We start from the raw sequence: 71625 nt of genomic DNA, 5'->3' as shown, positions 1-71625 counted from the left end.
TGCTTGTATCAACAGGAGTTATTTATGATATTTGCTTAATTTGAGAGTTGTTTGAGATCAATTCACAACAAAATTAGGAAAGTAAAAATGCTAAATAAGCCAAACAAGCTCGTAAAAACATATCTATAAATCTACACCAATTTAACTCTTTCAAGAAATCATTGATAATATTAAGCAAATTAACTTTCTAACATTAACAGAAATTTATAGAAAAATAAAATATTTTTGGTAAATATATACTTTTCATTCCTATTGAGAAGAGGTGTTAACCTATATTCATTTATTTGTTTTGTTGAAGTTTTTAAATAATATTCTTGTTACTCAACTCATTCTTACAAATGTATAAAATAATTGCAAGAAGAGAGTAAACTATTGTATGCTTGAAAAGTTCATGAGTTTATATTTAAGATTTTGTGTTCGATAAAATAGTATGACTAATATCCACAAATTTAAAATCATAAAGGGATTTTTAATGTCATAATAAAAGCTAGGGTTAATTACCAAAAAATAAAAAATAGAGTTTCGCGTGTTTTTCAATTTAAATCCTAGAAGTTCAATTTCAACAAATTAAACTCTAGAGTTTCATCCGTGTTTTAATCTGACCTCTTCATCCATCTCCGTCATATTAAACTAACGGAAATCTGGATAGAATTTCAGATTTAAACCCGCATGTTTAAACACTTGTATCTCTTTTGTCGTAACTCTGTTTCGCGTCATTTTTGTGTCATTGGAATCACCTTATGGCCTAGTTTTCATTCCACTCTTCATACGCCTTATTCCACATTTTTTTACTTGCCATTGGAACTCTGGAATTTGGGCAAAAATAAGATTTTTTCTCTCTTTCGATAAAATTTTCAGATTCAAATTCACATATTCAAGCACTTGTATCTCCTTTGTCTTAATTCCATTTCACTTCATTTTTGCATCGTTAGATTCAACTCATGGCCTAATTTTTATTCCACCCCTCATATGCCTTGTTTTACTTCTTTTTGCATGCCGTCGGATCTTCGAAAGTTGGCCAAAAGTAAGCTTTTTCTCTTTTTTTCCCCATTCTCTCTTCTTCCTCATCTTCCTTGCTTGCTGCTATTATTGCTTCATCATCATCATTATTTGCAAGATGATGTGGTGTCAGTAATGGTGGCGGTGTCGTCGAGTAGTGATAGGTATATAACTACACATAAAAATCAAAAACTAAATAGGTTGGTGAGCATGTTAGGGTGCCTTGGTTTCCAATCAAGCATCATTCATCGCATTTCCACTGCCAAGAATAATGTTGCGGTAGCAGCAAGAAAAAAAATAAGAAAGAGAGAGAGAGAGAGAATCTTATTTTTGGCAAACTTTCGAAGCTCCGACTAGAATAAAAACTAGGCCATGAGTTGAATCTAACGACACGAAAATGAGGTGAAACGGAGTTATGACGAGAGAGATAGAAGTGCTTGAATATATAGATTTGAATCTAAAAATTTTGCCCAAAGAGAGTAAAATATTATTTTTGGCTGACTTTCGAAACTCTGACGGCAAGTAAAAAAATGCGGAACAAGGCATATAAAGAGTTGAATGAAAACTAGGCCATGAGGTAAATCCAGCAACGCAAAAATGAGATGAAATAAAATTACGACGAGGGAGTTACAAGTGCCTGAATATGTGGATTTGAATCTGAAAATTTTGCCCAAATAAAGAAAAATCTTATTTTTGGCCAACCTTTGGAGTTCCGACAGCAAGTAAAAAGATGTGGAAAAGGCGTATGAAAAGTGGAATGAAAACTAGGCTATAAGCTGAATCCAATGATGCAAAAATGAGCCGAAACGGAATTACGACGAGGGAGAGACAAGTGTTTAAATATGTGGGTTTGAATTTGAAATTCTGTCCAGATTTCCGTTAGTTTAATATGACGGAGATGGACAAAAGTGTCAGATTAAAACACGGATGAAACTCTAGGGTTTAATTTGTCAAAATTAAAATTCTAGAATTTAAATTGAAAAACATACGAAATCCTAAAATTTTTGTTTTTGTAATTAACCCTTAAAGCTAAAAGGGTCTTTGGTTATGTTTTTTGTTTTTGATTTCATATTTTTCATTTAAAAACAAAAAATAATTTTGAGAAGACAAAGGGTTTTTGTTTGGGGATTTTTTTTTAAGGTCCTTGGTATTAAGATTTTTTAACATAAGTGATACTCAATATTTTCATAATATCTAAGGTCCCTCAACATCGATCTAGAGAAAATTCGATTTAGAGAATTTCTTTGGACACGTCACAGAGAAAATTCAAAACAGGGCAGAGAAAATTGAAAATTCACTGAATTCAAACTCTTTTAACATATATTGCAAACAAGTCAGAATCCTTCAAACCCCAAACATCTGTAATCTCATGATGAGCTTAAAATTTATTCAAAACCAAACCATGATAACCATTGCACATCATGGTTGGTGAGCATTGAAACCAAGAAATATACACAACAAAACTATAGATTTCCAAACCAGAAAATTTCTCTGGTGTAAACCAGAGAAATTTAATCCATACTAGATGAGAGGGTAATTTTGAGTGAAAATTGAGCCGAGCTATGAGACGGACTTTATGGCCTAAAGTATGACGGACTGAGTAAAAAGGGCCGAAAAGTTACTCAGGCCCAAGGGAGATAAAGTTACTCCGGCCAAAAGAAATGAAGTTACTTCGGCTCGTGAATTGTTAAGCTACTTCGGTCCGGGGGCAACTTGAAGTTAGATCGGTCTTGAAGGTACATCGTTCTTGAATTTATACCGGCTTTAGAGGTATACCGGTTTTGGAATTATACCGGTCGAAGAGTCGTTGGTTCGGTCCAAGCACACCATGAGTTGAACAAGTGAGAACCGAGATAAGGAAATATAAGCGGAAGGGCCGAACTAAGGATAGTTCGGCTTACTTTGTGGCTCAGCATAGCCATGTTTATCTCGGTCGGATGGTAGTTCGGCCATGGTGAAAACCATCCCACTTGGTTTAAGCAGTGGGGGGGTGTCCACTTGGTTTAAGCAGTGGGGGGGTGTAAAAGGATAAGCATTATCTTTTAGGATTATGAATCCTAGGAGGACTCTGCATGGAGAAATAAAAGTTGGAGGAGGTAACGTAACACAGCATACAATTTTGCTTCCTGAATACATTGAGCTTTGTCTATTTGTCAAGTTTTCTGACTTAGGCATCGGAGAGGTTTCCGGCACACACCCGCCGGCTAGCTCACGTTTGTGTTTTCAGGTGACAAAGCGACGTCGTACGGAGGAGCGTGGACTTAGTCAACAGGATTTTACGAGGAGAATTATTTCTTCCCCGTACATTAGAGATTTTCTCTGGTTTAAACCAGAAAAATTTAGTGGAGATGAAGAGAGAGGGATTGAAGAGAAATAATCAAACACTTGGCGCGCATAAACATGGGTTGAACATTTCAATCCAGAGAAAATTGAACAATTAGAGAAAAGTTCAATCCAGAGAAAATTGAACAACCAGAGAAAATTTCAATCCAGAGAAAATTGAATTACTCAAACACCAAAAATAGAGACAAATAGATACCAATTCCATAAGTTTCAGAACCAGAAAACTTGGTCCTCGATGACCTTTGAAATTTCAATATTCGGATTCGAAGAAGACACATTCTTGACTTCAATCTTCGGATCTCTGGAAATGTTTGCAAATTCTCCACTGCCATCAACAAAGGTCTTGGGGAAAATCACTTACCATGAACATCAATCCAAGCAATTGAACTTTGATTCCCACTCTCCAAATCAATCTGCAACATTAAATAAAATCGAACGAGCAACAAACTCCCCCAGACAAGTACAACAAAAATTTATTGAATTCATTCAGAGAAAATGATAGAAATTTCCCAAACAATTGATAGAAATTCGACTTCATGGAGAAAATTGATCCAGCAAAATTTTGGGAATAATTTTTCTGGACTTTCCAAATTTCTCAGACCTTCCATAGAGAATTTATTTGATGTTTTGGTACTGGGTTCAATGTTGTTTGTTAATGTGGTTGAGAAAATTTTCTCTGGATCAGAATTTCCTCTGTATTTTTGACCGAACCAAAAAAAATCCCTTTAAAACCCACATTAAATCCATTTCAGTACAACCACTGCAATTCAATTCAAGCTCCTTCAATAGCAACAATGGCACACAACAAAACTATAATACAAAACGAGAAATCTAGAAAAAAAATTCACACAATTTCCACGTCTAGAGAAAATTCACATAATTTTCATGTCCAGAGAAAATTCACACAATTTCCACAAATCCACAAACCAATAGCTGGCCTTGAAAACTTCATAATTTCTACCATTTGATTTCAAATACTGTCATTCACCACGGACTCTTCTCTTTTTGACTTAAACACCTCTATTTCTTCATCTTCAATTGAAGCCATTTTGGAATCTTTACCACCGACAACTTCTTGGCTTGGACTAATGCAAGCAGTAATCAACTGATTTTTTGCCGCTACATGAAAGATTCGGAGGCTTGAAGGCATGCGAGATTTGCGATGGCAGTGCAAAGAGAAATGAACTTGTCATTGCAATTGCAATTGGTCGAAGAAAGTCGGACGATTATACAATTGTATGAATTTAGGGTTTTGCATTAGAAAGTAAGTGTTTCGATTTAGGCAAACGGGAGGTAATTGATATACCTAATGGCATTACGTTGGCCACAAAGCTCCGGAGGGAGTTTACAGTCATTAACGACGTCGATAACACTGGAGAGGATCGATGATCTTCTTGATGGGCTTTAGAGAGGCCTTCAACGAAGACGACGCCCACCAAATCTTGGATACGCAGTCACGGCCCACAATTCCGATCAGAGACGATGCTAAGCCAGTAACTTTGGCGATCCTAGTTGCCATGGCTGGGCGGCGTTGGAGATGAAGATCGGGAGAGGAGAAAAGAGCAAAGAGAGAGGAATGTGCATAAAGAACGAGGGTTTGGCTTGGATAGAATGAAGATCAGAAAGAGAGAGAAAGAGTCAAATTTCTCTAATATGATATATATGTGTGGGTTTAGGAATCTTAGATATCAAAAAATAATATTGTGAATATCATCTATTACTAAAAATGAGAGAGGAACTTAAGACTAATTTTCCTACTTTGTTTTAAGTTTCATATTTGGTGAAACAATTTTGAAAATTATTAGAAAACTTGATGAATACTTTTTATGTAATATAAAAAAGATATTTTAATTTTTTTTAAAAATATTGTTGAAAAAATTATGTTTATTTAAAATTAAAAAAAAAAGGCAAAATGAGGGGGGAAGCGCTAACATAATCATAGGGATGCGCAGAACCTTATCCTGCGCACATACTTGCAGCGCAACCTGTGTAGAAGAGGAGGGAAATAAAATGAAGATGAGGCGATGAGAGAGAAAATCTAGAGAGAGAAAGTGAAGAGAGAGAAGGAAGGAGGGAGAGAGAGAGAGAGAGAGACAGAGGTGGGTTACTCTGGGACTGAGCCGGGTGACCGAGACGAGTCTAACCCAACAAAATTCACAGCAGGGGTGTGTATTTGTGTGTGAGTGGGAATAACAAAAAAATGGAGAAGATTACTACGAGTCTCCTTTACCACTATACTAATAGTGAGACCCTCACAACAACAACAACGCTCTCTCTAACCCTAACCCTAACCCAACTACGACCTTTCTCTTTCTCTCTCTCTCTCTCTCTCTCTCTCTCACCGACCCCCCATTCTCTGTCTTATTTATATCTTCTTCTCTCTCCCCATCTTTCTCTCTCTACCCTTCTTCTTTTGGGTTCTTCTCTCCCAGGGCTCTTCAATTCTTTTCACGGCGACCCAAATTTTCATTCATCAACGAGGTATGTCTTTCTGCTGATTCGATGGGGTTTTCCTTCTGGGTATAGTATGTATTTTAGCTCTTTTGAATTTCTGTGTTTTTATTAATCTGTCATGTATTTTGTTGATGGGTGTGATATTAGGTATGTGGGTTTGGGTGATTTCTTTCTTCTTCTTTTTTTTTTTAATTTTTAATTTTTTTTTAAATTTAATTTGGAAGGGTTTGATTCATGTCTGTCCATTAATGAATGTGGTCACTTTGGTTTTCATATAATTTGATGATTTTGTTATAGCGTTTTCAAGTGATGGGTTGATTTGAATATGTTATTTTTGTTTCCAGGTTTTTGATTTGTATGCTTTTTTGTTGAATGTGCCAGTTTGGTGCACAATTCTCTTAGTTTCTTCATATAAAAGTCAACTTCATTTTTTTGGGTTTTAATTTAGCTTCTTTTTTATTGGTAAATACGAGTATTAGGTTTTTGTCATCTGGATCTGTTTCAATGTACCGGTGATCAGTTAATGGGTTCCCGGTTATGCACATTGGCCTATCTATATTTTTCAGGCATTTGGCACATTATACTCTTTGATCAATTCATCTTATGTTTCTGCTAGTTCCATTTTACTGGCTACATTGTTGTTGGGGGTTGCTTTGTAGATTTATACTCCTCTTATTAATTATGATTATCTTTCTATATTAACAATTTTTTGGTTCAATTACTCTTATTTACGCTTTTTGTTGGGACTTTCCTCTACAGAAATGGGGGTACAGTTGCTTACATTTCCCCCCTAAAATCTTGCTTTAGCAGGAGTCTTGAATACTGGGTCACCCTTTTTAAACTCTTTTTGTTGGGACTATTTTTTAGGGTGTATTTTCTTGTGACTGTTTTCTTGATTTAATGTTATTCTTAAAAAACAGAAGGTATGGTTAATATTTGCTTGATCTCTGCTTATTGATTCCATATATTTTGGTGCAGTATTTTTAGATTTGCTCCAGCTTGTTGCTTTTATGACCATTCCTTTCAACATCTGATTAATATTGGCACTCGAGGAATTGTGTTTTAAGATCCTTTCTTCATGGAAGAGCTTGGGAGCCCCCAGTTTGGAGGTATAGGAAACATTATAAGAAAGAAGAGGAGCCAAACTTCCCGGCGACCTAGACCTGAGTCACTGCAGTTTTCTGAAAGTCATGATCATTCACCCTTAACATTGACTCCGGCTTTGGATGATGTGAGCAAGGTTTCCAGTGATGAGAATACAGGGGGCGACACTAATTCTAGGAGGAAAGAGTTCAATCTTAATCGGTGTGTTTTGAAGGGTTCTGCTAGCAAAGCAGGTGGATACCCTCATAAGAGGATTAAGAAGGATGGGTCATCTGGTTTGTCATATGGTAATGGAGGTTTGGAAGATAGCATTGATCAGGGAGGGAGTGGGTTGAATCAGAGACAGTGTAGTGAAGAAATCTCCACCCCTGCTAAGTGGAAAAGCACAAGCAAGACAAAGGGAAGCTTGGAATTGCGGTCTACAACTTCAGATATACATGATGGAAGGAATGGTGAAATCCCAGGTTCAGAACATCCAAGAATGAATGGGAATGAACTTGGAAATAATAAGCTTAAAAAGGTTAAGCTTAAGGTTGGTGGTGTCACATCTACGATTCAAACAAAGTCTAATTCACAAGGTGCATCAGGTGGTGGGTATTCTACAAAAAATTCTAGAACTTCAGATGCTCCTCGATCACGTCCTAAGCTTATTCTCCAGGTTTCTAACAAATGCTCCTTGGCTGAATTTATGATTCTGTAAATTCTGTGCATGATTGTGTATGTGAGTTATCAATTTAAGCTTGAGTGTCCCACATGAGTGATGCCTTATAATGTTGTGTTGAATACATGCTTGTCATGAGGAGGGTTAATGCAAATAGCCTTGATTTGCATACCTATTTATTTCATCTTACCTTTTCTTCAGTCCTTTTTGATAAAGGAAAACTGAATTTTAGAAACATTGGTGAAAGGAAAAATGAATATGTTTGGTTTCCAAAGACTGAAAAAATCATTTCAACATGCTAAGTTTGTATTGGCCTCAACATTATTCCCACAACAAAACAGCATAAGGATTTATTTCTATGGAGAGAGAGAGAGAGAGAGATATTCAGTACACCTTTAGTTCTATGCGTTTTGTCCCTTTTTGGGCTCCAACTTTTCAATTGTGTCAATTTACTCCCCAAATGCAAAATGTGTATTTAGGTGGTCCCCCAACTGATGCTGTCCAAAACTAATGATGGAATCGGGGATGGAGATGTGCCCTCAGTCTCGATTAAAAAAAGAAAAGAGATATTCCCTCAGTCATTAAGATAAAATGTCTAAAATACTCATGATTCCGACAGTGTCAGGTTTGGGCACCAAATTAAGACACATTTTGTGTTTTGGGGACTGAATTGACGCAATTGAAAAATTGTCAAAATCACACGTAATGCATATTACAAGAACCAAAAGTGTAATTAACCCCCCAAAAGAAGGTACAGAATATGCAAATCAAGTAATATATTTAATTGACATATTCTTAATTTGTTCACTTGATCCTTGGGATTAAACTGTGACATATGTCCTTTGACTGTACTATATGTGATTCAATAAGAATGGCAAATAAATCTTTTGTATTTATGCGTGTTAAATAGTCAGTTGGATCTTTTTGTTTTACGTTAACATTTGGAGTCCCTGCAATATTTCATTTTTAACATTTTTTTTCCCTCAATTCCAGGACAATTCTGATGATGATAATTCTCCTCCGTATAAAAACAGTGGCATGCTAGGTATTCCGTGGAAGGATTTCTCAAGAGACAGTTCTACTTGGGCAAAGGAGGATTCTTCCATGGGGAAGATGCCCAGCAAGAATGCATCTGGAAACCAAGTTGAGAAATCAGAGCCAGTTCGTAAGAGCAAGAGGGTGCCAAAGAGACGTGTATTGGATGGGGCATTTGACGAAGATGATGAAGATGATGAGATTAGATACCTTGAGAAACTGAGAACTTTTAAGATTGCTGCTGGAAGGGAAGATTTTGAGGAAGAATCAATCAAGAAACAACAACGAATTTCTAGGGTTTCTAAGAATGGTAAGTGTGATGAGATTTTGGAAGATTTTGCCTCAATGTCAAGTAAAGACGGTAAAAAGAAGTCCCGATCAGAAAGAGGATCCGAGGACACAGATTATGATGAGGAAGAAGAACTGGTGTCCGATGGTGAGCCTGGAGGCAACAAAAAGAAGAAACTGAGGAACGATTCCATTGATTCGTCAATTGAAAGTAAGAGGGAACCGGCTCTCACAACTCGCCAGCGGGCCCTTTTGAACAAAGATGCTTCTTCTGCATCTGGTGCAAGTGTAATTGAATTCCCCAGTGGATTACCACCCGTCCCTCCTCGAAGTTAGTACCTATTGCATTTTTTTTGTTGTTTTTGCCTTTCTAAAACCTCTGTGAATGTTTGTAAGAGTATCTTTGCTCAATTAACTTTTTTAATTTGTGCCTGGTTGGTCACCACAGAGCAAAAGGAGAAGCTTTCAGAAACGGAGCAGCAGCTGAAGAAAGCTGAGGCTGCTCAAAGACGTAGAGTGCAAGTTGAGAAGGCGGCTCGGGAATCAGAGGTTTGCCTTTTGTTTTTGTTCTATTTCCTATTGTTTAACTTTTATGCTATTGAGATCTTCTGAAGTGGAAATGAGCATGATTGATGAATTTTCTATAGGCTGAGGCAATTAGGAAAATACTTGGGCAAGATTCCAGTCGGAAGAAGCGAGAAGATAAAATAAAGAAGCGCCAGGAAGAATTGGCACAGGTATATTATGAGCCTCAGATAATTTCTCTTCTTCTCTATGTTATGATGAAGTTAGATGTATTTTAATTTTGTTATTAATATTGTATTATGCAGGAGAGGGCTGCCAATGCACTGATGCTTCCTTCAAGCACCATTAGATATGTCACAGGCCCTACTGGGACTATTGTTACATTCTCAAAGGATATGGGGTTGCCTAGCATTTTTTACTCCAAACCTTGCAGGCAGGACTTTCTTTCTTTCTTTTTGTTTTGGCTTCAGTTATCTTTGAAACTGTGGATGGTGTCTTCTTGAAACTGTCCACATACTGTCATACACCTTCACGTGAAAAATGTGGATTTGTATGTGGATTTTCAGTTATTTTTATGTGAAAGAGGTTTGATGATTTTTATGTGGATTTTCAGTTATCCTCCCCCGCGTGAAAAATGTGCTGGCCCATCTTGTACCAACCCATACAAGTACCGAGATTCGAAGTCCAAACTTCCTCTTTGCAGTCTCCATTGTTACAAGGTGGTTCATGAACAGCTGCAGCCTGAAACTACCGGCTAATGTTGCTATTATCTTGACCATTCCCTGGTGTAGGTGACCTGCATATTCATGTCAATATATCTTGTATTGAGAGTAGTCCTGAAACATATTTTATATAATTGCATAATGTTGAGATGTATAGGAATTGCAATTCGGTTACATGCTGTAATACACAGCTGGAAAATTCAATATACATGTGGAATTCTCCTCATGCCCTCTGATCCTTATTTGGTTGATACTTGGACCTTGTTATGAGCATCTTTTTGTTGTGGTTCTCTATGCTTTTCTTGAGCCAATGGCAGCTTACAAGCATTTGGTTTGACAAATGCTTTTGGTAAAGAAGACATTCAGGTCATGCTTGCTCAATTGTTCGTAGAGAATGAGTTTTCTCATTTGTGATTGTTGGGGAAGTCGGTGTTAGAGATCCTTCGAACATGCTTATGTTTTCTATTCCTTGTTTTTGTAAAGTGAGAAGTTTGATTTCATGAATAATAGTTGTGTGCAACAAGTGTAACATGTGGAATAGCTTCTATTAAACTTGCTTACTTCAAGAGATAACAACCTGCTCAAAATTTGAGAGTGCTCATATTTCATGGTACTACGTCCTAGATTTTGAAGTCATGTCAATTGACCAGAGATTTTGAAGTCATGTCAATTGACCAGTTTTGTTGCGTACATGGTGTTCAATATGTACCATCCCAGCATTGGTTGATCCCTTTTTTGGGGGGTCTTGATGTTTGATCCTTGCACCTGCAGCACTTGGCAGGATGACAAAATTGGGCCATTTTGAACCCACAATGCCCCAAAAATAAAGCCTAATTTGACAAAGAAATGGTGTGTTTGGATGCAATTTTCCAAAGATAGTATGGGTTTGAAACACACCAATTGCCTGGGGAAGTGAGGTGAATCATCTTTTTAGAGATTACCAGCCAATCATGTATAGTTGGTTGGTTTTATTTTCTCTAATGTAACTCTCCCGACAGTGTATTTGGTGGTGTCATCAGTCTCAAATGGCTTCATTGGCATTATGTGACTAGGAATGACAATTTCTTTTTGTCTCACCTTGTACGAGTTTGGCCACCCCAACGAGGAAACAAGGCGGGAATGAGTGTTTTTCCTCCCCATCCCGTTTTACCCCTCTAATATTTATTAAATATATAATATAATATATAATTATAATAAATTTAAGTACTAAATTATTATACTAAACATTTATTTTTATTTTTTATTTGACGTTTGGTAAGTGTCATTACTTGTAGATTATTATTCGTCATGTAATATCATTTTTCATTTTTATTAATAAAATTATAAAATTAACTCATTACCGTCTCATTTCTATTATCTTTTGATTTATCTTGTCCTTGATATGATTTGCGATAGGAACGAGACATTACAAACTTGTCATTTCCCGATTTTAGATGTGATTGCAAAAAGAAATCAAAGTCATTAAAATTTGAGACTAGATGGGACACTACAAACTTGTCCTCTCCCCATTCTAAATGTGATTGCAAAAAGAAATCAAAGCCATTAGAAATACAAAATCTGTGGTCATTTCTCTGCTCACCTCATCTATAGTTTGGATTTGTAGATAAGATCATAATAACATGTTTTAGGGGAGTAGTTGCATATAAAAACAATAAATTAGGGGAGGAGCTACTTTGACAGGTAGAGAAAAGAAACAAGAGTGTAATGTTATAGATATCGAGTAACCTCAATTGTTAAGAACTTGTGAAGCTGTTTATCTCATCATGAGTTCAATCAAGTAAGCTCCTCCCTCCACCAATACCTCCTCTCCTCACGTAGTTAGATTAGATAAATAAATGAATTTCACTGAATTTCTTTTTTAAATTTAAAAAAAATACTGCAAAATTTATAATTATGTTGGATGTTTTTAAAATTTCAACTTAATCATTTTTATCAATAATTCTTTAGTCATAAAAATTAAAAAAATAATGTTACATATTTTTATTTATTTTAAGTCTTCACTCCATCTTTATTAGTTATAATTCATTTAATCTTATTAAGGCGTCTTTGAGAAGGTAAAAAAAAAAATCAACTTATTGATTTATTTAGGTTATATCATCTCTCTATATTTTTTTATATATTTTTTCATAATAAACCAATAAACTAAAAAAAAGTCACTTTTCAAAATAGGCTTAAAAAGGACGTATTCATTTAGGTTGCATTTTGCAGAGTTTTCTAAATATGATTTGAGAATAGGAGTTGTATTTTGAGTTTGTAAGTTTTGGAATTATGATTTGAGTGTAGAAAATTTGTTTGGTGAAATAGTTTTGAATTGAATGGAGAATTTTTGATGTGACATATGATATTTGATACAAAAACTTACAACTCATAATCAAATATACAACTCAAATTTCTATTAAAGCTTATAATTTTTTTTAAAAAATTCAAAAAATATTTTTTTCGAATAAATAAAAATTAACATATGTCAATTGCACAAATATATATATATATATATATATATATATTTGCATTGTTTCGGTGAACCGGCCAAACGACCGGTTAATCCAAATTTTTCCGCCTTCGACCGAGTTTTCAAAAGTGAGTATGGAATTATAATTTGAAACTCCTAAACAAATATCATGTTCAAAATAAGCTGTGGAGAGCTGTACCAAATTAATCTTTGCTAAAAAAGACATTTTTATAATTATATCAAAACTTTGAAACTTGCATTATCTATTTATTTATTTTATTTTTTATAAATCTCAAAAAGTTCACCAAAAATTAAAGAGTTACAAATTTGTAAGAAGGAAAATTAAATTAAAGCATGATTTATCATTCTACAATAATTTGAAATAAATAACCCGAAACTTTGTCAAAAAAAAAAAAAATAATTAATTAATGGTAGTGAATTAATTAATTTTAGATTTAGCTCGAAAGATCTATATATAGATAAGTATTTCCTTGGTTTAATTACCATTTTTGGAAAAAATATTTAGGACTTTTTAGTGTTCTTGACTCTCTATATATATATATATAGGATTCATATCATGAGTAGTTTAGATTTGTAGAGTCTTGTGAGGGTAAGATCTCAATCATTGCTCTTTTTTTAAGGTGTTAGGATACCTAAAGTGATCCAATTTAATGTCCGAAAATGCAAACTAACCTATTACCTAAAAAAAAAGAAAATGCAAACTAACCAAAACCAAGTCGTTTTGGTTAATAATTTGGGGAAAAAAAAAAGAAAAAAAAAAAAAATTCAGGATTTCAAAATTCCCTCCCCCCGGCTGCCTATACAAGCATATGGTAGCAGATATAGAAAGAGAGAGGAGAAGAAGAGAGAGACGAGACGCTGCCTCCTGACGCTCTCCGCCGCCGCCATCCTGCCGCCGGCAGACTCCCTCGCAGCTGCTATATACGCAGCGGATATAGAAAACAGAGTGAGAGAGAGAGAAGAAGAAGAGAGAGAGGAGACTCTGCCTCCCGACGCCCCTCCACCGCAGCCGTCCTGCCGCCGCCGACGCCATGCTGCAGCTGATTCAAGAAAAATACAGGTGTTTAGTCCTCCAAAATTTCTCCAATATTTGGGTTTTGATTTGAAAAATTCGGATTTTTTTTTTGAATGTTAATGATAATACAAGTTTGTTGGTTGTTGAATGTGTTGATTGGGAGATTGTTACATGATTTTTTTGAAATCTATTTTTAGGATTTTGATTTTTTTTAGTTTTTGAACCTTAGCTTAGCTTATATACACAGTTATCAGTCAATTGCATATATACACAGATATACACAGTTATATATAGCTTAATATATCAGTCAATTCAAATTGTTTTCGAACCTTAGCTTAGCTTAACTGTGTATGTTTTGGGAGATTGTTTTCTATTTTGTCAATTTGTAAATTGCATATAACTGTTATATTATTTTGGTCTTGCAATATAATTGTGTATGAACTGTGAAAGATTAATTTGAAAGAGAAGCTAGAGAGCAAAGAGTGTTTCTGTATTGTGTGTTCTATATTACAAGAGAAATGAACTCTCTCTTTATAGAGAGAAGAAATGTACATTGGATACCAATCCATTACCACCGAAAGCAGAAAGAAAAAGAGACAGCTATACAATTAACAATATTATATTAACAGCCCCCTGCAAACTCAAGGAGGGAAAGCATCTACCAAGTTGAGTTTGGAAACAAGATCAGTAAAGCGGCCAGGAGGATGAGCCTTAGTGAAGATATCAGCGGGTTGATCGACTGAAGCAATAGGAAGAAGATGAACAGTTCCACAAGTAACATGCTGGCGAATGAAATGACAATCAATCTCAATATGTTTGGTGCGATCATGAAAAACATCATTGTGAGCAATCTGAATAGCACTCCGATTGTCACAGTAGAGAGAAGTAGGAGTAGATGAAGAAACTCCCATATCAGCAAGGAGCCAGCGAAGCCAGAGAAGTTCCTGAGTAGTATCAGCAAGAGCTCGGTATTCAGCTTCGGTGCTAGAGCGGACAGTGAGAGATTGTTTTTTGCTACGCCAAGCAAGAAGAGAATCCCCTAAGAAGAAGCAGAATCCCGTGGTGGAGCGTCGATCCGTAGGATCCCCAGCCCAATCAGCATCGGAAAAGGCACGGAGGTCAAGAGAGGAAGAAGCCGAGAAGTGAAGACCATGGAACAGAGTGCCTTTGAGGTAGCGAAGGATGCGGAGTAGAGCAGTATAGTGGGGAGTGCGAGGAGCCGACATGTACTGACTGACAATGTGAACAGCATAGGCAATGTCAGGACGAGTGACTGTGAGATAGACAAGACTGCCGACGAGCTGGCGATAAAGAGTAGCATCAGAGAGAAGAGTGCCATCGAGAGGAGTGAGACGAATCTGAGGATCAATCGGAGTAGAGGCAGTTTTGCAATCAGTAAGACCAGCACGAGCCAGAAGATCGGATGCATATTTGGCCTGGGACAAATAGGAACCAGTAGAATCATGAGAGACTTCAAGGCCTAAGAAGTAGTTAAGAGTACCATGGTCCTTCATCTCAAATTGTTGGTGGAGAAATTGTTTGAGGTGGAGAATACCAGCTGTATCATTACCAGTGATAATCATATCATCCACATACAGAAGAAGAAGAGTAGTACCATGAGCAGTAGTCCGTATAAAGAGAGCAGAATCATAGGAACTAGAGGTGAATCCGAAGTCAAGAATGGTAGAACTGAACGTAGCAAACCAAGCACGAGGTGCTTGCTTGAGACCATAGAGAGCACGCTGTAGTTTGCAAACCTGATGAGGTTGAAAAGTGGACCCAGGTGGAGGTTGCATGTAGACCTCCTCAAGGAGATGACCATTGAGGAAAGCATTTTTGACATCCATCTGAAAGAGCCCCCAGTGGCGAGCAGTAGCAACAGCAAGTAAACTGCGAACAGATGTAAGCCGAGCAACAGGAGAGAATGTCTCCTCATAATCAATGCCATATTCTTGGTTGAAGCCCTTGGCAACAAGACGAGCTTTGTAGCGTTCAATAGAGCCATCAGAATGTGTTTTGATTTTGTAAACCCATTTGCAGCCAATTGCAGTCTTGCCAGGAGGAAGATCAACAAGATCCCAAGTATGAGCTTTATCCAAGGCATGGAGTTCATCAGTCATAGCTTGCTGCCAAAGAGGATTAGTACAAGCCTCACGATAGGAGGTAGGTTCATAAGTAGAGAAGGCAGCAGATCCAACAATATAATCACGAAGATGGATAGGAGGTTGAGTTACCCGGCGTGGTCGACCCGGAGGAGGATCGGTGGGAGGAAGAGCCGGTGGAGAAGGAGGTGTGGTTGCAAGAGGTAGACCTTCAGGGAGAGCAGGCTGGACAGGATCAGGGGTGAGCAAGGGCGTCTCGATGGAGGAGGAACCTGTATCAAAATCAGCAGAAAAAAGATCGATGGAAGGATTAGTAAATAGTGCAGTAGTGGAAAGTCCGGGTAAGTGAAAAGAGGATAGCGAGGAAAACATTTGGTGTTCCCAGAAAACGACATGGCGGGAGATACGAAGACGTTTAGAGAGAGGATCCCAACAGCGGAAGCCTTTATGTTCAATGCCATACCCAAGAAAGCAACAAAGACGAGAGCGAGGTTCAAGCTTGGTGTGTTCATGGGATTGAAGCAGAACAAAGCAGGCAGAACCAAAAACCCGGAGATTGGCGTATGGAGGGGGAGTGCCATGCAGACGTTCAAAGGGAGTTTGATTATGGATGACAGGTGTAGGAGCACAGTTGATAGTGTAAACAGCAGTGAGGGCAGCTTCGCCCCAAAAGTTTTCAGGACAGGAAGAAGAGAGAAGGAGAGCGCGAGTAGTGTCAAGAATATGCCTATGTTTCCGTTCAGCGCGGCCATTTTGCTGGGATGTGCCAGCACAGGAACGATGAGGCAATGTACCATGATGCTGAAGAAAGGAAAGGAAATCTGAATCCCGATATTCCATAGCATTGTCAGAGCGAAAAATTTTGATGGTTTTGGAGAATTGGGTGTGGACCTTTTGTGCAAAGCGATAATAAATGTGTTTCAATTCAGACCTATGTTTCATGAGAAAAAGCCAAGTAAACCGGGAAAAATCATCAATAAAAACAACAAAATAGCGGGATCCCCCCATAGTAGTAGTAGGTGAGGGTCCCCAAATGTCCGAATGTATAAGATCAAAAGGTGCAAGAGAAACAGAAGTACTTTTATTAAATGATAAAGCAGGTTGTTTGGCAAGTTGACAGGGTATACAATCGAAATTATCGGGAATTACATGACCCAACTGTCCACTAGAAACCAAAGACCTTAAGCGATTAACAGAAATATGCCCTAAGCGACAATGCCAAAGATGAAAGGGAGATAATGAGGAAGTAGATGTAGGAGCAGCAATTTGAGGAGAGGCAGGAACATGAAGGTGAATGAGTTCATAGAGACGTCCATGCTTACGGCCGATCCCAATAGTCTGCCCTGTCTGAGGGTCCTGTACCAAACAATCAGTAGCAGAAAATGTGACAGTTAGACCAAGTTCACATAATTGACCAATGGAAATAAGGTTTAAGGTAAGAGCAGGGATATGATAAACGTGAGGTATGGATAAAGAAGAGGTGGAAACAGTACCAACATGACGAACAGACATGAGAGAACCATCAGCAGTATGTATTGAGGGAATATGAGGAGAGGAAGATAAGGAAGAAAAAATAGTAGAACTGGAGGTCATATGATTACAACAGGCAGAGTCAAAATACCAAGAAGAGTTACCTGGAATGACAGACAAAGCAGTAGGAGGAGGTGTACCAGATGGGGAGAGAAGCTGTTTGAGCATGGCCTCTACATCTGTTGGAGAAAAGCGAGGGGTAGATGGAGTAGGTGACTCAGAGAACCCGGCAGAGGTGGCAGTGTCAGTGTGATGAGACTGATTCCCGGAAGCAGCAGCAGCAGTGTGATGAGACTGATTGCCGGAACGGTGAAAGTTTCCCCGGGAAGAGCCACCGCGAGAGGAGTGGCTATTGGAGGATGAGCGAGAGGGATTGCGAAAACAATCCTGTTGCAGATGGCCAGGACCAAGTTTGTTGCAGTAGCGGCAGGATCTGACGGGGCAATGGACCAGGAGATGGGTTGAAGGAAGGCCCCGATTCTGACAGTAGAGGCAAGCAGTAGTCCGCTGGGGAAAGGATGGCCGGGACGGAGGAGTGGCAAGAACAGAGTCCACATGATGAGTTTGAAGAGTACCGAGACGAGTCTCCTCGGAGAGCAACTCAGAAATTGCTTGTTCAAGAGTGGGCAATGGATGGCGATGAAGCAGAGAGGCACGTACGGGCTCAAAAGATGAGGTAAGAGCCATGAGAAATTGCACCAACCTTTGCTGGTTGCGATGGATAGTAAATAAAACGGCATCTTCGGGGTCATGCCATGCTGGTTCGGAAAGAGCAAGCTGATCCCAAACAGAGTATATTTGAGAAAGGAAGTCATTAATGGACTGAGTGGATTCTTGGCGCATGCGGTGAAGTTGGTTCTGAAGTTGATATTGATGGGCAAGACCAGTAGTCTGGTATCGTTCTTTCAAAAAATCCCAGATGTCTTTCGCAGGAGTAGTTACAGAGTCAAGCTGAAAGCGGCCAAATTGAAGACTGATAGAGGTAATAGAGGTATTACGAAACCAGGTAATGATTTGGTAATTCTTACTGTCCCATTCCTCAAGTCGGTCTTCATATGTAGCAGTATGAACAGGAGTTTCAGTAGTGGCACTGTCTTTTACTGGTTTAGCCACATCCCCGGTGACAATTCGCCAGAGCTTCTTGCCTTTGAGGAAAGAGGACATAGCTTGGGCCCACAGAACATAGTTTGAACCATTTAAAATGACGGAAATGGGATGGGAGGCATCATGACGATGCATAATACTAGCTGAGTAGGGTTAAAGGAATAGAAATAGATCCGTAGGAGCAAAATTTGGTAAAACAGAGTGTACCAATGAGTCCGGAAGGTCGAAAATAGCAAGGAAAGGTATGCTGGACAGAGATGATGTCAGCAATGATGTCAGCGGCGCACGTTAGCAGAGTGCAGGGAGGAGCACGTTAGCAGGAAGGCAACGGCGCACGTTAGCAGACAGGCGCAGGCGCGGCGCACGGGAGCTGGTTTGGCGCACGCGGGTGCACACTAGCAAAGCGGCGCACGGTACGCGTACGGTAGCAGGCGCGGCGTATGGGAGCCGCGGACGTGTGGGCGCGTGTGGGCGCGTGGCGGAAGTGAGCGACAGGAGTTGGCGCGTGTGAGCGCGTGTGAGAGTGGTGGCGGTCGTGTTGACGCGCAGAGGCTAAGGGCGGCGCGTGTGGGCTTTTCTGAGAACGGGCTTGGTGCCGTTGGACTCAGGAGAAAATTTCGAACAGGTTTATGCGCTCTGATACCATGAAAGATTAATTTGAAAGAGAAGCTAGAGAGCAAAGAGTGTTTCTGTATTGTGTATTCTATATTACAAGAGAAATGAACTCTCTCTTTATAGAGAGAAGAAATGTACATTGGATACCAATCCATTACCACCGAAAGCAGAAAGAAAAAGAGACAGCTATACAATTAGCAAGAAAGCTTCTAGACAGCTATACAATTAACAATATTATATTAACAAACTGAAAAAATTACTGTAAGGAGTGTAACCTTCACACAGTTTTAAAGATTGTAAACAAATTCAAAAAACAAATTTCAAAGAGCAAGACATGTTACTGACATAACACCTGAAAATAAGAACAGAAAAAAAATCTCTTATAATGTTTTTTAAGTGATTAAATTTGTTCACACACTCAAAACATGTTACTCTCCTTCTTATTGACGGTTACTCCACTTGGTAACTCAAGTGGAGTTGTGAAAGAGAAACATAATTAAATAAATGGTCTTCACTCTAGTTAGTTTCCTAAATCAAACAAAAAATAAGATAATCAGAATTAAAAGAAAGACCAATTATTTAACTATGTTCCTTTTGTACAGCTCTAGTTAAGTTACAAGTCATCAAAATACCTGGAGTAATCTAATGAAAATGTAATGAAAATCCAATTATAACCAATGTTTCTGAAATTTTGCTGATTTGTTTGTTGAAATATTGCTAAAATGTTGTAAGCTAAAATGAGTCAACTCTTGTAGTGTTTTTATTTAGTATGTATTACTTTGCAAACATAATTTGCTGTTTTTATGCTAATGTTGACCACCTATTTATTTTTTAAGTGACTTGGCACATTGAAATGGAACCTAACAATGTTGAGAATGATGGGGGTGATTGTGATTGAAAGCCTAGAGTTCGCATGGCATTTGATACAGAATTTGAATTTGAATAACTTTGAATTTGGTTTTTGTTTAGGGATGATTTGCAGATCCCTTCTTCGCCATACTGCCCAGCCTATGACTATGCCTATGCGCAAGGACAAGGACAAGGACTGCCCCCAATGATGCAAGAGAGTTTTCAGAGTGTTATCAGTCAGCTTTTTCAGCATGCAAGGGAAGGGACTATTTTTTTGGTTTTCTGTTCAACTCTGTTGTTGGTTTGTTTGTTTTCTCTTCTAGTATTTAACACTGCCTTGCCTTGGTGTTTTAATTGGACTCCCAAGAGGATAATACGTTGTGGTGCAGCTGTTGATGATGGACTCCCAAGAGGATAGTACGTTGCGGTGCAGCTGTTGATGATATGGCAAACATTATAGTTGCTCAGCTTCTCTATCTTGACGCCGTCGATCCCAACAAGGTCTCTTCTAATGATAGTAGCCATTGGAACTATTATAACTTATTATGCAATGCAAATATATTTTCAAATTCTTTGTCATTCAGATTACTTGCTTTGTCTATAAGCAGGAAGGAATCCAGCCCATTTTTTGTTTGTAAACAAAATATACACATTATTTTAATTGCACTAGTACTACTCCTGCATAGCTTAAGTAAGAAGAAGAAGAAGAAGAAGAACAAGATATGAGTCTGGGCAGTGTCTCATGGCTTGACAAGTTGCATTGCCAAAATGTTCAAAATTGGGACTATCTAATAATTATTGTATCACTTAAAGTTGCAAGCAACCAGGTAAGAGGAATTTAATTTAATTTTGATTTGAATATGTCTTATCAAACTCGGTTTGCAAATCAAGATGGATAATCTCTATGGCCTCATCTGGAGATCTTAGGGTAGTTTAATTACATCGTATTATGAGTTAATATCAGTTCTTAATCTTTTTAGTGGTATCATTAGAGAAAGGGAAGCCGTCTAATGGATGATTGTGAACTATTTAATCCTTGTCATTTCATCAAATGCTTTTGACAATTTTACAATGATCAACTTTGGTGGTGGCTCAGTGTCCCATGTTTTGGAAAAAATTGTACCTTCTAATGTTTTTTTTAGGATAAGTACCTTCAAATGTTTTTAAAGCATAACAGAGCTAGATAACTTCCATGGGATTTCCTGCATAATATTCTCATGTTTCTCAATTTTAATTTAATGAACTTTCTCTCTTTCTCCCTCTCCCTCTCTGTCAACACACACTTTCACTCACACACAACTACGTAATTATGGTATGAATTTTAACATCTATGTACATTGTGGAAGGATATACTCATTACGATACCATGATTGTTTGAACAGGATATTGTCATGTATGTGAACTCTCCAGGAGGATCAGTTACCGCTGGTAATGTCTTCCTTCTTTTTTTTTTTTTTTAATATTAATTTGTCCTCATGTTGATTCTTAATTCTGTAGTGGACTGTCTATATATTTTCTTGATTTGATTATTTTTGATCTCCCTGTAGGCATGGCCATATTTGACACGATGAGGCATATACGACCTGATGTTTCCACTGTATGTGTTGGACTAGCTGCTAGGTAATTTGTTGATGGTGGTTTTCTGATTTCCTCTGCCTTTTATGCCTTTATTGTTCAATGAAACAGTGATTTTTTCACTCTCTCTCTCTCTCTCTTTCCCTCCCATTGATGATTATAAATTTATTTTATTTACTTCGTTTAAAATATGTATAATCTTTCTTTTTGTATCAAATAAATCTGAAATCTAAAATAATTAAGTAGAGTAAATACTAATATATTGAAACTATTTCACTGAAGAGCATAGGAAGTTCTTGGAAACTATTTCCAAAGTTGGGAAACATTCTTAAAAACATTTCTAGAAAGAGTAACCTATGGATGTTTCGTAAACTATGATTTAAAGTCATCCAATCATAAAGAGCACGTCGTCCAATGATGCTCCACCAAAAACTTCTCTAGATCTCCCTCCCCTACTCTCTTCAATCGATTGAACATTGTACATTGAACATTGAACTGCCCACAGAACTCTGGGTTTTGAAGGATAAGGCCCATTGAACTGTCCACAGAACTCTCCTCTCCACCTATGTACCTAATCCACCTTAATATTGCAACCAATCTTCTAGTGTCACCATTTTACAACGCTCAGTATTATTATATCTATGTCTAGCATGTTGAATCAAAGGAATTTGGTGAGTGAACGCCAAAAGGAGGGAGTTGTGAGAGAAAGAGGTGGCTGGAGGGGTTTGAATCTATTCACAGAGAGAGAGAGAGATTGGGATGAGAGGACGGTGGTGGAAATGAAGTTGATGGAGGGAAGGAGGCAGGAGGGAAGGAGGGAGGTGTTGATGACTAGGGAAGAGCGAATGGGGAGTTGGCGGCGTTCAGTGGTGAGGTCAGTGGCGGTGATCAGTGCTGGGAGCTGAGTAGGGAAGAGAGAAAGGGGTGATTAGATGAGAGAGTCTATGTAGGTGGAAAAAAAAAATTGGAGTCTACAGATTGGATGAGGTGTCAGTTTCTCGTTTGTTGTCTGTTAAATTGGTGTTTACGGATCTTCCATAAATAAGTTAATCTCATCTAGAAATGAGAGTTAAAAAAATGTAATCAACTAAATAACTCAAAATTTTGGAATTATACACGCTTTTAAGAATGCCCAAAGAGTGACGGTGTCGTACACGACACGCTTCCTCCGCAGGAGTGTCTGTGCTTCTTAGCAAGTGACCATGGCTATATCTGTGCTTCTTAGCTGCTTCTACACTTCCAAAGTCTACTTGTTGAACCTTCTGCAGTTTTGCAGTGTGTTTGGCTGGCTATTTTTCTATATGTTATTGTTATTTCTAGTTTGTTCATGGATGCATGATTGATGATATTCTTGGTAGAGTTTTCTTGACAGCATATATTTGCTGCTTGCATTAGTTGTAACAGAAAATATTCGTTTTTAGTGATGGATATTATTTTTCTTGTGGTGAACAGCATGGGGGCTTTCCTACTTAGCTCTGGCACTAAAGGTGAACCGAGACTTTCAATTTTGGTGATTGAAGATAAGATTTCATTTTAAGCTTTGTGCTTGCTGAATTTACCAAACATGTTTCTTCTGTCACTGAAGGGAAAAGATACAGCCTGCCAAACTCTAGGATAATGATCCATCAGCCTCTTGATGGAGCTCAAGGTGGGCAAACTGATATAGATATCCAGGTACCTCTCATACTTATTTTCATTTTCTACCAGGCCTCATGTTATTGTTAGTTACACTTTGGCACTTCTGAATTAACCAAGCTGACACTAAATTGCCCATGTCTACTGTGAAATTAAAACTGCATTTTGGGAAACCTAAGCCAGCAGATTAGATAGAGACTTATTTTTATTGCAGTGTAGGACTTTCAAGATGTCTGTGTAATGGCATTATTTTAATGTTCTTACTATTGCTTTTAGTTTGCAATTCCATTTTTGCCCATGCTTATGTATTTATTTATTCTGCAACTTGCCCTTATGTTGTCAAATGTTGTGGGAAGCAGAATAGAAGTAGCACAATATTTATCTGTGGATGGATGTCTTATCCTTTCTGCCATATAGTGCCTTTGTTTCACTATAATAAGATTCTCATGTCTTTATTAGGAAAAGAAAAACCACCAGAAAGAAAGAAAGAAAGAATTTGTACTTCTTTAGAATCCCTTGAAGTGATTCCCTGAAGTTGGAACTATTGACAGAATTTTAATGGTTTCCTTCAATAAGGTTGGTATTCTGTTATTGCTCTATGTTGCTACCCTTACTATTCCATAAAAAGGCTTTATATTTAAGCCCGTACTTGGTCCTATGTAGGCATTTTCATGGTCTTACATTCATATTGATGTAAATAGAAGAAAGGGAAATATAAGATTAGGCAAAATACCAAAAATATCAAAAATCGAACAGATCAAATAATTATATTAAGGGAGAATTACAGCTCAACGGATTTTTGAAAAAATATTTATAAATATATGAAAAAGTTTAAAATTTTAATTATAAATATTTATAAAGTTTAGCATTGACGTGTAATTTTTTTTCCTTCCAAGTTTATACTGAATTGCTAATTCCCCTTATATTAAGTACTACACTGTCATTCCACTCCTGGGATTAATTTTGTTATGTTATTTGTGGCCCTGATCAGTAGCAATTTTTCGTGTAGGCAAATGAAATGTTACATCACTAGGCAAACCTGAATGGGTATCTAGCCTACCATACTGGTCAAAGCCTTGAGAAGATCAACCAGGACACCGATCGTGATTTCTTCATGAATGCTAAAGAAACCGAATAGTATGGGCTTATAGATGGTGTAATCATGAATCCTCTGAAAGCCTTCCAACCTCTAGCAGCCTAGTACAGCAGATCAATAATCACAATTCTTGGTATGTGAACCTCTCATAGTTATTGCGGCCTTAAATGACATGCTGGCTTATATTGCAGAGTTCAATGGTCTGATGATCATGATATTGTACTCAGTTTCTCTTGATTCCGGATGATTTGATTTCTATGCACTTTGATCAGTGAATGAAAAGGAGTTTTTCTGTGTTCATCCAAATGGAGCTTGAGAAGTAATTTTACTTTATCTGGCTGAATTTCTTCAACCACCAGTGCCCTTGCTTTTGCTGCCACTGCTACTGCAGATACACATACTAAAGACGATATTTATTACCGTATTGTCATAGTCTTAGTTTTCCTCCAACAATACTTCTGAATTAGCAGAGTTGCTTCTATCATTAAAAGATTCACCATATCCAGAAAAATAAATAAAATCCACATTTGCTTATTCTTTAAAATTGTTTCCTTCAGATCCTGTGTTTCAAAATGACTGGTACTCTGTTTCTCTCTCTAAGTTAATTACAGCCACAGAAACCCCAGATTGAGAGGGTCCAGAGAAGTGTGAAAAGATCAGATAAACTGAAGTGTACTGATTCTTGTCATATTTAGGTAGAAGTTGACATACACAATAATATGTTCAATCCACAGGTATTGTAAAAAATAATTGAAACACTTGTATAATAACATTATATGACTTGCAATTTTATTTTTATTTTTTTAAAATGTGGTATTATAATTATGGAACCTTCACTCAAGACTTCTGTAACACTGTCACTCTCCCCCGTGGCCTTTGCTTAGCAATGATATTTGAGCATTGGCATGCAAAGTAGAAATGGCCTTCAAATCCTGTACAAGACAAGTACACAGCTTTTCCCTACCCTACTCTCTCTGTCTGTGTGTGTTTCTCTCTCTCTCTCTCTCTCTCTCTCTCTCCAAACACTGTCCCACTGTGGTAGATAAATTCTGAAGAGAGCTAAAACAACATTGTCCCACTTGTGTTAGATAAATCCGAATTCCAAAGAGAGCTAAAACAACTTTAAAATGATGATTGATAAGTAAAGTACGAAGATGATGTGTGGAAGCCAAGTGTGTAACAGACTAGACAGTAGACACAGATTGCCAAAAAGTGTAGGTGTTTTTTGGCAATGGCATCTTCTTAGCTTGGAGTGACTGACATGCGTTGCCACGTATAAAGTGGGTAGGAAGTGTTTGGAATGTTTTGTTTGTAAATTGTGATCATACTTTCATTCCCTCCCTCCTCAAACGAGATATATACTTTTCCAGATTTTGACATTTTGTAGAGGAGTTGGGGGGAATCTGTAACTGTTTAAAAGAAAACAAAATGATTCTTGGGCATTTTGTTTAATAGTCAGATTCCAGTACCAAAACCGAATCCCAACTCATAGCTAAAAGAAAAACTGTCCCAAATAATATTAAGAAATAAAAAATAAAAAATGCTATACTTCAACTGTTTACTTGTATTTTATAATAATAATAAAAAATAGTATCATTGCAATGGTGCCTGACAATATAGAAAGTTACAAAAAGAAAAGAAAAGAAAAGAAAAGAGGATAATGTATAGCAATTGTTGAGGGGAAAAAAATTGACACATATGTATATATTCACCCCCACCAAATCAACCACTCAAAAAGAAAGTTCATGTCACGAGTCACAAACATCTGTTTTTTTGGCACTAACGTTCTCGTGACTCTCGTGTCTCTTTTTTAATTGAATTCTTCTACATGATTTGACAAACAAAACAGTTCCACTGTTTGTGGGTTTGATGGTGGTGGTGGTCTCATCTGTCCCAAGAGCATTTATATCCATGTTCACAGTAATCCCACTATACTTTTGGACATATCTAAGCATTGCCAGACCAAAGCAAAAGAAAAAGAAAATTAAGGAATACTGATGGTGATTTGGAGAAATTGTTACTGCTCTCGAGAGCTTTTAGAAAGCGGCAAAATAAGCTGTAATAAACAAACAACCAACCAACCAACCACACACCAAAAGCAAAACCATAAAAGATGCCAAGTGAAGAAGGAAAGGACTACCAGTAGTGGGTATATCTATCATATTATATATGCACATATATAAGTACAATATTTCTCTAAAAGACAGAAAAAGCAATTAAAAAAAAAAAAAGAAAAAAAAAAGGGAAGAAGATGGTGATTTGGATCAGGAAGGATGAACAAGAATCTTTAGATCAGGAAGGGTGAACAAGAATCCTTTCATCAAAGAAATTGTTCCTTAAGAAGCTTGTGAAGAAGGATGAAGATGATGATGATGAGGAGGAGGAGGGTAGTTCTCCAAGCTCATCATAGAAGTCATATTCTTCTTCTGATTTGTCGATTGCTGAGAAGGCCATGAGAGGAGGAGGGAGAGGAGGATTATAACAAGAGAGTGGCTCTTCCTCAAATAGAACAACACTTGGTGCTTCATAAGTAGTGGTGTTCTCTAGGTTTTCCGCGAAAGGGTTTTCTTGGGAGTTGTTGAATGGAGATTGGGAGTAGTGGAAATGATCTTCATTTGCATCTTCTTCACTGTTGATGAGGGGTTGTTGATCTTGGTCTTGGGCTTCTTGTTCTAGATCTTCTTTTTGGGGGGTGGTTGTGGTGGGTTGGTCTTCAGTAGGTGGTTCTAATTTAGAGTGTTCAGTAGTAGTGACAGTGAGGTTGTTGGTGGTGGGAAGAACAGGACCTGGATGATTATGGCTGGAGGTGTAAGTGATGATGAGCATGGAAGCATCTGTTCTGCTTCTTTCTACTTGTTTTTTTGCTGAACATCCCTTTGATGTGCTGCATCTGTAGTAACCCCTGCACCAAGTCCCCAAAATAAACCAGAGAGAGAGAGAGAGAGAGAGAGAGAGAGAGAGAGATTTTCTATTTATTCTAGCATTCCACTAGCGGATACATGAACCAAGATGAAAAAATTAAGGATTTTCTTTTGTCGTGTTTTCATTTTCTGTTTTCAATTTTTATTTTCTGAAAACACATTTGGTGAATTGTTTTAGAGAACAATCACTTTTTAGAAAACTTTTTTTTTTCTTCTCAAAAACAGTTTATGATATGAAAACGCTGGGTGTTTTTGTTTCTGAAAGCATGAGAAGAAAAAAAAAGAAAAAGAAAAAAAAACGCTGTACTTAATTTCCTTGAGAAACAAGATATGGAAAGCTTGTAGAATTAGAAGGAAAAGGGATCCAAAAATAATAACTCATAAAGTAGGATTTTTTTGAGGGGGGAATATGTGAAGGAAAATTGTACTTATAGCGACCAGACTTGAATTTAGGCATCACGCTTGGTTAAGGAACACCTCATCTATTAGGCCAACCCCTTGTTCTTCAACAAGAAACAAGTTTAAAGGACTATAAGTTTGTTGTTAAAATTTAACTAGAGAGAGAGAGAGAGAGAGAGAGAGAGAGAGAGAGAGATGAACCTTGGATAAGGAGACCCTTTGATGGGTTTTTGCCCATATTTCCTCCAAGACCAACAATCAGAAGGTGGTCCTTCACTCCTCTGTTTCCCCTCATTTGCTTCAATCTTCACTGTGACCACAGTCTTTTGAACCACTTTCCTATTACAATTCATGGAAAGAAAATAACTTTCACGTATATATATTTCCATCTATAGCGCACGCACCCCAAAGGGCTTAGTCCAAAAGTGAAACAAAAATAAAAAAAATTAAGTCTGAAAAACAACTCCCACAAAATTACCTTCTTTTGGATGCCTGAGTTTCTGGTTTAAGTTCTTCTGTAATCTTTGAGTCCAATCCTTCAGAGTGAGAGCCATCCATGACAGTTGATCTTGCCTCTGTGATCTTCTTCTTCTTCTTCTTCAGTTCTATCTATCTATATAAGCTAAAAGCCTACAGTAGTTGAAGTTGCAGAAGCCAGCAATAATAATAAAGAAAGAAATGGACAAAATCAGAGCTCCTAATTGATTAAGAGAGAGAAAGAGAAAGAGAAAGAGAAAGAAAGGAGAGAGAGGATAACAATGAGATGACAAACACCCACAAGTTGCTCTCTCTCTCTCTCTCTCTCTTCATTCATTAAATATAAAAGCTATACTCAACTATATGCATTTCACCAGCCCCAACTTTATAATTAATTATAAACCACCCCCCTTGCACATTTACATGTACACACACATACATACCCAGAGTGAGAGACATTGAAGCGTGCTAGGAATACATAATTATTACATATGTGAGATAAAAGGGTGGAATTTACATGTACTGCGGATATTACATAATTATGTTTGTGATTATTTTTGTGTTTTAATTATGTGTTACAGTTTTTTTTTTTTTTTTTTTTTTTTTTTTTTTTTTTTTTTTTGGAGAGATACATCCTTGAAAAAATATGCTACCGCCCACCCACACGAGTAAATATTGAGGATTATTGTGTATATCATTAATTAATGAGAAATTATACATTGTAATTGTAAGCATACATAATTGTAATTTTTTATTGATCGATGATATTATATAAAATTATGTTTACTATTACGCTTAATATTTTTTTTTTTAAGAGATATCTTGGTTGGTTGGCCGGACTGTGGGCCGACTGTATGTCCAATAAGCAATTTCATAATTGCCACGTGGAGATTGCGATGCTTATTACAACTCTCTATGGACTAAATCCAATCTTTGAATCTAGACACATATGTAAAGTTATAAACTTCCAAATACAAATGATTTATAAAATATATATATGATAGAATTTTCATCCATATATAGCATTTTACAATTACTGGATTTGGTGGGGGATGGCAGGTGTGTGATGTGTGATGAGTGCATCTTAATGAACTTTTTCTTTAACTTTAGATGTCCACATTGGATATAGTGCTTTGCTTTTTGAGGTGCAAAAAAGAACTTCCACCTGAAAAAAGCCTCACATGTTTTTGGGGTCTAGTTTCGAAATAAATATGAAGTTTATTGAAGATATTATAATAAAATATATTTTAAAATTAAAAATAAAATTTATTTTAATAATATAATAAATGTCGCATTAGTAATATATAAAAAAAAAATTATATGATTTGTATTATTTTATCATAATTTTAAATTTTTAATTAATTAATAATATCATCTCATGGTATTGCCATATACTCAATATTTACTTGTAGTAGACCAAATGTAATTTAATATTCAATATTTTGGAATTACAATACGAACATAATTATTATTCAGATTATACAACAATAATATTCTTGAAAAATAGAAACACGGGTTCATGAGGAAATTAACCCAACTTGGGGATTAAATTATTTGCCCGTGCTTTCCCGAGTAATATAACTATATTTACATAGTGCTCACATCAATCAAGACTGTGAAATTGATCATTAATTACTGGTGCACAGTTATTTATTTTTATTTTTATTTTTATTTGATGGATTAGAACTTTGAAGTTAGAAGAGAGGTTTATTTATTCCAACCGAGGCTTGCCCGTGATATAAGCTCAGTGGCACCGCCTTGTGTTGTGTTACACGTTCATTATTATTATATGATACTTACCCTTAAAATAATGTGTTCATCGTAAGTTTTTAGCGAATCTCCCTATTACACGTTCATTATTATCACTTCTTAATTTTTTAATTTTTTTATCAAGTTGATTTTCAATTTCATTCTTATATTGAAAGAAAATTTTTAAAATTTTATCGTTAGTTTGAATTAAATAAAAATAACTATATCTAGTATAGTTATCTATAAAAGTGAAAAAATAATTTTTCTCCCTTTTAGTTTGAATTGATTTAAAATCACAAATGTCACTATAAATTAATTTAAGTGGTTCTGTATTTCTTTCAATTGAGTGAAAAGAAGTTTTGGATAATTTTGTCTCAATGCAAATTTCACATTTATGGTTTGAATCAATGTCAAATTTAGGTAAACATTCCATATTAATTAATTTACGTAAAGATCCATAATTAATATGTTCTCGTCTACCATGCTACAAATTTGAAGACTCAACCAAGTAAGAAGAAGATGTATTTTTATTAATAACTACGGGTACAACGGTAATTACATTCATCTTGAAAAGGCCATCGGACATGCAACCTTTTCCTACATATATCCCATTCTTAGTAAGTACAAATTTATCACTTTCAAACACTAGCCTAAACTCATTCTTACTCAACAAAGATCCGAAAACAAGATTCTTGCGAATGTCCAGTACATATAGTATATTGTTGAGAGTGAGTTTCTTTCCAAATGTCATCTTCATAACAATCTTCCTTTGTCCTTCAACTTTGAAAGTTAAGGAGTTGTCTATAAAAAGTTATTCACCGTTGTCCACTGTAAAATAAGATATGGATATCTTTTTGTCAGTACAAATGTGGCGAGTAGTACCAGCGTCCACCCACCATTCTTTAGGATTTTCGACAAGATTTACCTCGGAAACAACTGCAGAAAGATTGATGTCATCTACACCATTGACAATATTGTCCACTTTGGTCATATGGGCTTGAGCAGGCTTCTTGTTTGTTCTTCTTTTGCTTTTGCCTTTGCTTCGGCAATCTTTGGCCTGATGTCCCTCTTTGTCATAAATATAAAACTTGCCATTAAACTTGTACTTTTTAATTTCCCCTCCTTTAGAGCCTTGTGATGAATTTTCTCCAGAAAACTTCAATTTCTTTGCTTTTGGAGCATGTTTCACCACATTTGCCTTAGACTCCATAGGATGCTTACCACCCGTTTTTCAGAATTGTGGTTGTCCTCCTCAATCCTCAAACGCACAATTAATTATTCTAAAGACATTTCTTTGAGCTTGTGTTTGAGGTAGTTCTTGAATTCCTTCCAGCCTTGTGGTAATTTCTCAATTAAGGCTGCAACATGGAATGATTCACTGAGAGACATGCTTTCTGTGTGAATGTCATGCAGAATGAGTTGGACATCTTGAACTTAGTTGATCACAGCTTTAGAATCAACCATCACAAAGTTTAGGAATTTGCCAACCACAAATTTCTTTGAGCCGGCATCTTCCGCTTTGTATTTTTTCTCCAAAGACTCCCAAAGTTTCTTTGTTGTCTTGATAGGACTGTAGACGTTGTATAATATGTTATCAAGTCCGTTCAAGATGTAGTTCCGGCAAAGGAAATCAGCATATTTTCAGGCATCGACTGTAGCAACCACTTGCCGGTCAGTTTCATCCTTATTCAGAGTAGGAGCATTTTCACGGAGAAAACGAGCTAGGTTTAGAGTTGTAAGATAGGGCAACATTTTCTGTTGCCATCTTTTAAAATCAGTTCCTGAGAACTTGTCCGGCTTCTCACTGTGATTTACCAATACTGTTACAACAGGAGAGGGGGTTGTCGCAATTGCAGCCACCATTCCAATACTCGTTTGAGCATTTGTTTCAGTAGCCATGAATTCTAAATTATAAAACAAAATTATAATTAGAATTTATACTATACAGAAAATTAATCCAAATTCACAGAATTAAATTCTGTAAAAATAAAAGAAATAAGAATGTAACTTTTATTTTCAATTAATTTGAAAATAAAATAAAATTTATTTAAACAAATTAATTCCACACAGAAAATTAAATTTATGTAATACTTCAAGAATTAAAATACTAAAACAGAATTTTAATTAATGAACACTCAGAAATAATTTCTGAAAACCAAAATTAATTTCTAAAAAAATTCCATGAATAAATATTTTAAATTGTTAATGGCATCCGTATATTATTACTAGTTGTCAAAGAAAATACACAGTATATTACTACTATCTATCAAATAGTATATAACCACTATTTATTTTTCCAACCACAATATTATTTTGTAAAACAACAGAAAATAATTTCTGTAAGAAGAAGAAAGAGAAAGGGAAACAAACGAAAAATTCTATAAGTAGAATAATTCGAATTTGTCTTAAAATTGTTGGAACAATTTTCTGTGTACAATAAATAAATTGAAACAAAATAAAATAAAATAAAGAACTTACAGAATTTATTTTATCGAACCGAATGAAAAATAAAAAGATCAAGTCGAGTGTGTGACATTCTGTCCTTAAGACAGATTCGCCCTGTTACGGTGCTTACGGACTAATGGCGTCTATCTTCCAAGATATAATGATCTTCACAAATTTATAGTAGCACTCCAAACAAATTTGTCCGGCGAACTAGAACCTGTATTCTATAACTCTCTGAATTTTTCCTAAAATAATATGAAGAACAATGGATGCTAGAGAGTAAAATGAAGGCAAGGAAAATGAATTTTCAGAATGAGTGACTGCTAGAAAATGGCCTACTATTTATAGACCTGAACAGGTTCAATTATTCAAACTGAACAGATGGAATTTGAATCCAACAGGTACATAACAATTTAAACAAATATAGCACTGTTTCAACAGATAACTACTTGGCAGTTTAAATCTGTTGAAATTGCAACAGTTTAAAAAACCTATTTGGCAGATTTGAATTTGTCCAGGTTCAAACAGATTTGAAACCTTTATGGACAGTTTAATCTGTTAGGAATAAATGGATTGGAGGAGGTAAAAATGGACAGAAAATTTAAATTTAAATTTTGAATTAATTTCCAACAATAATCTTTGGAAAAAGTCCAAAAAATTAATATCTGAGCTGACCTGATCCATAACCCTCACCCCTGTGCCCGGCACGGCTCGGTCGAACGGCGGCGGCGCGTATGGTGGTTTGGGCTAAGGTTCTATTTGTCCATAACTTCTCTCTTCTACAAACTTAGGGTGCCCCTTGGGGCCCAACCCAAGTTAGTACACCAAGAGCTTATATACCCACAAAAGCTCTCTTAAAGTTTCAATATAGGACAACCCATTTAAAGAAAACCTACATTTACTTCTTTAATTGTTTATTCTACGAATCCGAAAATGACGTCAACTTTTCATTCACTCATAAATAGTTTTGACGAACCGTTTTCACCGTGTGACTTGCCATGCGACAAGAAACATGTTTCTTCTTCGGACCCACCCCAAAAGATGTTTGGGGCACACTCAATTTTGAGCTCAAAATTGACCCAAAATAAACCTTATAAAACCAATTTTTCTAACAAAGACTTCCAACCCCCCTTCCCCCAAGGGATATTCTCACACACACACGCAAACAAACAATATATATATATATATATATATATAGATATAGCCGGCTTGAAAATTTCAGCTTGTCTTAAGATCATTGTTGAATTATGAACATGTTTAATGCAGTTTATTATAAGTTGATAATCGATAAAGATAATTTAAAAGCATCTCTCTTCTAATTTTTAAATAATCAACTTATTTAAATTATTTTTATCTAATAAATTGTAAGTAAAAGATATACCAAATAGTTTGACATAGATTTTTAAATTAAAATAAATTATAATAAGTTCATTTAAGTTACAACAAACAGAACCTATCTAAGGGATGGTTGTGGTTGCGGTATAGTTAATTTGAAAACAGCAATGGTAGAGGGCCCAAATTTTGTGGCTCAAATGTGGCTCAAATGGCCAAAACGACGTCGCTTTGAGTACAAAACAACATCAAAATGGCCAAAACGACGTCGTTTTGGCCATTTGAGCCATATTTGAGCCACAGAATTAGGGCCCCCAAACATTTTTCATTTGAAAAACACTCTTCACCTTTTAAAGAGAAAAAATATTTTCCGTCAATTTTAATATTTTAATTTTTAAAAAAATAAAAATTATTTTGTCAAAATAAACGGAATGTTAATTATTGTGTTTAAATTATGAATTTTTGTAGACATTTATAAAAGTAAAGAAATGACAAAGGAAAAGTGGAAAGAAAAAAATAAAAAATAAAAAAATAGCATCTACATTGTATATTTGTTTCTTTATATATTGAAAATCCGACGGGAGGCGTAGAAAACAATGGAGGAGGTCCATTGTCATGTAATAATGAAGAGCAGCCACGTGCTTGACGAACCAAAATTTGAGTGGTTTGCGCATGCATTCCCATTCATTGAATTGAATGCGATTGCTTTGTTCTTTTTCTTACTCTATAATGGTCCTTCATTTCATTTAACCATGTTTATTATTATTATTATTATTATTTTGTTTTATCTACTATGAAAACTTTTTATCTTCATCAATCTCTCTCTCTCTCTCTCTCTTGGGTCCAACATTCGAATTATTGAGACTGAAGTTTCTCCCTATTTAGGGGTGAGTATGCACATACTCAAATCACACTAGTACATTAATTAATATATATATTAATATATTAATTAATATTATATTATTATTATTGACTCAACCTACTATATAAATTATAAATATTTAAAATTTTTAAAATTATATCACATCATCTGTTAATATATTAATACATTAATTAATACATATAACATTATTATTATTATTATTATTATTATTTTTGAGTCAATCGATAAAAAATAAATGATAAATCTAATATAAACTACATCAAATTGAACCAACTAAACTAATTGATAAGGTAGGCAGGAACCGCGTATGTATTGCTGGAGCTACCGAATGTGAAAAATGAAGTAGTGAGAGAGACAACTTAGAAAGAGTGGCAAGTTGGATTATTTTTTGTGATTCTCTTTTCTTACATGTTTGCACAAACAACTGTTATAGAAAATAGTAGAAACAATTATAAAAAATATGTTTATTGGGAAAATTTAGTACAAAAAATAGCATTACAGAACTTTATTTTTTGTGTCGACAATATGTTCACTTATAATATAAAATATAGGATAAATTGCAAATATATTCTTTAAAGTTTTTTTAAAATACAGATTGTCGCTTATAATTTAAAAAATTACAAATATTCTTTTGTCAGAATTTTTTATTTAATAAAGTTAACTAAAAAACATAGAATTCATAATTACTCTTCTGTACAATAATAAAATTTCTTAAATTATTAATTGAAATATATTTATAATATTATTAATAACTGTTAATTGACTTGATGATTTATTAATAAAATGAGTGATTTACTATGAAATTAGAAATCTTAAGGGTAGAATGTAATTTGCATAATCACAGGAGATAATTCGTAATTTAATCAAATTTTAGAGGTGCATTTACCCTAAAATATAATATGAAAAATGCTAATTAATAACAACTCTTAAAGTTGTTATTAATGTTCAAAATTGTGTACAAAGTATATAAAAAAATGTAAAAATATTTTGAAATATATGACAAATATATTAAGATTATAAATATTTTATCATTTTGTAATTTTTAAAAACAACCCTTAAGAATGTGATTAACAAGACCCATGTACCATAACTGGAGTATGCAACCCCAATTGTTCAACTTTTATCTTGGTAGATCAAACTAATGACCCAGTTCCTAGCAATTACATTCCATTACAAAAACAAAATAATGATTGTGATGTTATGATAATGACTATAAATAATAAAAAAAAATTTACCCTTAATTTCCAAAACTTGACATGAAGACTATTTACTAGTCATGCTAACTGGGTCAACAAAAAAAATAAAAATGACAGTTATTTTGTTGTCACATCGGACTCCCCATTAGAGTCTGGACAGGCAGAGTATTAAATTGGAAGATGTACAATCAACTTTTTATTACTTGTTGGATTGTCAATGCATGCATGTCTAGAGAGAGAGAGAGAGAGAGAGAGAGTCTCTACAACTTACAATAATTTGATTTTTTTTTTTTTTGATTCAAAGGATAAATAATTGATGGATGACTCATGAGGGTGTGAGTGTGACCAGGACATCGTTTATTGGCAGAGTGGTTGGTTCATTTCACTTACATGCGGCGGTGCCATTTAATGATGCCTACTTGCCCTGGACTCTATAGTAAATTGTTTTAATTTGATTTAAATTTTTGATAATTTTTAAAATATATTTAAAATTGAATTTAAATCCAACTCAGTTAAAACGGATTAATTTGGCGTTTTTTATTTTATTTTTTGTAATAAATATAATCGAGTCCAATTGAATAAAAGATAGTTCAAACTTAATTTAAAATTTTAATAAAATTTAAAATATATTTTAATTTTTTTACGAAACAAATTGATCTCAAATAAATTTTTAATAAATCAAACATGGGTTGGACTTGAATAATTTAAACCTTACCGAGACCAACCTCAGGCCCCAAATAAATATGGTTTTTAGTCTGCCTCTTATACGATGAAAGATTTGAGAAGCCCAATTAGCCCACTGAATTACCCACCAACAGCAACCCTACCCATATAAAATTAGTTTCCTATGATAAGAAGCAAAATTCAAACCTTCATTTGTTTTTCAATTCAATTTTTTATGTCTTACATTCCATTTTTTGAAATAAGAATTTTTTATTTTATTTTTTATTTTACTCACAAGGGTATCTAGGGCTTTTTCCTAACTAATCTTTCAAATAAAATCCTCTATTAATCTCAAGGAAAAGTGAAGAATGAAATATTTAACCATTGATTCACCTCTTAAGATTTGAACTCATGAAACTCTGCTGACTGAGACAATTCAATTGGTTGAAAAGTTAAAATAAAAAAAAATGAAAATTTTATAAAATATGCCTATTAAACCAATGCATTTATGACTATGGGTTCGTTTGAGAAGTAGATTGATTTTTTGGCTATTTTAGTCTGGAGCTAAAAAGTCTCGTTTGAGAATGACTTTTTGACTTTTTTGATTTTTTGTAAGAGAAAGAATATAATGATTATATGTTGAATGTGATGCTTTATCTTATTGGGTTAAAAAACCTATTTTATCTTTTTGTGACTAACTCTAAACCCAACCCATCTTCCCAAACAGAGGGTCTATTGTATCATCACTAGGAATGCTTGAATGATCAGTTAAGATTGTTAATAAGAAAAAAGTAATGTTATGATGTTGATATATTTTTTTTTATCACATTATTATTTTTTTTATTTGACATATATATTAATTGAATATCAATGACAACAATTCCCATGAATCTCATTAAAATTCAACTAAGTATGATCATTCTAATATTATAGGGGAAAAAAAAGAAGAAGATATGTAACTATCAAATAACCAAACACCTTGTATTGTATTGTATTGTGATTGTAGATATAATATCGGATCGAAAGGGCACGTCGGATGAGACCATTTCAACTATCAATCGATCATCATCTACCTAAGAAAGATACCATGCGTGTTTATGATAACCATGACTACACAGCCCTAACTAATCATATTTATTTAAATACTCAAAAATAAATAAAAAATAATAAGAAGAATTAGCCAATCATCGTGTGTTCTTGGCTGCATGGTAAGCTTGAGCTCACCTAACAGGCTTACCCCAATTATTTACTTATTTATTTAATTTCTGGAAATAAAAAATTATAGAACAAAGTCTCAAGGATCTTTTGTAGATAACACGGAATGTATGTGTACAACATAATTTATTCAAAAAATGGCTGTGCCATAGTTTTATCGAAAAAATCTCAAGTCGGTTGCGAGAAAAGGATGGATGAACAATCAACCATATAAAAAAAAATCTGTAGCACATTACTACAAAGATTCAATAAATTCAACAATCACACAAACAATCCCCAAATAAATACAAACGGACTAGAAAGGCTAAGTGAAGAAAATCGCACCTCAATTCTCGTGAGATGAATGAGCTATTGGCGAATGGGCTCGGTTCACAGAATGTCATCTAAGAGGAGTAAAAATTTGATGTTATCACTTTGGAGTGGGAGGAAAAAACAAAAATGATATGTATCCAAAAATATTATCTAGAAAAGTGCACAAAATTTGAATTTATGGCGTAGATTTAAACTGTGTCATAAATTACAAATAAAATGAACCTGATTAATGCATTTTAAATTCAGAAATAATATGTATTTATTAAAAGTGTCTAGAATTTGAATGTATAATTTAGATTTAAATTTGTGGTGGCATGAGCCCTACCTAACATGAATCTAATCTATATATTTCAAATTCTTGATAATTTTCTAACTACATACCATGGTTGCTTCAAATTTTGAGTATTGTTGTTAGACAAATGAAACTTCAACTATTTTGTTTTGTTTAATCTAGAACGGAATGTACAATCCTCTTTTTGAGAAGAAAAAAAAAAAAAAAAATCAATCAACTTGTTTGGTTTTAATTTTCAAAAAATTTTATTTTTTTATTTTTCTAATTTTAATATTTTCAATGAATTTTAAAAAAAATTTAAGTAATTTTTTTTTTGAATTTTTAGACATACTTAACATAAATACACTTAAAAAGGTATAATATTTGTAAATTTTTTTTAAAAAAAATACATTAAATACCAAAAAATACAAAAAAAAAAAACAAAAATTCAATACATTTTTCATATTTTTATATATTTATTAATTTTTTAAAATATTTTTTCATGGGGACACTTTTTTATAAATCATTTTTCACCTTACTTATATTCCATTTAGTTCACATTATTTTTTTATATTCCAATAAGTCTTATGAGTGACATAATTATCAAAATACCCCTAATAATATTCACATTTATAGTGTCAATGTTCACGCTATCAATATGAATGTTGACATCGTCAATCTGAATGTTAACATGTCAATTTGAATGTTCACACTGTCAATGTGAATATTCACATTGTAAAATATGAATGTTCACGTCACTAAATTGTTAACCGTTCAAAAAAATTTGTAAGGTAGAAATGTCTATAAAATATTTTAAATATGAGAATTAAGATTTGGTAGATCAAATATTCAAATAATAAGACTTATTGGAATACAAGAATATCTTTTGAACTAATTAGGATACAAACACTTGAAAAATAATTTTTTTAATAAATCTTCATTTTTCATAAATATTTTACTACACATCTAAGTAAGGTGCATATAAAAAAGTAAAAAAATTACTTAAAATTTAAAAAATATTCACTAAAAACAAAAAAAAATACGAAAGATAAAATATTCAATTTTTAAAAAACTGAATTAAAAAACTAAAATCAAACACACTGTATATTATCTTCCATGAATTATTTATAATCTTGCCTTACATAACACGGTTGTAGGTCCACTGACCACACCACTGCCACATTAATTAATAATAAGATGGTAGTTCTGAAAAATGCCAATGCCATGGTCCACTTGTTTATTTGGTGACGGGAAACACAGTTAATTTATATGGACTTGGCATCTCTCCCATGCCTGAAAATGGCTGTCCAACTGACCTTCATCAAAATGAATAACTGGACAGTTTTCTTGCATATAAAGAATAATAAAATTTGCCCTAACCATCCTAATCGTGGAATGAGAAACATTGTTGTATGTCAACTAAAAACTAGGTCGTGACAACCACTCTATATTCCTTTAATTCTATGTTAAGTTGTTATATGTTCCATTACATATATACACCTCAACATTGTTCCCTTGTTGCTAACCAAACATTTTTGTTTTTTGGGGGTAATTGCTTGTTGATTTGGGATTAAATGGGTTGTAAGATATGGCAACAACAACAGGGTGGTGGGAAGATCAAGATCCTCTTGAGTTCAGCCACCGTGAAAGAGCCGTTTCAAATCCTCATCACCAGCCTTCTCAGCCTCCTCCTCCCCCTTGCATTCCTCCTCCTCGCCAGGCTTTCAACTGCTCACTTTCTCTTCTCCACCGCCCCTAACTACCCTCAAACACAGATTTCCTCTCTCCTAATCTCTCTCTTCTTCAATACAAACCCAACTCTTCTCCACGCTCTCATTTCCTTTGTCAGCGTCGCTACCCTCATGCACAGCCTGTCTGGCCGTGCAACGCTCACAACCGACTCTCCTGGACCCGTTTCCCGGTTGTACACTGCATGGATTTTGCTATGCACGTTACAAGTTTGTGTAGGTTTGGGTATTGAAGGGAGCATAGCGGCTGGAATTGATGGTTCGGGTTTTGGTCACGAGCGAAGTTCTTTAAGCAAAGTCATCTTCTTTCTGGGCTTGCATGAGACGATGGTGTATTGGTCAAGGACGGTTGTGAAGCCTGTGGTTGATGATACGGTTTTTGGGTATGTGAAGGAGGAGAGGTGGGTTGAGAGGGTGGCCATGGCGGCTAGCCTTGGTACCCTGTGGTGGTGGAGGTTGAGAGGCGAGATTGAGTCTCTGGTGGTTATGGTTGAGGTCAAGAGAGAGCTGTTAATAGGTGTTGGGATTGCTGACTTTGTTGGTTGGTGGTTGTATTACTTAACTGTTACTATTGGAATGGTAAAAATTGTAAAGGGCATTATGTGGCTTGGAGTGATATTGCTTTGTAGGAGGGTAGAAGCAAACTCAAGTCCGGTTGATTCTACGGGGAATGAAGAGAAGGTCTAAACTCGAAATGAATATTGGGTATAACGGGTTTCATCTGCCCATCAAATGGGTGGGACCAACCAAGTGATCCTTAGTCGAACTCATTTAAAATTGTTCATTAGTACACATATGACCAATTGATGTGGTATCACGGTTATACTTAATATCTATTGTACATTTTGCTTGTCCAGTTCTAATTCATTTCATTCTTTCCTGGTCAGATTGATCCAATCCAATCAAATACTGTATCCATTTTCTCTTTCCTTGTAATTTGTAACCCACTGTTATACTATATTCGTCACAAATGCTTTGTTAATTTCTTCATCCTAATCCAAACTATCACACTAGAAGTTGTTTTGTAATATTTTAACTTGCATCAAGTCAAGCTGAGAATTATGAAAAAGACATGTTGGTTGATATATATATGTTATATAAAAGTCAACACTACATAAATAGATGTACTATATATTTTATAACCCAACAGTCAACAGCAACATATGTCTAAGGGAAAGTTGGGGTACAGTGGGCAGTACCTTCCTCAGCATACATTGGCGAATCTGTGTCAGTTGTAGGCTCCTCTTCCATTATTGAGAAAAGTAATTAATATCTACACTTTAAACAATCAATAAATTGTGAAAAATTTAACAATGCAAAATAGATAGAGATTTTAATCCATTCCAAACAGAAAATAGAAAATAATGTGATGTAACAATCAACATACAGAAGAAGGCAAAATCAGTTTTACCACTCCATGATGGTTGGTTGCCAATGTTCAAGATGATGATTTGATATGCTTCTGCAACTCTTGGTTTCTGTTTCAAGACGAAAATTTGGCTAAAACTGCAAAGATAACCTTAATAAACAACAGTAAAAAGCATGAAGAAACTCAGAATAAACAATTCACAAGGCTCCTGCTTCAGCTTATGGCAATATAAATGTAAAAAAAAAACGAGGCGGAGCAACATACATTTGCTTAATATGATTAAAAGAAACCAACATTGCAGTTGCAGCAACCGTGGACTAAGCATACGCCACAGGTCAATGAGGGGATTATTTTAAAAAAAAAGGAAAACAATCTTGCTTCAAGAATATCCTAGAAATTGAGCACTAGTTGCATTTATAGCTTGAAAAAGGGCCAGGATGAAGATCATCACTGCATTTTGCAATGATGATCATTACAAATTGGCTTTTGCAACCATCATACATTGTGGCAAAACACATCAATGCAATGTAGATAGATGCTCACGACTTCCATTTGCAAATACAAAATCATCGTAACCCGTGTAAGTTAAGAGTTACTTAGTGGTTTAGACGTGTTGAGATACTATGCAATTGTGGAGGCAAATATGCATGTGCTTAGAGGGCGATAGGCCAAATCATAAAATTAAAAACTTATCAAGTGGATTAATTAGAAAAAAGGAAAACTTCTTGCTTTTGTTTGACTAGAAAATGGAAAATAAAAAGGAAATGATTATGTACTTTTAAAAAATCAATTGCTTGGTTATCATTTTTCAAAAACACTTTTCAGAAAATTTTACTTTCTTATTTTTCGTGTTTTTTTATTTTTACTGATTTTTTTAAATATTTTAAGTAATTTTTTTAATTTTTAGACATATTTAACATAAATATACCTAAAAAATAAAAAAAAATTGAAAAAAATATTTTAAAAATTCACTAAATACGAAAAATATATAAAAAAAAAATGAAAATTCAGTACATTTTTTTATATTTTCATGTATTTATTAAATTTTAAAAATATTTTTTCACAAATTTTTTTACTTTTTAGATACATCTAAGTAAGGTACATCTAAAACAGTAAAAAAAATATTTAAAATTTTAAAAATATTCACTAAAAACAAAAAAACACAAAAATAAAAAAAATTAATTTTTAAAAAATTTAATTCAAAAAACTCAAACCAAACACACTGATTCTTATTTTTTTTATTTGGTTATATACATAGAAAAATGAAACGGTACAAGTAATTAATTTCATTACATTTTCCTTATTCCCTAAGGAAAATGCTAGAGGTACTAAATGTCTCACATGGTGTGAGGTCCGCAAAATATGTGAGACATTTGATCATTTATTTAGTAGAAAATTTGGTGTCCCTATCCTTACCCATTCCCCTATCATTACCCATTCCCTAATGTAATGCACTATAAGGGAATCATTATGTTTTACTGTTTTCTAAGCATTAGGTGAAATTTTTTGGACAAATCCTTAATGGAAGCTCTCTTCCTTTTTCTGATCAAATCTTGGACCCCAACATGACACGGCGCAAAGAACACACACAGGAGCATATTTGGGAGAAATCATTTTTTTAACGAATTTCAAAATGGAAATTCAATCAATCAAAATCCAATTCAGTTTTAAAATTCATTCTAGGCAAACAACACAAATTTCAAATTTTTAATAAAATCATATCCTTTCCAATTCCATCAAATCCTGCTATGCCAAAACGCAACTAACAATTACTATAGACCAATTAAACAGAAGCAAAAAACATGATTGAAACCCTAGAGAAAAAAAATTTAAAATCTTGACAAGAAAAAAGAAAAATTAGGGTTTTATTTGTTTTTGAAAAATTGCTTAAGAGAGGTTTGTACCTCTAGATGGAGGCTCACGAAAATCATCGGAAGTGCTGTCTTCCATCTCTTCCAACTCTTGTAGTATTTTCTTCACCGTAGGGTTCTTCAGGTTGCATTTCTCTAACCCCCATAGCGTACATTAGTTCCACTTGCACAGGTTAAGACACCACACACACACACACACACAAAAAGATTGAGAGAGAGAGGGAGAGAGAGATTTGGAAACTTGAAAACGAAATAGCGCGCAAATATGAAAACTTAAAGTATATATCTCAACCAGAGCAAATATGATCGTTAGTGAGATCCTGAGCTCTGGAGAGGCCCAGCATGACCATGGTTGCTCCAGAGAAGAGAAAGATCACCTGGTTCGTAGCACTAAGAAGATCAAAAGCACATCTGAGTTATCTGATAATGTTATGGAGGTATAGAGCTCGGAGTATTGTGCTCAAGGGAAGGATAACCCTACCTCTGTTGGAAAATTTGGTTTTATAAGGTGTATTTTGGGCCCACTTTGAGCCCATAATTGAGTTGGCTCCAAACGTTTTTTGGGATGGGTCTAAAGAGGTGACGTGTTTCTTGCAGGTGACGTGTTTCTTGCCACATAGTAAATCACACGGCGAAGACGGTTTGTCAAAACCATTTATGAGTAAATGAAAACTTGGCGTCGTTTTTGGGTTCATGAAATGGACGTTTAAAGAATTAAATGTAGGTTTCCTTTCAATTAGTTTTCCCACATTGAAACTTTAAGAGAGTTTTTATGAGTATATAAGCTCTTAGTGTACTAACTTGGGTTGGGCCCCAAGGGGCACCCCAAGTTTGTAGAAGGGAGGAGTTATGGACAAAATGAACCTTAGCCCAAACCACCACACGCGCGCGCGGGGCCGTCGCTGTCCGACCGACCGAGCCGTGCCGTGCGCGGGTGTAGGTCGAGTCAGTTCTTATATTAATTTTTTGGGACAAAATTCATTCACATTTTTTTCAAAAATTATTGCGGGAAATTAATTTAAATTTGAATTCAAAATTTCTGTCCAAACAAACCTTCTCCAGTCTAATATTCCAACAGTTTAAACTGCTCTAAAACAGTTTTAAAACTGCCAAGTTGAACCGGACAGATTTATTAACAGTTCAAACAGGTTCGGGTTTTTTAACAGGTTCAAAACTGGGTTCAAATAGTTTTTGCACCTGTTCAGTTTGAAACATACATTTTCAGGTTTGATTTTATACCTGTTCGGGCAGTTTGTGTTGCCTATAAATTCAGACCATTCCAGCAGTTATTCTCATCGGAAAAAACAGTCTGAGATTATTTTTTTACTGTCCAATTTTCTGCTCTATTGCATATATTCTTCATATTAGTTTTTTAGGAAAATTAAAGAAAGTATAGAACACAGGTTCTAGTTCGCCGAACAAATTGTTTGGAGTGCTACTACAATTTGTAAAGATTATTGTATCTTGGGAGATAGACGCCATAAGTCCGTAAACACCAAAGCGGGGCGAATCTGTCTTAAGGATATAATGTCACACACTCGACTTGATCTTTTAATTTTTTAGACAACGCGTGGATCCTAGAAGGGAGGAGTTATGGATCAATAGCACTCCATGAATTTAAAGGCAAGCGCAAGTTGAGGGTGTAAACAGTTAACCTACGTATGGCCCACGCTTTGATTTTTCTGCATCATGGGTGATCTGTTATTATTCTGTGCCATACGTTATACAGGAACCTGATTTAAACATGGTTAACTGTTCATGTTGACCCATGTCACGGTCAACATATTACGCCTATAAAATATAATCGATGTGATGCATTTAATGGTGGGTTCCTGATCATCGATTATGGCGACTACGTTCCGATTTTCGTAACGGCGTCCATATACCGCCAGAACTAAATTAAATTTTAGTCGCCGTTGGACAACCTCCAGCAGATCTGGTGTTTCTGGTCGAAGTTATTTTAAACTACGGAAACATAGTTATTACAAAAAAAAACGATTCACGTCTAAATCGTTGTGTGATTCCATCTGGAGGATTGACGATTTCCTCCCGTATGATGAGCCTCATTTTTTCCATTTCGATTTGCCGGAGGTTGGTACTGAAAGGGATGAACGGCTATCCCGAAAATTGAAGCTGTTAGGGCTCTACATCCAGGGTGTAGTTTTACGTCAAACTGGCGGTCTCTCCGAAGTTGCAGTTGATACGCCTGGTCTCGAAAGCGACATGCGTGATGCCCCTACTCAGACTGGGGAACAAACTGTGGCCATTGATCCATCTGCTATACTTGACAATGGACAGTGTGAATTTGTCGTTGTGTTGGATCGGTTTCCTAATCCTGCGTATACGCCTAAGTTTGAAGATGTTTTTCTGTGGTCCAGTGGTGACCCACGAACTGGTTGTATGGTCAGGGGCACGGAAATAGACCGTTTTGTTGTATTGCGGCGTGTCCCCGTTGTAATGCCGCCGCAATCGAATGAATATCCAGTTGTTAGCCGTCAAGGCGTTAAAACATTTATCAACATCGGAAAAAATGTTGTGTCCGAATTCCGAGATAGTTTAGGCCAACTGAACGGCGCGTACAATAATATTGTAAAAAACGCAATTATTTGTTATTTTGTGTGGGAATGTCGCACAAAATCGATTGTAAGCGCGCATTTGAATTGTAGATTGAAATATTGTTACTAGTAAAATAATTTCTTATTAATACAAATATTTGTTACAAATTATTTTACAATTGTCTCCGTTGTACATTTGCTTTCTGGGCTGATGTGGATCCTTCCAGTGCGGCTTTTACAGCTTCTCCTATTAATTTAGCCGCGTCGTCCGTAGTGAGTCTTGATGATTCTGAGTTATTGGATCCGGCCTCGCTTACTGATGGGCCTATGTCAACTGGGCCGCTAGGCTGATTATTTGGGCCAGAGTTGATTAATGATGGGCCGTGGGTCGGCAAAATTATGTCCCGCCGACTGAATGATTGAGGCCCATCCCGAATTGAACTTGCTGACATTCGTGCCGCCATTATTCTTTGGGCCGTTGAACCGTATTGGCCCATCGGTGCTGACAATGTCTTTGTGGATCGAAAATGTGATTCGGAATTGCTGCGTGTTAGTCTTGCCTTCGTCACTTTGCGCTCCACGTGCCAAATATCCACGTGGCTGTTGTTGAATACCTTGGACAAAACAGTTATTAATGGCGGCCGATAAGTAATTTCCTCTGGGAACGATGATGTTTGGAAAGCCAATGTTGCTTTCATTTTGCAATATTTCACATCATCGTTGATGTTTGTTTGTAGCAATTTGTAGGACCCTGTCCATGGACATCCTTTTTTATCTGCTGCAGCATAGGCGTTTCCAAAATATGTTATGTCTACTGGGCATGTAACTGGAAACGTAAAGCGGGCCTGTAATTGATCATCCGCCCGTAGCCGTGTGTCTCGTATTTCGACTTCGACGCGGCCGGTGGAATTAAACGGACACTGTGGCCTGTAGCTTAGCTTGCATTTGTCAATCATCATAGACTTAAACGTGAGTTTTTGCCACATTGTATCGCCTATCTTTGGATTATAGATTGGTATGTTGGATACCGGCACGTTTGATGTTGCATCTATGATTTGGGTTTCCAAATCACCCTCTTCATTTTCATGGAGATTATCTGTAAGATCGGCTTGTTGTGTTTCTTCAGACATTATGATAGCGCAGCGATATGTTAGAATTGTCAGGCACACAATTCTCGTATGGGCATCAATGGCTAATGTTCTTATATATCTTATTTCATGGAGTTTGGATAATTAATTTAAAACGCGTTGTCTAAAACGACGTCGCATTGATGCCATAACTCACTCTCGATGACGTCACTTACTCTCTCGGATGACGCAAGTCACTCTCTCAAAAACTTTACTGGTGGAAGAGAGTTAGGGAGTGAGTTATATAGGTGCCCAGGAGCGTCCCACTAATATTACCTGGGACGCTCCCCCCGTGCCACGTGTCGTCCCCCGATTGGTGCTCTCTTCCGCATTTTGTATCTTCCTGCGTTGGGCCTTCTTCTTTGCATTACGATGGCTCTTCTTGATTGGCTCTGGCGAACAGGGGCTCGTTGAGTGTGTAGAATTCTGCGTTTCGGATCGTCCACGCTTTGAGCCCGGCGTGTTCATGTTTTTCCAAATACTCTTTGTAGCTGGAGTCTTCTCCGGGGTTGCATAATATAATACTTGGAATCCCGCCCGTTATTTTCTTTGGGCGGGCATATTTACAATTTGAAAAAAAGTCCCGTTGTGCTCCAATAAACTCGCACCAATGTTTCAAATATTGTGGGGCCACATCATCAATTATGTTGTAGAAAGCGTCGTTCTTGTGGTCCCTCAGGTCGATGTGGCCTGAATAATAATTATGTGGTCCCAAAGACCGGGCCCAACATGTTTTCCCAATTCTAGATGGGCCTTCAATTATAATGCTTTTGGGCCTATGCGGTCTTTGGGCTTCGTCTGTTATATTGTCTGCAACCCATTGCTGTATTGCTGCTGGAACGACCCATACTGTGTCTGTAAATGGATGAACATACGGCAATGGTGGATTAAATGAAATCCGGTCATAATTTGATGACAATTTGTCATAATTTAACCAGAAACATTTTGGGTCGCCATTTCGTACCACTGCTAGTGCTTCGTCCTTAGTGCCGGCTGCAAGTGCATCCCGGTATATATTGTCTTTGTTATTCTGGTTAGCGCAGCGGCTCCTCTCACGGAATTCGCCCCATTCTGTGTAATCCCCGTGTTTGGAGATGTATTCCAGCACATTCTGATGGTTGTATGCTCCCTGTACATTTGGATGGAAATGGCGACTATTTCGATCGTGTGTAACGTCGAAGAACCGTTGATCCTGCGTCTGAAAACGGTATGGGAACTGGACAAGAGCATGGAGATGTGGTTGCCCATCCTCATGTAATTCATGTGCAACCCTCACATAATTTGGACCCCTGGTGGTGAACAGCGCTCTAATTTTCTCTAACAATCTCTCTTTAGGAATAGAACACTGGGCATACGTGAGGAAAATGTTCTTGTTTTGGATTCTAAAACGACGTCGCATTGATGCCATAACTCACTCTCGATGACGTCACTTACTCTCTCGGATGACGCAAGTCACTCTCTGAAAACTTTACTGGTGGAAGAGAGTTAGGGAGTGAGTTATATAGGTGCCCAGGAGCGTCCCACTAATATTACCTGGGACGCTCCCCCCCGCGCCACGTGTCGTCCCCCGATTGGTGCTCCCTTCCGCATTTTGAGGCGTGTTGTCGGCTAGTGTCTCCGCTCCGCGCCCAGATCTGCGGCCAGGATTAAAAATCTAAAAAGGCAAGCGCCGCTCCCCGATCTGCGGCCAGGATTAAAAATCGAAAAAGGCAAGCACAGGCGGGAAATTATATAAGCCAAAATAATTGGGGGAGTTTGAATTATTTTGCAAATGGATCGCGGAGATCTAGGACAATTTCGGCGGTTGATTTTAAAATACGAGCCGGATCTATTGTTGCTGCACTGGTCCTTGCTGGTCGTCGGCAAAAACAACGCCGAAAGTTTAATCCGGCTCATCAACGCCTTACAGCGGCAAAAAGATGCTCTATTCGCCGGTATGAAAGCGGTTTCCGAACTAGAAACCCAAGCGACGTCAGACATATATTCCGTCGCTGATGTCTGCTACATCACCGCGCCTTCACAAAATCAGCCCGTGCGTTCTGGTTCTGGATGTGTAGATAATAAAAAATAATTGTAAATTATTATTCTGTAACTGTTTTATGCGTAGTAAAATTTGGGCCTTATCTTTAGTGTCCACTTCTTTCATAGTCTGCATGGGCCTCTAACTGATGGGCCTATGTGTATTGGGCCGCGTTGCTTACTGATGGGCCTATCTCTAGTGGGCTGATGTACCATATGTCTGGGCCTATTTTAAAATAACTAATAAACATTAAATGGGCCTCATTGTTGTAATTGGGCCGTTAGTTTGTTTACCAATTACAGCCCATTTACCTAGCTTAAACCTGCTCAGAAATGGAATTTATTAAGACGCATAAATTCAATAAAACTGAATTTTTATTTAATAATAAAAATTTACATAAATATTGTCCCATCGCCAATTTTTTACATAATATGAAAGCTTGTCGAGTACAATGGTCAGTGCGAGACAATAGTTTACAGGGCTAATAATCCCAAAGCTGGATAATTTGGTCCTCATCCTGCGTGCAATAAGCTGGGTAAATACAGTCTCCGACAGGCTTCTGCGACCAGGGGCTGTCAGCCACGTATACATTGTCGCTGTAAACGTCCGGATTCCCAATGCTTTCCGGAGGTTGTAGTTGAATAGGCATCGTATCTTGTAGACCCTCGTTGCCCGGTCTGGAGAGGTCTATTGCTTTGAACCACATCGGGTTCATCAAAGTGTCGTAAAAGACCCCTGACAGCGTCCTCTCTCTCCAATGTATGTGGTTCGATACATCCGTTGACGTGGAATAACGAACACCCGCATTGGAAGTGGAATATCTTCCTGCGTTGGGCCTTCTTCTTTGCATTACGATGGCTCTTCTTGATTGGCTCTGGCGAACAGGGGCTCGTTGAGTGTGTAGAATTCTGCGTTTCGGATCGTCCACGCTTTGAGCCCGGCGTGTTCATGTTTTTCCAAATACTCTTTGTAGCTGGAGTCTTCTCCGGGGTTGCATAATATAATACTTGGAATCCCGCCCGTTATTTTCTTTGGGCGGGCATATTTACAATTTGAAAAAAAGTCTCGTTGCGCTCCAATAAACTCGCGCCAATGTTTCAAATATTATGGGGCCACATCATCAATTATGTTGTAGAAAGCGTCGTTCTTGTGGTCCCTCAGGTCGATGTGGCCTGAATAATAATTATGTGGTCCCAAAGATCGGGCCCAACATGTTTTCCCAATTCTAGATGGGCCTTCAATTATAATGCTTTTGGGCCTATGCGGTCTTTGGGCTTCGTCTGTTATATTGTCTGCAACCCATTGCTGTATTGCTGCTGGAACGACCCATACTGTGTCTGTAAATGGATGAACATACGGCAATGGTGGATTAAATGAAATCCGGTCATAATTTGATGACAATTTGTCATAATTTAACCAGAAACATTTTGGGTCGCCATTTCGTACCACTGCTAGTGCTTCGTCCTTAGTGCCGGCTGCAAGTGCATCCCGGTATATATTGTCTTTGTTATTCTGGTTAGCGCAGCGGCTCCTCTCACGGAATTCGCCCCATTCCGTGTAATCCCCGTGTTTGGAGATGTATTCCAGCACATTCTGATGGTTGTATGCTCCCTGTACATTTGGATGGAAATGGCGACTATTTCGATCGTGTGTAACGTCGAAGAACCGTTGATCCTGCGTCTGAAAACGGTATGGGAACTGGACAAGAGCATGGAGATGTGGTTGCCCATCCTCATGTAATTCATGTGCAACCCTGACATAATTTGGACCCCTGGTGGTGAACAACGCTCTAATTTTCTCTAACAATCTCTCTTTAGGAATAGAACACTGGGCATACGTGAAATAACTCAGAATCATCAAGACTCACTACAGACGACGCGGCCAAATTAATAGGAGAAGCTGTAAAAGCCGCACTGGAAGGATAACTGAACGGCACCGATGGGCCAAGGGGCACCCCAAGTTTGTAGAAGGGAGGAGTTATGGACAAAATGAACCTTAGCCCAAACCACCACACGCGCGCGCGGGGTCGTCGCTGTCCGACTGACCGAGCCGTGCCGTGCGCGGGTGTGGGTCGAGTCAGTTCTTATATTAATTTTTTGGGACAAAATTCATTCACATTTTTTTCAAAAATTATTGCGGGAAATTAATTTAAATTTGAATTCAAAATTTCTGTCCAAACAAACCTTCTCCAGTCTAATATTCCAACAGTTTAAACTGCTCTAAAACAGTTTTAAAACTGCCAAGTTGAGCCGGACAGATTTATTAACAGTTCAAACAGGTTCGGGTTTTTTAACAGGTTCAAAACTGGGTTCAAATAGTTTTTGCACCTGTTCAGTTTGAAACATACATTTTCAGGTTTGATTTTATACCTGTTCGGGCAGTTTGTGTTGCCTATAAATTCAGACCATTCCAGCAGTTATTCTCATCGGAAAAAACAGTCTGAGATTATTTTTTTACTGTCCAATTTTCTGCTCTATTGCATATATTCTTCATATTAGTTTTTTAGGAAAATTAAAGAAAGTATAGAACACAGGTTCTAGTTCGCCGAACAAATTGTTTGGAGTGCTACTACAATTTGTAAAGATTATTGTATCTTGGGAGATAGACGCCATAAGTCCGTAAACACCAAAGCGGGGCGAATCTGTCTTAAGGATATAATGTCACACACTCGACTTGATCTTTTAATTTTTCATTCGGTTCGGCAAAATAAATCCTATAAGTTATATATTTTATTTGTTTGATTTAGTTTCAATTTATTTATTGTACACAGAAGATTATTCCAACAATCTTAAGACAGATTCAAATTATTCTGTTTATACAGAATTTTTCGTTTGTTTCCTTTTCTCTTTCTTCTTTTTACATAAATTTTTTTCTGTGGTTTTACAAAATAATATTCTGGTTGGAAAACAAATAGTAGTAATATACTGTTTAATAGATAGTAGCAATATACTGTCTATTTTCTTTGACAACTAGTAGTAATATACTGGTGTCATTAACAATTCAGAATATTTATTTGTGAAATTTTGTCAAAAATTAATTTTGGTTTTCAAAAATTATTTCTGAGTGTTCATTAATTATTTTGTTTCAGTTTTTTAATTATTGAAGTGTTACAAAAATTTAATTTTCTATGGGGAATTAATTTGGTTAAATAAAATTTTATTTTATTTTCAAATTAATTGAAAATAAAAGTTACAATTCTTGTTTCTTTTATTTTAGAGAATTTAGAATTCTGTGGTTTTGATTTAAATTTTCTGTGTAGTATAAAATTCTAATTATAATTTTGTTTTATAATTTAGAATTCATGGCTACTGAAATTGGTCAAACTAATGCCTAAACAAGTATTAGTGTGGTGGCTACAATTGCTCCAACCCCTTATGTTGTGACTGTGCCAGTCAATCATGGTGAGAAGTCAGAGAAGTTCTTAGGAACTGATTTTAGAAGATAGCAACAAAAAATGATGTTCTATCTTACAACTCTGAACCTGACTCGTTTTCTCCGTGAGAATGCTCTTACTCTGAACAAGGATGAAACTGACTGGCAAGTGGTTGCTACGGTCGATGCCTAGAAACATGCTGATTTTCTTTGCCGGAATTACATCTTGAACGGATTTGACAACACATTATACAAAGTCTACAGTCCTATCAAGACAGCAAAAGAACTTTGGGAGTCTTTGGAGAAATAGTATAAAACAGAAGATGCTGGCTCAAAGAAATTTGTGGTTGGCAAATTCCTGGACTTTGTGATGGTTGATTCTAAAACTGTGATCAGCCAAGTTCAAGATCTCTAACTCATTCTGCATGACATTTACACAGAAGGCATGTCTCTCAATGAATCCTTCCAAGTTGCAGCCTTAATTGAGAAATTACCACAAGGCTGGAAGGAATTCAAGAACTCCCTCAAACACAAGCGCAAAGAAATGCCTTTAGAAGAATTGATTGTGCGTTTGAGGATAGAAGAAGACAACTGCAATTTTAAAAAGCGGGCTGGTAAGCATCCAATGGATTTTAAAGAAAATGTGGTGGCACATTCTCCAAAAGCAAAAAAACAGAAGTTTTCTGGAGAAAGTTCATCACAAGGCTCTAAAGGGGGGGAAACTAAAAAGTGCAAGTTTATTGACAAGTGTTACATCTATGACAAAGAGGGACATCGGGCCAAAGATTGTCGTAGCAAAGGTAAAAGCAAAAGAAGAACAAGTAAGAAGCCTACTCAAGCCCATATGACAGAAGTAGACAATATTTCCAATGGTATAGATGACATAAATCTTTCTGTAATTGTTTCCGAGGCAACCTTGTCGGAAATCCTAAGGAATGGTGGGTGGACACTGGTGCTACTCGCTACATCTGTGCTGACAAAAAGATGTTCACATCTTATTCAGTGGTGGACAATGGTGAATAACTTTTAATGGACAACTCTTCGACTTCTAAAGTTGAAGGACAAGGAAAGATTATTTTGAAAATGACATTTGGAAATGAACTCACTCTCAACAATGTGTTGCATGCACCGGACATTCGCAAGAATCTTGTTTCCGGATCTTTGTTGAGTAAAAATGGGTTTAGGCTAGTTTTTGAAAGTGACAAATTTGTACTTACCAAAAACGGGATATATGTAGGAAAATATTACATGTCTAATGACCTTTTCAAAATGAATGTAATGACTGTTGTACCCTCTGTTATTATTAAAAATACATCTTCTTCTTACTTGCTTGAGTCTTCAAATTTATGGCATGGTAGATTTGGACATGTTAATTATGGATCTTTGCGTAGATTAATTAATATGGGATGCTTACTTAAATTTGGCATTGATTCAAATCATAAATGTGAAATTTACGTTGAGGTAAAATTATCCAAAACTCATTTTCATTCAATTGAAAGAAGTACGGAACCACTTGAATTAATTTATAATGATATTTGTGATTTTAAATCAATTCAAACTAGAGGTGGGAAAAAGTATTTTATCACTTTTATAGATGACTATACTAGATATAGTTATGTTTATTTAATTCGAACCAAGAATGAAATTTTGGAAACTTTCATTCAATATAAGAATGAAGTTGAAAATCAACCTGGTAAAAAAATCAAAAAAACTAAGAAGTGATAGAGGTGGTGAATATGAATCACATTTTGGTGAGTTTTGTAAAGAACATGGAATAATTCATCAAACCATCACTCCTTACTCACCTCGGCAAAATGGAATTACTGAAAGAAAAAATAGGACTTTAAAAGAAATGATGAATGCCATGTTAATAAGTTCTGGATTACCTCAGAACTTGTGGGGGGAAGCAATACTTTTTACTAATTATATACTTAATAAAGTACCTCAAAAGAAAGTGAATCAAACACCTTATGAATTGTGGCATGGGAGAGTTCCATCCGATAAACACTTAAAAGTGTGGGGGTGTTTGGCTAAAATGGCTATTCCTAGTCCTAAAAAGACTAAGATAGGTCCTAAAACTGTTGATTACGTTTCATTGGTTATGCCATGAATAGTAGTGCATATCGATTTTTGATTCATAAGTCAGAACATTCCAAAATGCATATAAATACTATTATTGAATCTCAGAATGCATCTTTCTTTGAACATGTATTTCCAAATAAAACTGGACAAGAGACTAGTACTAACAAAAGATCTCATGATGCTATTACTAGTTAGGATCAAGAACATGATCAAGAACAAGAACAAGAACAAGAACAAGAGATAGATCAAAATAAGGAAGGGGAACCTAGGCGTAGTAAATGTGCTAAAACCTCAAAATCTTTGGGTCCAGATTTTCTAACATTTTTATTAGAAAATGAGCCTTTAACTTTTAAAGAAGCTATGTCCAGTCCTGAAGCTCCTTTATGGAAAGAGGCTGTCAATAGTGAAGTTGAATCCATCTTGCAAAATCATACTTGGAAATTAGTGGATTTGCCACCAGGTTGTAAACCTCTTGGGTACAAGTAGATTTTCAAGAGAAAAATGAAAGTGGATGGATCAATTGACAAATACAAGGCAAGACTTGTGGTCAAAGGTTTTAGACAAAAAGAAGGTCTTGATTACTTTGACACATACTCACCGGTTACTAGAATAACATCCATTAGAATGCTAATTGCTATTGCATCATTGTACAAGCTAGAAATTCATCAAATGGATATGAAAACTGCTTTCTTAAATAGTGAGTTAGATGAAGAAATTTACATGGAACAACCAGAAAGATTTGCAGTTCCAGGAAAAGAAAAGAAAGTGTGTAAATTGATTAAATCATTATATGGTTTAAAACAGTCGCCAAAGCAATGGCATGAGAAATTTAACAAGGCAATGGTGTCAAATGGATTTAAAATTAATGAGTATGACAAATGTGTCTATATTAAAAACACAGACAAAGGTTATGACAATATATGTCTTTATGTGGATGATATGCTCATCATAGATAGTAATAATGATATGATTAAAACTATTAAGAAAATGTTAAATAAACATTTTGATATGAAAGACATGGGGATTGCTGATGTAATTCTTGGTATGAAAATTAACAAAACATTAGAAAGTTATGCTTTTTCATAATCTCATTATATTGAGAAAATACTTGACAAATTTAGCAAAGATGATGATCATCTTGCTAGAACACTTGTGGATGTTAATTTGTTTCTTTCTAAGAATGTACATGAAAGAATTTCTAAATTAGAGTATGCCCAAATTATTGGAAGCTTAATGTACTTGATAAATTGCACTCGCCCAGATATAGCTTATGCAGTAAGTAAATTAAGTAGATATACTAGTAATTCAGGAGTAGAATACTGGAAAACAATTATAAGGGTTCTAAGATATCTCTGATTTACTCGTAACATTGGGCTGAATTATACTAGATATCCAGCAATATTTGAAGGTTACTGTGGTGTAAATTGGATATCGGATACTAGAGACTCAAAATCCACTAGTGGGTATGTTTTTACTCTTGGTGGGGGTATCTTGGAAATCTTCCAAACTGACTTGCATTGCTAGGTCTATGTCACGACCCAAACCCGCCCCTATAGGTTTAGCGTCGTAACCGGCCAATAATCCTTGGATTACCAAAGGCCTCTTGACATAATAGCATATAGCATATAGCATATAGCTAGGGGCTGCGGAAGTAAATATACAAAGCATACGAAGTCCAATGAGCTGTGAAGACGTACATGGAACTGAAAATCTTAAATTTTAAATACATACAAATGACGTCATAGGTACAGTATTTACACGTCACTTTCAAGTACATACAAAAGGCAAACTTGTTTATAAGAGAAAAGAAACAGTCTTATACATTCACATTGACACAGCCATAATACATGACTTGATCTGGAACCTCCTCGTGAGGCACAAAGGGGTGGCTGACCAACACAAAATACCCCATGCATCATCTTAAGCCTGATCACGAGCCTGCTCACCTACATACATAATAAATAACTAGTGAGCAGAGGCCCAATGAATAATAACAAAGTAAAGGGGTAAATGAATGATGTCCCATATCTGTGGCTGAAACTGAAACTCACATTCGTATTGTCATTCTAAGCATATATAGAATTCAGAGTTCATACTTAGTCTTACATAATACATCCATCAGCGCTGACAGATCACACACAGAATGTCTTAAATCATATTTGTCAGTTCTATATAAGAACCTCCGGTCGGGCAAGAATAACTTGTCAGTCCCATAAAGGAATCTCCGGACTGGGAACTTGTAAACTTGTCAGTTCCACTTAGGAACCTCCAGCCGGGTATAAATAGCTTGTCATTCTCATAAGGAACCTCCGGTACTAGGAATTTGCATATACTTGAATCATGATATTACTTGAATCATAGCATAATGTCATAAGTGCTTGTTAGACTTGGACAATCATTCATTGCATAAAACATGACATTTCATAGAACAGTTCTTAATCCGTGAGCAGAAAATAATTTACTTGAACATAACTTTACTAAGTTATTACTCACAGATAACTGGTACCTCCAAATTGACAGCAAAGTAGGCAATTCACATATCCTGAGGCGTGTGACCTAGAGCATTGACTTCACAAGAGTTGAAGTTGAAACTCTCAAATTTCCCTCAAATGGCAACAATTCCTAGCAATCCCTTGGTTAGAGCTCAATTTTCTTCCCTCTTACTCTCCTTCACGTTTTCTTCCTTGAAGAGGCTCAAAATGTATTCCAATGAAAGAAAAAGTTGAGTGGGGGCTCAATTGGTGCCTAATATAGGCTTGATTAAAGTGTAATTAATTGAGGTTGAAATAAGTGGCATTAATTTAATCTAATTTAATCGTTCCGGATCGAATTTCAATTAAAGTAAAATTCTAAAAATCCTAATTAACATATAAATCAAGTCAATTTTTGTATCGAATGTCGATAGGGCCTTCAATTCGCCTACCGAAACTAAAACATGAACAGATCTTTCCACGTTATACAGATATAAACACAAAATGATGCAATGCACATATAATTTACTGAGGATCACTTCTTAATTACTCATTTGGCATACTTAAACATGAATTAGCGTTAATCATGGGTTGGGGTTGTTACAGTTTTCCCCCCTTAAAGAGTTTGGTCCTCCAAACTCGAGTTACCTTCATTTTGGAAGAACACCGGGTCTAAAGAAAACAGTTCAGGATATCTTTTCATCATATCTTTCTCCGTCTCCCAAGTTGCATAAGTTCCTCCATGATTCTGCCAATCAACTTTCACCAATGGGATTTCTTTGTTTCTTAGTCTTTTGATTCTTCGGTTGACAATTTGAATTAGCCGTTCTTCATATGTGTAATCATCCTTCAAAAGCACGTGAGTTGGCTCAATCACATGTAGCGGGTCTCTCAAATATTCTCGAAGCATAGATACGTGAAAAACATTGCGTATATGCTCCATCACCGGAGGTAGGGCCACTCGATAGGTTACTAAATTGATCTTTTCAAGGATTTCATATGGCCCAACATACCTTGGCGCTAACTTGCCTTTTACACCAAACCGAGTTTGACCCTTCATAGGGTCACTTTTATGAACACGTGGTCCCCAACTTCATACTCTCTATCTCTTCTTCGGACATTAGCATAACTCTTCTGCCGGCTCTGTGCAGTTTTCAGGCGCTGTTGGATCAGTTTCACTTTCTCTGTTGTTTCCTGCACAAGTTCCGGTCCCAACAAAGGTCTATCACCTACTTCGGCCCAACATCAGAGATCGACATTTCCTTCCATACAGAGCTTCATAAGGGGCCATTCCAATGCTCGAATGGTAGCTGTTGTTTTACACAAATTCAGCCAATGGCAAATAAGTCTCCCAATTTCCTTGGAAATCTAATACATACATTCTGAGCATATCTTCCAAAGTTTGGTTAGTCCGTTTAGTTTGACTATCTGTCTGTGGGTGATAAGCACTACTCAACCTTAGTTCTGTCCCCAAAGCCTGTTGCAAACTCTGCCAAAATCTTGGCACAAACTTTGAGTCCCTGTCAGATACAATAGATATTGGCACCCTATGCAACCTTACAATCTCATTCATATAAATATTGGCCAATTTGTCAGCATTGTAAATAGATTTAACAAGTAGAAAATGGGCAGACTTAGTTAAACGATCCATAATGACCCAAATAGAATCCATATCGGGAAGAGCGAGGCAATCCCACAATGAAGTCCATGGTAATGTGCTCCCATTTCCATTCCGGTATTGGAAGCGGTTGTAACAAACCAGCGGGTCGCTGATGTTTAGCTTTAACTTGTTGGCAATGTAAGCACCTAGCCATGAAATCTGCAATGCACTTTTTCATTACAGGCCACCAAAAATTCTGTCTTAAATCATGATACATCTTCGTGTTCCCCAGATGCATGGCAAATTTGGTGTTGTAAGCTTCGGTCGTAATACGCCTTCTTAAATCAAATGAATCTGGTACACAGAGTTTGTTCTGAAATTTCAACACATTATTCTCCAACACAAACCCTGGCTTCGGTTTTTAGTCAAATTTTTCCACAATCTTTTTCAAGTACTCATCTTCCAGTTACTTCTATTTGATTTCCTCGATGATTGCAGGTTGAATGGAAATAGCAGCTAGTGCACCGCCTTGTTCACGTATCACAATCTCAATCTCAATCTCATTCTTTTCCAAGTCATATAACAATTCTCTCTGGCTGGTAAACAAGCATGACAGATTTCTCATTGATTTTTGGCTCAAGGCATCTGCTACAGTATTAACTTTCCTTGGGTGATACAAAATCTGCAAATCATAGTCTTTGATTAGCTCCAACCATCTCCTCTATCTTATGTTCAATTCTTTTTGGGTGAAGAAATATTTCAAGCTTTTATGATCAGTATACACTTCGCAAGTTACCCCATATAAGCAGTGACGCCAGATTTTCAAGGCAAACACCACTGCTGCCAGTTCAAGATCATGAGTCGGGTAATTCTTTTCATGAGAACGGAGTTGTTGAGATGCATAGGCAATCACCTTCCCATTTTGCATTAGCACACAACCCAAACCCTTGCAAGATGCGTTACTGTAAATCTGAAATCCATCAGTACCATTGGGCAGAGCCAAAATCGGTGCGGTTACCAATCTAGCCTTTAACTCTTGGAAGACTGACTCTCTTTGTTCATTCCAATCAAATGACACATTTTTCTGAGTTAACTGGGTCAATGGCATGGCAAGTTTTGCAAAGTCTTTTACAAATCTTCTGTAGTAACTTTCAAGACCCAGAAAACTTCTGATTTCGAACACATTAGTTGGTCTGGCCAATCAACAATGGCTTCAATCTTCTGTGGGTCTACTGATATACCATTCCTGTTGATTACATGGCCTAAAAATGTCACACTGTCAAGCCAAAATTCACATTTGGACAATTTTGCATACAATTTCTTTTCTCTCAGAATCTGCAAGGTAGTTCTCAGGTGATTCTCATGTTCTTCTTTGCCTTTAGAATAAATCAAAATGTCATCAATAAACACGATGATAAATTCATCAAAATATTGTTTGAAAACCTTGTTCATTAGGTCCATAAAAGCTGCTGGTGCATTTGTTACCCCAAATGGCATGACTAAAAATTCATAGTGTCCATATTTAGTCCTGAATGCGGTTTTCTCTACATCTTCCGCCTTGACCTTTAACTGATGATATCCGGACCTAAGATCAATTTTAGAGAACACTTGGGCTCCTTGGAGTTGGTCAAACAAATCATTTATTCGGGGCAGTGGATATTTGTTCTTAATGGTCGCTTTGTTCAATTCTCGATAGTCAATACGTAGCCTCAAAGATCCATCTTTCTTTTTGACAAACAATACTGGAGCGCCCCAAGGTGAGGTACTCAAGCGAATGAATTTCTTGTCTAAGAGTTCTTGAAGTTGGGCTTTTAATTCTTTTAATTTAGAAGTCGACATCCTATATGGAGTCTTGGAGATGGGTTGTGTTCCAGGTATTACATTAATGGTAAATTCAATTTCCCTATCGATTAAATCCCCAAGTAGATCATTAGAAAACACATCAGAAAAGTCACAAACCACAGGAATGGTTTCTACACCGGTGCTATTTAAAGATTCAGTCAATGCACAACACAAGTAGTCCTAACAACCTTTCCTCAACAATTTCTTAGCTTTCATAAGCAAAATAAAGTATGGTGGAGGAACTACCCCATTCCCAGTGAAAGTAAACTTAGGCATACCAGGTGGTTTGAACATAACGGTTTTGTTTACACAATCAATAGTAGCACAATATTTAGTCAGCTAATCCATACCTAAAATACAGTCAAAATGATCAATGTTCAAGGACAGCAAGTCAATATATAATGTCATGTCACCAATTAGAATATCACATGCCGGGTATACATAAACACATATCATTCAACCCCTAGATGGTGTAGACACAGATAGCAAACAATCCATGGGTTCTATCGGTCTAGTTAATTTATGAGAAAAGTTATGCGAGACAAAAGAATGCATAGAACCAGAATCAATCAATACATAGGCGTTCTGAGCACAGATAGGAATTATACCTGACACCACTGTTTCGGCATTCTGTACATCTCCAGGGATGAGTTCAAACACTCTTCCTTACCTTAGTGTCTCATTTCCAGTATTACCTCTGGCATTTGTTTTAGTATTGGTCTTTGTTACAGGAACGAATCCGACTGAACTTGCCGCTGGATGGCTAACATTGTTGAACCTCATTGGACAATCTCTAATCATATGACCGGTGTTGCCACACCGGAAACACGCACCCGATGCTCGGTAACATACACCTCTATGCCTTCTTCCACAATCAGGACAAACTGGAATAGACCCACTGCTCTGACTCGAGCTGCTTGTAGACCCTGTATTCTGCTTCTACTTACATGAGAACGGCCTTTTCTGAAACCATGCCCAGACCTTTTTCGAATCCGGATCCTCGGCCGCCCTACCCGGCGGCCCTACCCGGCAGCCCCCCAAAACGACGTCGTTTTGGGGGTTTTTTTTTTTTTTTTTCTTTTCTTCTTCTTCGTTCTCGTTTTCTCTCTCTTCGAACGGAAACCAGAGGGAGGGGAGGGGAGAGGGAGAAGAGGGAGGAAGGAGGAGGGAGGAGGCTGCGCAGCCGTCCGATCGTCGTCTCGCCTCGCCGGCCGTCGCAGCCGTCCGATCGTCGTCTCGCCTCGCCATCGAAGCTCGTCGCAGCTCGTCGCCGGCCGTCGCAGCTCGTCGCCGGCCGTCGCAGCTCGTCGCCGGCCGTCGCAGCTCGTCGCCTCCTCCTCCTCCTCCTCCCCCACTGGTTATGGCCCCCTCCAGTCCTGCCTCCTCCTCCCTCCCCCTTCCTCCCTCTTCTCCCTCCTTCCTCCCTCTCTTCCTCTGCGTTTTTTTTTTTTTGAAAATTTGCCCCCAAAACGACGTCGTTTTGGGGGCTGCTGGGTTTGGCTGCCGGGTAGGGCGGTCGTGAATCCGCGCTTACCTTTTTCCTCTCCAATAAGTTGTTGTTGCTGCTGGGGCCTTACTTTGCTTCATAGCAGCTAGGGTGGCTTCCACCATTAAAGATCTTTCAAGTACTTGCACATATGTTGGCAACTTTAGTACACCAACTTGATCAAATATGTCTAAGTCCAATCCTCTCTGAAATTTGCGAGCTTTCTTGTAGTCTGTGTCCATCATATGAGGAGCAAATCTGGCTAATTCGGTGAACTTTGCCTCGTACTCGGTTACACACATTCGGCCTTGCTTAAGTTCTTGGAATTCATAAACCTTTCGGTCCCGAAAACATTTAGGAAAATATTTTTCATAAAAGATCTCATTAAACCGAGCCCACGCCATATTTCCATTGGTATTCCGAATCAGTAACCACCACCTCCAAGCTTCGTTTTTCAGAGTGTAAGTGGCCAATAAAACTTTCTGAATCTCGGTACAGGGAAACATCTCAAATAGTTTTTCCATCTTAAGCAACCATGTCTCTGCTTTCAACGGTTCAATTCCACCTAGGAATGTTGGCAGTTTCATCTTCATGAATTTCTAAGTCAAGTTGATGATGTCATTATTATCTGTTTCGGCTTGTGTCGACAAAGGTGGAGGGGAAAAGGTTATTGTCTTTGTTGTTGCGTCATTGCTTCAGTCAAAGCTGCAAGCATTTGTTTCATTCGGCTCATTCGAGCCTCAGATGATTCAGTCGTTCCGTCACTTCTTGCATTGTCCATTTGCTATAGGTAAACAGGACAATATCAACATAGGCAAATAGTCCTTTTTACATTATTCAGATTGTTTGTTCCCATATTACATGATTATAATCGGATTTATGCTTTCACTTTTAAACACACACACTTATACATGCAGATGGAATGCCCCTACTTCTTACTAGGACATCCTAAGCTTATATGGACTTGTGTGTGTGGTAGAACACGTGCTCTGATACTACTCTGTCATGACCCAAACCCGCCCCTATAGGTTCAGCGTCGTAACCGGCCAGTAATCCTTGGATTACCAAAGGCCTCTTGACATAATAGCATATAGCTAGGGGCTGCGGAAGCAAATATACAAAACATATGAAGTCCAATGAGCTGTGAAGACATACATGGAACTGAAAATCTTAAACTTTAAATACATGCAAGTGACGTCATAGGTACAGTATTTACACGTCACTTTCAAGTAAATACAAAAGGCGTACTTGTTCATAAGAGAAAAGAAACAGTCTTATACATTCACATTGACACAACCACAATACATGACTTGATCTGGAACCTCATCATGAGGCGCAAAGGGGTGGCTGACCAACACAAAATACCCCAAGCATCATCTTAAGCCTGATCACGAGCCTGCTCACCTACATAAATAATAAATAACTAGTGAGCGGAGGCCCAGTGAATAATAACAAAGTAAATGGGTAAATGAATGATGTCCCATATCTGTGGCTAAAACTGAAACTCACATTCGTATTGTCATTTTGAGCATATATAGAATTCAGAGTTCATGCTTAGTCTTACATAATACATCCATCAGCGCTGACAGATCACACACAGAATGTCTTAAATCATATTTGCCAGTTCTATATAAGAACCTCCGGCTGGGTAAGAATAACTTGTCCGTCCCATAAAGGAACCTCCAGACTGGGAATTTGTAAACTTGTCAGTTCCACTTAGGAACCTCCAGCCGGGTATAGATAGCTTGTCAGTCCCATAAGGAACCTCCGGTACCGGGAACTTGCATATACTTGAATCATGATATTACTTGAATCATAGCATAATATCATAAGTGCTTGTTAGACTTGGACAATCATTCATTGCGAAAAACATGACATTTCATAGAACAGTTCTTAATCTGTGAGCAGAAAATAATTTACTTGAACATACCTTTACTAAGTTATTACTCACAGATAACTGGTAGCTCCAAATTGCCAGCAAAGTAGGCAATTCATCTATCCTGAGGCGTGTGACCTAGAGAATTGACTTCACAAGAGTTGAAGTTGAAACTCAAATTTCCCTCAAATGGCAACAATTCCTAGCAATCCCTTGGTTAGAGCTCAATTTTCTCCCCTGTTACTCTCCCTCACGTTTTCTTCCTTGAAGAGGCTCAAAATGTATTCCAATGAAAGAAAAAGATGAGTGGGGGCTCAATTGGTGCCTAATATAGACTTAATTAAAGTGTAATTAATTGAGGTTGAAATAAGTGGCATTAATTTAATCTAATTTAATCGTTCATAAAATTCTAAAAATCCTAATTAACATATAAATCAAGTCAATTTCTATATCGGATGCCGATAGGGCCTTCAATTTGCCTACTGAAACTAAAACATGAACATATCTTTCTATGTTATACAGATATAAACACAAAATGATGCAATGCATATATAATTAACTGAGGATCACTTTTTAATTACTCATTTGGCATACTTAAACATGAATTAGCGTTAATCATGGGTCGGGGTTGTTACAGTCTACTATGGAATCAGAATGCATAGCTTTAGATAAAGCTGGGGAAGAAGCAGAATGACTTCGCCACTACCTTGAAGATATTCCAATGTGGCCAAAACTGGTGCCTGCTATATGCATACATTGCGATAGTCAATCAGCAATAGGTAGAGCACAGAGTCATATGTATAACGGTAAGTCACGACACATTCGTTGTTGACATAACACCGTGAGACAGCTACTTTCTAATGATATTATTTCCATTGAATATGTGAAGTTGAAAGACAACATAGCGGATCCACTAACCAAAGGGTTAGCAAGAGACCTAGTTGAGAATTCATCGAGGGGAATGAGACTTAAGCCTATTAAATAAGAGTTACCACAACGGCAACTGTCACGACCCAAACCCGACCCTATGGGTTTAGTACCGTAACCGGCCAGTAATCCGAGATTACCGAAGGCCTGCTTAACAGTAGAACAGTAATACAGAGTACAGGGCTGGCGGAAGCCAATACAGTAAGTAAACAATGTCCAATGAGCTGTGAGTCTGTATGTAAAAAGATTTTTCATACACATATACATGAACAGTACAGAACAGTATGCATAACATCTACAGTCGATCAGGACAGAGACTTAATCCCTGTTATACAGTACAGTACAGCAACATTCAGTCAATACAGTTATACAAAACAGATACAGAGACAGACAGGGAAATTAAAACACCCCTAAGCCATAACTTGACAGGCTCGGAACCTCGCAGTGAGGCACAGTGGTTGGCTTAACAAAACTGGAGTTACCCCAACGCTTTTAGCCACGGTCTGGTGCCTGTACATCTACATATATATATAAGCAGTGAGCTAAAGCCCAGTGAATAACGTAATGCGTAAAGAGGTTAAGAATGAATGTCCTTACAGTAATGAAAACAGGTCGTTAATTCAGTATATCAGTCATTCAGTCATTCAGTCATATGCGGTACATCCATTAGCATAACAGTACAGTAAACAGTAGGTCTTAAAAGACCGAACAGTAAATGATGGCCATAAATCAGTAAACAGTAGTGGTTCCAACAAGGGAACCGACAGAGATCTCTGTAACAGTAACAGTAAACAGTAGTTGTTAAGGATGCCACAATACAGTTCAGAATATAGGATATACATTCATTCAATTAACAGTGTCAGTTCAGAAAGCAGTACAGTTCAATTGTTCAGAAGATAATCATTTTGAACATATCTTTACACAATTGTTACTCATAGAGTTCTGGGCTACAGTAAAGCTAGAGCGCGTCCCCAGTTGCCAACCCTACACAGTTACAGATTGAACACACACTAAGCTACACAGTTGGGAAAGATAATAACTTAATTCCTAATTTGCCCCGGTGTGTTCTACATCTATATCCTCATTAAGATGTCTTAAACTAGGCCTAAGAATGCCTAGGATGGGATGAGGATGCAAAGATGCATTCAGAAAACATTTTCAGAATTTTCAGAAAACAGAGGTCCCGCTCGAGCGTAGGTTTACCCGCTCGAGCGGACATGCAGACAAAGGTATCCGCTCGAGCATAGACTTTCATGCTCGAGCGTTTTGCAAAACAGGGCAAAAGTACTGGATGTGTGAAAATCACGCTCGATGGGCGCTCGATAGCTGCTCGAGCGTGAGACACAAGGTCCCACTCGAGCGTCAATTATTCCGCTCGAGCGGACATCAAAACAGTGCAAAGTACTGGGAGCACGAATTTCCCGCTCGAGCGCAACTTCCCCCGCTCGAGCGGGAGTTCAAAATCTGGAATTTCCAGATTTGAACTTCCAAGCTCAAACCAAGTTCAAATGCATTAAAACCAATTCCTTTGGGCCCTTTTCCCTGGAAAACATTTGTAAATATATAGAATAACATGATTCAAAGCTCAATTTGTAAAATCAGGGCCCAAAAGGAAGATCAATTCAACTCAATTTGAAACCAATTTTCATGAACATAATTCAAACATAACATGCATGAATTTAAACCATTTCAAAACTTCAATTTCATGCTCTAACGAGTCAATATCTTCAAAGACAAGATGAAATCATGGTCTACACTCAAAACATGGACATGCATGTGAGGAATTATGGACTACAACCTCAAAACTTCACTATATATACATGCATGCAACACTTGAGCTCCAATTCAACAATTTGAGCCATAAATTGGCTCTAGACTTCAACTTTGCTCAAAACCATGCAAGAACAAGCTTAAACACAACAATGAGAGGTTGAATTCTCTTACCTAGGTCTCCAATACAAGGTGAGGAAGCTTAATTTGCAACCTATATTCCAATTCTTCAAGCCAATGCACAAAATCAAGTTGAATTCATTCTAAACCTCTCATTCTCCTTTCTTGGTCGGAAATAACAAGGAAAGAGGCTGATGAAATGTTGTGTTGAATGTATAATAAAGCTCAAATATGTTGCCTAAGTGGTCCACTAAGTGGCATGTTGGTAATTAAGCCAACTATTGCAATTTAACTCATTTTAATCCAATTTAATCATACCAAATCACATTTTAGATAAATACACCATAAAATCATATAAATTCCAATGAACACAAATCATCAATCAGTTTCAGATTCGGCCGCCGATAAGGCCTTCAATTTGCAATTTAAACACAAAGACATGAATAGATAATCAAACAGTCAACAGATAGACATACAATTAAACAGATATACTTAATCAATTCAGTTCCAGATTTTAGTCAGTCAGTTCAGTACTTCAATCAATTCAGTTACCAATCATAATCAGTCTCAGTTTAGCAGTAATCAGTGATTAATCGGTAAACAGTGACGAGGGTTGTTACAGCAACCCAACCTAGTTGAATGGAGATCCCAAGATCTAAGTTCAAATGGACAACCGCGTTGTGTATGACTCAGAAGAATCATTGGGGAGTCAAACTCCTACCCATTTCTAGGATGAAATAGTGATGTCTGTTGTGTTTTAGGTTAAGTAAAATTTTAATGATTCTTATATCTAGGTAAACCTAGTGAAGAATGACAGATACTCTTCATAAGAATCACCTATATGAGTGTGAACTGGACCGGTTCCATGAGATTTGTGAAAGGCTACAATTCTCTAGAGCACTCATGAAAGGTCAGGTTGTTCAGGGCCAAAATGAACACAATAGTGAGAACTAAACTATGTTTGGGGATATACTGTGTAAGTTCTATTGTCTTGGTTTACACAAACGGCTGAACAGTTCAAGACATCATGTTCACTAGTTAGCTAGTAAATCCGACAGTGTCTCACAAGGGAAGGTTCAAAGCCAAAAGCTACCTATCCTTTGTAGAATATTTCCAATTTCTGTACTCTCTGTAATTAGATCATGTTGTTGCATTTTTTCTCCGTCAAATTCTATTCATGTGGGGGATTGTTGGAAAATTTGGTTTTATAAGGCTTATTTTGGGCCAACTTTGAGCCTAAAATTCAGTGGGCCCCAAACGTCTTTTGGGATGAGTCCGAAGAGATAATGTGTTCCTTGCCGCATGGCAAGTCACACGGTAAAGATGATTCGTCAAAACCATTTATGAGTGAATGAGAACTTGAAGTTGTTTTTAGGTTCGTGGAATGGACGTTGAAAAAATTAAATGTGGGTTTCCTTGAAATGGGTTGTCCCACATTGAAACTTTAAGAGAGCTTTTATGAGTATATAAGCTCTTAGTATACTAACTTGGGTTGGGCCCCAAGGGGCACCCCGAGTTTGTAGAAGGGAGGAGTTATGGACAAAATGAACCGTAACCCAAACCACCACACACAAGTGCACGTGGTTGTCGCCGTCTGACCGACCGAGCCGAACCAAGCCGTGCCGTGCGCAAGTGTGGGTCGAGTCAGTTCTTATATTAATTTTTTGGGACAAAATTCATTTGAATTTTTTCCAAAAGTTATTGCAGGAAATTAATTCAAATTTGAATTCAAAATTTCTGTCTAAACAAACCTTCTCCAGTCCAATATTCCAGCAGTTTAAACTGCTCTAAAATAGTTTTAAAACTGCCAAGTTGAACCGGACTTATTTATTACTAATCCAAACAGGTTCGGGTTTTTCAGCAGGTTCAAAACTGGGTTCAAACAGTTTTTGCACCTGTTCAGTTTGAAACATACCTTTTCAGGTTTGATTTCATACCTGTTCGGGCAGTTTGTGTTGCCTATAAATTCAGATCATTCCAGTAGTCATTCTCCTCGGAAAAAAACAGTCTGAAAATTATTTTTTTGCTGTCCAATTTTCTACTCTGTTGCATATATTCTTCATATTAGTTTTTTAGGAAAATTAAAGAGAGTATATAACACAAGTTCTAGTTCGCTGAACAAATTGTTTGGAGTGCTACTACAATTTGTGAAGATTATTGTATCCTGAGAGATAGACGCCATAAGTCCGTAAGCACCGAAACGGGGAGAATCTGTCTTAAGGACAGAGTGTCACACACTCGACTTGATCTTTTAATTTTTCATTTAGTTCAGTAAAATAAATCCTGTAAGTTATATATTTTATTTGTTTGATTTAGTTATAATTTATTTATTGTACACAGAAGATTGTTCCAACACCCTCTCGATCCTTAAGGAACCAATGGAGGAGGTCTCCCATAGCGAGCAACGGGAAGCTATTCCTACAGCTCAACCTCTACCCATGGAAGGACAATCAAACAAAGCTCGATCGTTCAAACAAGCATACTACGATCTCGATTTAATGAATATGGGAATGAAAGGAATTTTGACTGTGATGCTGAGGCAATCTCTTCGGATGAAGATAATTTGGCCAACGACATAGGTACAGAGGGTAACATGGAGATCAATGAAGAAGAAAGAACAGGTATTCCTAAAGTTACCATACCAGCAAATCTTCTGAAAAAAAAATTAGAGATCTTTGGAAAAAATGTCTAATTGTAAGATTGCTAGGGAAGAAAATAGGGTATAAATTGTTTATGATCAAAATGACCAATATCTGGGGCCTTCACGCTGACTTTGAAGCCCAAGACATTGGTAATGGTTTCTTTATTGTTAAGTTTGATATGATGAAAGATTATACCAAAGTATTCACAGGTGGTCCATGGGTTGTTTTGGACTACTATGTGACGGTGAGAAAATGGCAACAGAATTTCAAATCTGATGAAGCTGAAAAAGACACCACTGCCATCTGGGTGTGATTTCCTAATCTTCCAATTGAGTATTATGATGAGAAAGTCCTCTATCAAATCGTGAAAAACTAGGGAGTGCCTCTGAAGGTGGATCTCAATACGACCATGGCAGCTAGGGGGAAATATGCTAGAATTTGTGTGAAAATTGATCTTCGAAAGCCATCGATTTCTCAGTTTTCCATAGGTAAGTATACATATGTTATAGAATATGAACACTTACATACTCTTTGTTTTTCTTGTGGCAGGGTTGGTCATCGTAAAGAGAGCTGCAGCGATAATTTTTCACTAGCAGTAACCAACCCTATCCAAGAACCCATCGGAGAAGACAGCCTAAGGAAAGAGGTCACTACAAATGGGCTGGACTCAATTATTGGGAGAGATAAAGAAGGGCCAGAGAATGACAAATATGGGCCTTGGATGAAGGCCAACACAAGGAGGAAAATGCAAGGCCCAAAAAACTATAGAGGGCCTAATGTACAAGTGCGAAATAGATTTGAAACTCTGAGTAACGTGGAAGCCCATCCAAGAATGATAGAAGCCCAAATTCCTTCAAGGTTAGTTACTACTGGGCCATCCAAGTCTGATTTGGGATTAAAACACAAGGATCAATCCAAAAGCCCAGTGGAGAATATGGCTAACTTGGGTTCATCAAGTGACTTGGCCATGGTTAACCAGAGAGAAGAGATTAGACAAGGAAAAAAGGAAAGTTACACTACTGCAACAAGATTTCAAAAGTCAAAGTAGGAAGAAAGAGTGTCTATTTCATCCATGCCCTCCCCCAACAGCCCCGGGAACTTTTAACAAGTTAAAGACAACCCTAAGGCAAAGCTTAGAGAACCACCAAATCGCAATGGAGGAAAAATGAGAGAACTATCCAAAAAAAAAGCACACTTTAAGCATGCATAGGGTCTTGCTAATGCTAGCACCAGACAAACAAGTATTTCACTTCATTGCCTCTATAGTGATCCCGATTTTGACCTGACCCTTATTGTATCCCAAGCTTATGTTTCATAATTTTGTATTGTTGTTCTTGCCTCTTTTTCCTTTATTCCTCATTGAAATTGAGTATTGGAGTGTCTTGGTTGTGTTTGGAAAAGGTCGGTTGCTTGTTGGTTCAAACTTTTGTTGTCCAGATTTTGGCCTCTTCGCTCGAGTGAAGCTTCTTGCGCTCGAGCAAGCTTTGTGAGTTCCCAATACTTTTGCAGGCCTGCAAATATACTAGGAGGGTAGTGTTCTTCGCTCAAGCGACAACTCTTATGCTAGAGCGACGGTCTTCTGTCTGTAAAGCTTCTGGGAGTGTGTATTCTGCGCTCGAGCGAAGATTCTTGTGCTCGAGCAAGGTGACTTATTTGTGTCTGGTCACTCGAGCGACAACTTTTGCGCTCGAGAGAGCTGCCCGTATATCAATTCGCAAAAACATCTTTTACATCACTTTTTGATATCTTTTCTCTAAAAAACCCTAGACTGACTCTCTCTCTCTCTAGAATACCACTTCTCTCTACAAATACATCTAGATTAAGGGTCTTTCTACACTACGCTATTTGATAAAAGATATAGCATTGCTAGAGCTCTATTTTGGTCCGAATAAAGCTTGGTTTTAGCGCTCTTGAAGTTTCTCCTTTGCTCTATTGGTCTTTTAAGTTTGAAGTAAGGACTTTTTACACTCTTCTATGAGTTTTAACTTAGTTATTTGTTGATGGGTGAGAAATATTGGAACTTGTTGTGATTTTGAACAAACTTAGGGTTATCAAAAGAGGGGTTCTCAAATGAATGTATTGGAAATGGTTATGTGAGTAGATATGAGCTTGTGTGGTGTTAAAATGGTTAATTTTGGTGTTTGGGATGAGATTGGGAGAAATGGAGTTTTGCCTTAAAATGTCTTAAATAATTATTTTGTATAAATAATGAAATTGTTATTGAAAGCATGAAATTACGAGGTTGCTTACATGAATGGTGTAGTTGGATTTGTTTAATCTCTCTCCTATGGAAGTTTGGATAATTTATCTGTTATAAAGATTGTATATCTGTTTAGAAATATCTGTTTTGGGCTATCGGTGGAGGATAGCCATGATTGTTGTAGAAATTGCATGAGGATCAGGTGAATTGAGACTAATCTCTTAGTCATTATCATTGAATATGATTATGAATTGTATACATTGTATATGTATATTTGAGAGGAGAAATGGAATGTACTCTATATTTAGGAGAAGAAAAGGGATGGACTCCATTAAATTAAGTTGTCTTGTGTATCCAAGGTGAAAGTCTCGAAAACCGTGCATATACATGGGTACCGATTCCTGCGGACGAAATTTTCGTAAAATGGCAGGTAAATGTAATTGTACGTTAATTATATTGTTTGGAGGCCTATGGGGTGTATCCTCTGTTTGGTTGATTAAATAAAGTGGGTATAACAAATGAACTGAGATAAAATGAATTGAGATGAAAGTTTGGCATAACT

At 36.8% G+C, this 71625-nt stretch overlaps 6 protein-coding genes and 1 long non-coding RNA gene across 11 annotated transcripts; 3 read left to right on the top strand and 4 right to left on the bottom strand.

Moving 5' to 3' along the window:
• Window positions 1–5289: 5289 nt before the first annotated feature.
• On the top strand, window positions 5290–10357 carry LOC114315412 (uncharacterized). Its single transcript, XM_028262018.2, has 7 exons — window positions 5290–5823; window positions 6775–7558; window positions 8555–9215; window positions 9333–9433; window positions 9532–9621; window positions 9715–9842; window positions 10023–10357. Exons 2-7 carry the CDS (start codon window positions 6875–6877, stop codon window positions 10165–10167), a joined length of 1809 nt encoding a protein of 602 aa, XP_028117819.1. The 5' UTR covers window positions 5290–5823; window positions 6775–6874; the 3' UTR covers window positions 10168–10357.
• Window positions 10358–20124: 9767 nt separating this feature from the next.
• Window positions 20125–24308, top strand: LOC114315410 (ATP-dependent Clp protease proteolytic subunit 5, chloroplastic). 2 transcript variants are annotated; one of them, XM_082904310.1, is made up of 7 exons: window positions 20125–20317; window positions 21199–21244; window positions 21364–21436; window positions 22844–22878; window positions 22977–23065; window positions 23486–23602; window positions 24036–24308. In XM_082904310.1, exons 1-6 carry the CDS (start codon window positions 20261–20263, stop codon window positions 23534–23536), a joined length of 351 nt encoding a protein of 116 aa, XP_082760436.1. In that variant the 5' UTR covers window positions 20125–20260; the 3' UTR covers window positions 23537–23602; window positions 24036–24308. The 2 variants fall into 2 exon arrangements, with proteins under 2 accessions (XP_082760436.1, XP_082760435.1); XM_082904309.1 differs by lacking the exon at window positions 20125–20317 and adding an exon at window positions 20324–20643.
• A 1935-nt stretch (window positions 24309–26243) lies between these two features.
• LOC114315408 (uncharacterized) lies at window positions 26244–33244 on the bottom strand. Its single transcript, XM_028262014.2, has 3 exons — window positions 27921–33244; window positions 27644–27781; window positions 26244–27024 (listed from the first exon to the last, which is right to left on the bottom strand). Exons 1-3 carry the CDS (start codon window positions 27998–28000, stop codon window positions 26415–26417), a joined length of 828 nt encoding a protein of 275 aa, XP_028117815.2. The 5' UTR covers window positions 28001–33244; the 3' UTR covers window positions 26244–26414.
• A 4267-nt stretch (window positions 33245–37511) lies between these two features.
• On the bottom strand, window positions 37512–43471 carry LOC114315411 (uncharacterized). Of its 4 annotated transcripts, none has more exons than XR_014350152.1 (5): window positions 43351–43471; window positions 43007–43108; window positions 41145–41239; window positions 40933–41006; window positions 37512–37785 (listed from the first exon to the last, which is right to left on the bottom strand). It is a non-coding gene; the product is annotated as an uncharacterized LOC114315411 (long non-coding RNA). The 4 variants fall into 4 exon arrangements; XR_014350151.1 differs by having other exon boundaries at window positions 41145–41211; XR_003647788.2 differs by lacking the exon at window positions 43351–43471 and having other exon boundaries at window positions 43007–43145.
• Window positions 39095–40715, top strand: LOC114315409 (uncharacterized). The gene has a single exon (XM_028262015.2). The coding sequence runs from the start codon at window positions 39560–39562 to the stop codon at window positions 40418–40420; it is 861 nt and encodes a 286-aa protein (XP_028117816.1). The 5' UTR covers window positions 39095–39559; the 3' UTR covers window positions 40421–40715.
• A 3551-nt stretch (window positions 43472–47022) lies between the features above and the next one.
• LOC145807326 (uncharacterized) lies at window positions 47023–48063 on the bottom strand. The gene has a single exon (XM_082905308.1). It carries the CDS (start codon window positions 48061–48063, stop codon window positions 47023–47025), a length of 1041 nt encoding a protein of 346 aa, XP_082761434.1.
• Window positions 48064–49779: 1716 nt separating this feature from the next.
• Window positions 49780–50532, bottom strand: LOC145807325 (uncharacterized). Its single transcript, XM_082905306.1, has one exon. The coding sequence runs from the start codon at window positions 50530–50532 to the stop codon at window positions 49780–49782; it is 753 nt and encodes a 250-aa protein (XP_082761432.1).
• Window positions 50533–71625: the final 21093 nt, after the last annotated feature.

The sequence above is a fragment of the Camellia sinensis genome, chromosome 14, assembly GCF_055761805.1.
Source record: "Camellia sinensis isolate YWXY chromosome 14, ASM5576180v1, whole genome shotgun sequence".
NCBI classification, from domain to species: domain Eukaryota; kingdom Viridiplantae; phylum Streptophyta; class Magnoliopsida; order Ericales; family Theaceae; genus Camellia; species Camellia sinensis.
The sequence above is the reverse complement of the archived record's forward strand: the minus strand, read 5'-3'. Positions and strand labels throughout refer to the sequence as shown.

Coding starts and splice junctions, on each gene's coding strand:
- LOC114315412 (XM_028262018.2), top strand. CDS start 6,875: ATGGAAGAGCTTGGGAGCCCCCAGTTTGGAGGTATAGGAAACATTATA. Junction 9,216..9,332: donor ACCACCCGTCCCTCCTCGAA/GTTAGTACCTAT, acceptor TGGTCACCACAG/AGCAAAAGGAGAAGCTTTCA. Junction 9,622..9,714: donor GCCAGGAAGAATTGGCACAG/GTATATTATGAG, acceptor TGTATTATGCAG/GAGAGGGCTGCCAATGCACT.
- LOC114315410 (XM_082904309.1), top strand. CDS start 20,539: ATGAGTCTGGGCAGTGTCTCATGGCTTGACAAGTTGCATTGCCAAAAT. Junction 22,879..22,976: donor ACTTAGCTCTGGCACTAAAG/GTGAACCGAGAC, acceptor CTGTCACTGAAG/GGAAAAGATACAGCCTGCCA. Junction 23,066..23,485: donor AAACTGATATAGATATCCAG/GTACCTCTCATA, acceptor TGTCTTTATTAG/GAAAAGAAAAACCACCAGAA.
- LOC114315408 (XM_028262014.2), bottom strand. CDS start 28,000: ATGGATGGCTCTCACTCTGAAGGATTGGACTCAAAGATTACAGAAGAA. Junction 27,782..27,920: donor ACTCAGGCATCCAAAAGAAG/GTAATTTTGTGG, acceptor GAATTGTAATAG/GAAAGTGGTTCAAAAGACTG. Junction 27,025..27,643: donor AAAGGGTCTCCTTATCCAAG/GTTCATCTCTCT, acceptor GACTTGGTGCAG/GGGTTACTACAGATGCAGCA.
- LOC114315409 (XM_028262015.2), top strand. CDS start 39,560: ATGGGTTGTAAGATATGGCAACAACAACAGGGTGGTGGGAAGATCAAG.
- LOC145807326 (XM_082905308.1), bottom strand. CDS start 48,063: ATGGCATCAATGCGACGTCGTTTTAGAATCCAAAACAAGAACATTTTC.
- LOC145807325 (XM_082905306.1), bottom strand. CDS start 50,532: ATGATTCTGAGTTATTTCACGTATGCCCAGTGTTCTATTCCTAAAGAG.